The following is a 72,089-nucleotide window of genomic DNA, read 5'->3' on the forward strand; positions in this document are numbered from 1 at the left end:
TTAGTTTTTGTGTATTTTGGAGTTAAATACCCAGTAGTGTAATTACTGGATCATAGGGTAGTTCTTTTTTTAACTTTTTAAGGAACTTCTGTATGGTATTCCATAGTGGCTGCACCAGTTTGCATTCCTACCAATAGTGCATGAGCGTTCTTTTTTCTCTACATCTTTGCCAACACTCGTTGTTTCTTGGGTTTTTTTGTTTTAGCCATTCTGATAGGAGTTAGGTGATATCTTATTGTCAATTTGATTTGCAATTCCCTGATGATGAGTGATGCCTTGAGCATCTTTCATGTGTCTGTTGGCCATCTGCATATCCTCTTTGGAGAAATGTCTGTTCATATCTTCTGCCCATTTTTTAATTGGATTATTTATTTTTTTTGGTGTTGACTTATATCAGTTCTTTATATACATATAATCCTTTTTTGGATATGTCATTTGCAAATATCTTCTCCCATTCAGTAGGTTGTCTTTCAGTTTAATTGTTTCCTTTGCTGTGCGGAAGCTTTTTTTTAAAAAAAATATATATGTGGTAAAAACACTTAACATGAGATCCACTTTGTAAACAAATTCTTAAGTGTACAATACATTATTTTTGACTATAGGTACAACTTTGTACAGTAGATCTCTAGAGCTTATTCATGCTGCTTAACTGAAACTTTATGCCCATTGATTAGTAACTCCCCACTTACTCTTTCCCCCATCCTCTAGCAACCACCATTCTACTCTTTGATTCTATGAATGTGACTATTTTGGATAGCTCATGTAAGTGTCTTTCTGTGACTGGCTTATTTTATTTAGCATCATGTCCTCAAGGTTCATTCATGTTGTCACATGTTGCAGAATTTCATTCTCTTTGAAGGGTGGATAGTATTTTGTTGTATGTATATACCATGTTTTCTTTATCCATTCATCTGTCATTGGACTAAATTTAGGAATTTAGGTTGTTTCTACATCTTGGCTATTGTGACTAGTGCTGTAGTGAACACAGGAGTACTAATATCTCTTCAAAAATCTTAATTTCAGTTTTTTTGAATGAATACACAGAACTGGGATTGCTGGATCATATAGTAGTTCTATTCTTAAATTTTGATGCACTGCCACACTGTTTTTCATAGTGGCTGCACCATTTTGCATCCCCACCAGTAGTATACAAAGTTCAAATTTCTCTACATGCTCACCAACTCTTGTTGTCTTTTGGCTTTTTTATAATAGGTTTTATATATATATACACAAATATATAGATATATAGTATATAAATATATAGTATATAAATATATAGATAATATGTATGTATTTCTGGTTTAAGGCACATTGATACTTTTGATAATAATACACATCTGACAGGTGTGTGGTGATACCTCATTGTGGTTTTTTTTTTTTTTTAAAGATTTTATTTATTTATTTGACAGAGACAGACAGCCAGCGAGAGAGGGAACACAAGCAGGGGGAGTGGGAGAGGAAGAAGCAGGCTCCCAGGAGAGGAGCCTGACGTGGGGCTCGATCCCGGGATTCCGGGATCACGCCCTGAGCCGAAGGCAGACGCTTAACGACTGCGCCACCCAGGCGCCCCCTCATTGTGGTTTTGATTTGCATTTCCCTGTTGATTAATGATATTGAACATTTTTAAAAAATATACCTGTTGGCCATTTGTAGGTCTTTGGAGATATGCCTTTTCAAGTCCCTAGCCCATTTTAAAATCTGGTTATTAGTTTTTTTGCTGTTGAGTTGGAGGAGTTCTATATATGTTTTGGAGCTTAACCCCATATCAGATGTACAGTTTACAAATATTTTCTCCCATTATGTAGGTTGTCTTTTTACTCTGCTGATTATTCCCTTTGCTTTGCATGAACTTTTTAGTTTGATATAGTATACTTGTTTTTGTTGCCTGTGCTTTTTGGTGTCATACCCATGAAATCATTGCCAAGACTAATGTCATGAAGATTTCTCCTGTGTTTTCTTCTAGAGTTTTACAATTTCAGGTCTTATGTTTAAGTCTTTAATCCATTTTGAGTGGATTTTTTTGTGTGGTTTATGATAAGTGTTCTCTTGCATGTGGATATCCAGTTTTCCCAACAACATTTGACTGTCTTTATTCTTGGCACCTTTGTTGAAAATCAGTTGATCATTTTTGCATGGATTTATTTTTGAGCTTTCTATTCTATTCTGTATATCTGTATGTCTGTCCTACACCCGTACTACACTGTTTTGATTGCTGTGTTTTGTAATATATTTTGAAATCAGGAAGTATGATGCCTCTAATCTTCTCAAGGTTGATTTGGCTATTGGTGATCCTTTGTGGTTCAATACGAATTTTAGAATTGTTTTTCAATTCTGTGAAAATGCCATTCAGATTTTGATTGCGATTGTACTGAATTTGTTGATTGCTTTTGGGTATTATGGACATTTTAACAATATTAAATTTTCTACTTCATGAACACCAGATGTCTTTCCATTCGTTTGTTTGTTGATTTCTTTCATTAGTGTTTTGTAGTTTTCGGTATACAATTCTTTTTTTTTTTTTCTTACCTTACTAGTTAAATTTGTTTGTAGGTATTTTATTCTTTTTTGTGCTATATTAAATGGAATTGTTTTCTTTTTTTTTTTAAGATTTTATTTATTTATTTGACAGAGTGAGACAGCCAGTGAGAGAGGGAACAAAGCAGGGGGAGTGGGAGAGGAAGAAGCAGGCTCCTAGCAAAGGAGTCTGATGTGGGGCTCGATCCCAGAGCACCGGGATCACGCCCTGAGCTGAAGGCAGACGCTTAACGACTGTGCCACCCAGGCGCCCCAAAATGGAATTGTTTTCTTAAATCACTTTTCAGATGGTTTGTTATTACTGTATCTATATGGCTTTAAAGATTGCTTTTGGTAATTGTTAGTGGTCACACTAGATTATGAAGAAATTGAAGATTTTATTGAGAAAAATCAAATGACAGTGTAATTTATTTATTTATTTATTTATTTATTTATTTAAAGATTTTATTTATTTATTTGACAGAGAGGCAGCCAGCGAGAGAGGGAACACAAGCAGGGGGAGTGGGAGAGGAAGAAGCAGACTCATAGCGGAGGAGCCTGATGTGGGGCTCGATCCCATAACGCCGGGATCACGCCCTGAGCCGAAGGCAGACGCTTAACCGCTGTGCAACCCAGGCGCCCCCAGTGTAATTTTTTTAGATTATAAACTTTAAGGCACATTTTAATTGTTTTGTAGAATTTCATTGGAAATTGCTTCTGAAGTAGGAAGAATTTTTAAAATCTATTAAGATGAAGGAAACTACATTCTGTTTAGAATAGGTTCAGTTTTTGGGTGAGGGCTGGTGTTGAATTCTATGAATACTTCAGTATTAATAAAGTACTTTGATGTCCTTGCTATAATACTGAAAATATGTAAAATACTGGAATCCTTACCCTGGGTCTGGTTCTGCCCTTCAAAGCCAACCAGGGATGAACATAGGAGAAATGCTGCCTGTCCATTTTATAGATTTGAGATCTTGAAAAATTCACATTGCCAGCACATCATCATCACTCATGGGTAATACTGTCAGTTCAGAAAGTCCCATTCTTCAAAACGATTTCCCACAGTTCATATTCAATGGACGTGATATGGCAAAATCATCAGAGCTCCATGCCTTTTTACCTTTGCTTCTCCTCACCTCAACCTTCTTGTTCTAGAGTGGCAGAGCTCCTAGGATATGGTATCCATGTATGAAGCCTTATGCTATTATAGTTTCCCTTTCCCTATTCCCCTGACCTAATCCCTTTCTATGATCCCATCCCGGTAGCTGTGAAATAGGAGGACCATTAGCATTCAAACAGTGTTATGGAACAGAGGAAGAGGTTCATTCCAATGTTGTGGACTATAGAATCTGTGAAGAATGAATTCTAGAATGCTCCTAAATATGATAAAGATAATTGTTACATGTTACACTTGGCTACATTAGGTACATAAGTTAAGCAGGGGAGGTTGACCTGTCCTTTGCATTATAATCTTAAGCATGTTATAAACAAAATATTCAAGTGTTAGGGCATGTATGTGAGAAAGGGGATAGGCCACAGAGTATAGGCCACAGATGTGGTTGTCATACATTTTTATTCTGTATCCTGATGGAAAATGTGATTTTTGCACTGCTACTAAGCTCATATACTAGTGACTTAGATTTCACAATTTACATAGCTGATTGTTGTTTCACCATTTGCATAATTAATATGTACTTTTGTCAGATACAAAATTATACATTTTCCCCCACCCTCATGGCTCTGTTTTCATAGCTGACATAGTCAAACTCAGTATGAACCAAACACAGCTTTTGTTGGCAGTAGCTATCATTTTCATATGTAAACATAACAGGTAAAATTTCCGAGGAATTGTAAATAAGTTTTAAAAAACCCAAAATCTTAAACAAAAATCTAAACAAAAGCTTCTTATTTCTGGCATTTTTTGTTGTTGTTGCTGGGTAGAATATTCCCTCTTTTAGTAGAAGTGGTTAACTAATGAATGACAGCCTGCTTACTTAGTATGAGTTACTTGCACCCTCGGTTTTACTGTTCCTTTTCTTGCTGATTTTCTTGGCATCTTTGGATGCTTTCCAATTTATTAGGAATTGTCTTTCCATATTTTTAATTTCTTTTCCATCAAGAAATTCTAGAGAAAAAAATTTATATGTTAAAATATAATATATAAATATATAGACAATATATACATATTTCTGGTTTAAGGCACATGAACTTAAATTACAACAGAGGCTGAAATAAATATCTTTTAAAAATACCTTATTTATACAACTTCTTTTTGTTGAGCTCTTATTTTAAATTATTTTTTTCTGATTTCAAAAAGAATATGTGACTATAAACAACTGAAACATGGTGGAAAAAAAAATAAGAAGACTCTGTAATTACTATCCATAATTCTCCTTACCATCAATGACAAAGATAATCACTGTAAACAATTTGATGTATGCTTTCCCTTCTAGGGCCACATGTAAATTGTATTGTTATTTTTAAAAACAAAAATGTCATGTTAAACAAAATTTAGATATTATCTATTCATTTCCATTTTACGGTTATTATTCTTAGGAAAAACTATAAAATACATTTTATGTTAAAGTGAGTAAGAAATTTTGTACATTTATCATGGTATTTTAAAAGCACAAACATTAATAATGCTTATTATATCCTAGGCTTAACCAGCCTTGGCTTAACTGAGCCACCCAGACACTGCTATTATATGCTAGGACATAGGATATGATAGGGACAACTCACAAAGCTGGTCTCTTGGTTCAATGAAGATTTCAGCTATGTTGAAATTTTGTCCCTCTAAAAAAGGGTTTTGAAAATTGAGTATCTTAAATTACATAAAATAATTTTTGTATACTGTAAGATATTTGGAAAATACAAAAAAGTGGGAAAAGAAAAAAAATTAATATTGCCTGTGTTCTACAACCAAAAAGAATCACTAAAACCCACTAACAGTATATTTTTAACATTTTTTTGTTTTCTGTGTGTGTGTGTGTGTGTGTATTATATAAAGTTGGAATTCTCTATTTACATAGTATTACATTCTAATTTTTATTATTGTATTGTGATCATATTTTATCATGTCTTTCTTTAAACACAATTTTTAATGGTTGATAGTATTCCATTGTATATGTATATATACTACATATACTATAAAATTACAAATTATCCCTTTATAGGACATTTTGTTTTATATGTAATTACATGACTACATGTGGCCTTCATTTGATAAAAACACTATCTCTTTCTAACAAAATTTGCTATATAGTAGTTTTTAAAGGTAATTATATATTTTTCTTTCATTATCCATGGAATGTCTTCCACTGGATCCCAGATGAGAAAAGGATGTAGTAAAAAAATTTAAATCATGTTCTTACAGGGAAAGTGACAGTATCCTGATACTGATTGCACTACTGAAAGTATTAACATTGCCACTTAACTATGATCCATAATATTGTTAGATCCTAAGTACAAAATAAAGTGATGAAACTGGAAATGTAAACTAGAACCATAAACTCTGGAAGTATAGTTGTTTCCATATATTGTGTCATGTACTTATTTTAACTGAATTAGTACTCTCCAAATTGGAATGTAAGAAATTGGCTGAATGTTCTTTATCAAGCATCTTCGTACTTACAACTTTATATTAAAGGTCATTCTTTTATGCTTAGTTTTCCCAGCCACTTGGATTTATTGATATCTTTCCAGATTTGTTTTTATTAATAATTGTATAATTTGTTAGTGTATTTTTGGGTGTGATATGTGTAAATAAATATAGATTTTTAAAACATGTTCTAAAGATAAGGAATGAAAACCCAAATCTTTCACCGTGATCCCTTTTTCCTCATCTTTATGTTGCGGACAAAGCTGAGAATGACTAGGAGACTATGCCTTACTAAGTCTGATTTCTTCTTTTAGGAAATGATCATGTAGAGGTGGTTCAGGAGGGGAAGCCAGGTAATGGACATAAGACAGGAGACCTATGAGATTTGTTTTAATGAGTTGTTCTCAACACAAAATTTATTTCCACTCAGGCTGAGTAAATAAACCAAATGTGTGGCTTGTCATTCTGTTTGGTGAGGACTGGGTTACTTATAAAACATGTCTCTCCACAGTCCTTACTGGGGACATCAAACCAGGTCCTCAATTCACTTTTTGTTTTGGTTTTGCATAAAAAAGGACAAGAAAATAAGGCAAGCTGGGGGTGCCTGGGTGGCTCAGTTGGTTGCAGGTATCTGCCTTTGGCTCAGGTCATGATCCCAGGTAGGGCTCCCTGCTCACCAGGAGGCTGCTTCTCCCTCTCCCTCTGCCTGTTCTTTCTCTCTCACGTGCTCTCTCTCTCAAATTAAAAAAAAAAAAATCTTAAAAAAGAAGAAGACAAGCTAGAACCAAAGAGAAAAGACTGAAAGGACATATACTAAAGTTTTAACAGCAGATTTATGGTGGGATTATGAATGACATTAATTTTCTTTTTTGTATTTTCGGCATTTTTGTAAGAAATATTTTTTTTTTTAGATTATTTGTTTATTTATTTGACAGAGACAGAGACAGCCAGCGAGAGAGGGAACACAAGCAGGGGGAGTGAGAGAGGAAGAAGCAGGCTTCCAGCAGAGGAGCCTGATGTGGGGCTCGATCCCAGAACGCTGGGATCATGCCCTGAGCCGAAGGCAGACCCTTAATGACTGAGCCACCCAGGCGCCCCAAGAAATATGTATTAATTTTAGGGGTGACTGGGTGGCTCAGTTGGTAGAACTTGTGACTCTTGATCTTGAGGTTGTGAGTTCAAGCCCCACATTGGGTATGGATCCTACTTAAAATTAAAAAAAAAAAAGGAAATGTGTATTAATTTTATAATCACAAAATATGTTTAGGAAAGATTTATTTAAAAACATTTTTGACTAAATTCTATTTATTTAGAAAGTACCTTATCTCCACATCCTTTACTGCATCACCTCTACAGTACTATATAATGAGAAGTGTTCCCAGAAATGGTTCCATGAAAATAGGAAGATTCTTAAGCATCTAACATTAGTTGTATTTACTCTGCTTCCTAAAGAAAGTGGACTAATACAATTGCGTGTGGAGGTCAGGAAGGGAAGGAGATGGAGAGTTGGGGGAATGTGCATTGCAGATTCATCTGCACAACTTACAAAAAATACAAATGACTGTTTTCTTGGTGTATTCTCTGTTTCCTTCCCTTGGCTGATGGGGTCAAGGGTAGTGGTCAGGGTGTGACCCTTGCATATGTATTTTGAAAAGTCCTGAATTTTTGTGATATACCCTTTATCAACCCCTCCCTCCCCCAAGAGAACCACTGCACTAGCATCATGATTAATCAAGGTTTACTACAGCTATGAGCTTTGAAATGGTTTTGCCATGCGTTAGTTTTTATACCCAAGTATAGCATGTTCAGATATAGGAAACTCTTTCATTATCTCTCTGATGTGTATAACTTGGTCCCTAGTGAAGAGCTGTTGTCCATTGCCCCCATTATAGTGCATAATCAGGGTGTTATTATTTCTAAGGATCTCATAAAGGGACTCTCTACCTTGCTCCCCTTTCAAACGAAAGGAACCCTGTACATTCTTAGGGCAATTGTCAAGCAGTGAATACTTTCATTAATTTTTATCTACAGATCCAAGAACTAAAGAGTCTCTTGGGATCTTCAGAGGATTTGTGCCAGTGAGAATTTGACAAAAGGTCAGCAAGTTCTACACATTTTTATTTTTTATTTTTTTAAAGATTTTATTTATTTATGTGACAGAGAGACAGCCAGCGAGAGAGGGAACACAGCAGGCGAGTGAGAGAGGAAGAAGCAGGCTCCCAGCGGAGGAGCCCAATGTGGGACTCGATCCCGGAACGCCGGGATCACGCCCTGAGCCGAAGGCAGACGCTTTAACGACTGCGCTACCCAGGTGCCCCTCTACACGTTTTTAAAGAAAGGGTATGTGGTGCCTTAATTATTTCTCAACAGCAGATATTTTCATGTTTTATTTCTCAATTTTAACTTTTGCTTTTACTTAAAATATTGAATTTAAAATTGACCATTTTCATAGATTTAGACATCGTATTTATATTTTTCAAGGTCTGATATTAAATTAACGAAAAAGTTAACCAGTTCTCTTTCTCTAAGACAATTATATTAATATAATATAAATATATACCCAGTGATTTGGACACCAGTATCAGTCTGTCTCTGTATTTAGGTTTGAGACAAACAGGATTTCCATTTAGATCCATTTTCCACAGCTTCATCAACTTGTTCAGTAAAAATTCCAAATCCTATAATTAGAGAAGAAAAAACAAGACACAAGTATTTCATAATCACCAATATTTCTTTCATATCAGTTTGCTGTTATTAAAGGTAATTACTGCTTTTCTAGCTCTAATTACTGCTTTTCTAGGTACTTAGAAGGTGTACCATAAATCTTTTTGAGTAAAATGGTCTATACTACTAATTGATCTTGTACACATCTAAGGAAATAACTATTCTTTAGAATAAGGTGGTTAGAATTACAAAGTTAATGAAAATTCTGAAGAATAGCAACAGGCAAACACCTATGATTCTTCTATTTGTTCTCCTCAAGCCAAGACCAAAATTATAGGGAAAATTAGGAAATACAAAGTATAGATCAATTCATACATACTCTTAATTGCAAAGCTGAAAGTAATCGGCAATGAATTGCTTGGTATTTTTATTCCTGTTATCATTTCCTTACCTTCAAAGGTTGGTACCTTTCAGCCTTGTGTATCTATTTAACCTATTTGTACTTTCCATCTTATTCTTTGCTTGATGCATGTTTCTTGTTACTTAGATATTTCATTTTTCCATTTTTAGAAAAATTTCTTTTGATAAGACTGAATTTATTCTTTAGATTTTAGAAAATCATTTTTTTGGTTTGTTTACCTTTGGTTTTTAGAGATGGGGAGGGGTAGAGGGGAGAGAGACTGTTAAGCAGTCTCCAAACCCAGCACGGAGCTCAGTGTGGGACTTGATCTCACAACCCTGAGATCATGACCTGAGCCTAAGTCAAGAGTTGGACGTTTAACCAACTGAGCCACCTCGGCGTAGGTGCCCGAGAAATTTTTTTTTTTTTTTTTTTTTTTTTTACTGTGAGCTGTGACAACAGTTCCCTTCCACATATTAAAAATCTCCACAAGGAGCACCTAGCCGGCATGTGACTTTTGATCACAGGGTAGTGAGTTCGAGCCCCACGTTGGTTGTAGAACTTACATGGAAAAAAAATCCCCACAAAATGCTCATATCATGGAGGTAACAGATTTGGAATATCCAGGTATATGCCTCTATCTACATGAAGGAATGGTATTTTAGGGGAATAATTACAAGGATAGCTGGGTAGATGTCTAGGACCTACTGCAGAGCACCTGGTAGTTCTCTTAATCTTCTTGAGACTAGTGTCTCCTTACATAAAATGGTAAAAATATTTCCAGTTCTACCTACTTTATTATTCAACAAAATAGGTATTGAATCATGGGCTATGTTCTGTATTAGACTCTGAGGTATCCAAATAAATAATTTGTGAAAAAAATATAGTTTAAAAAAAAATAGACAACCCCAACCTTCCTGGCACTGCTGCTTACTGTATGACCTTAGACAAGTCTGTGTTCTCATTTATAAAGTGTGACTAGTTAAGATTAGTTGTTGTGGCATATAAAGTGCCTGAAACAAAGCAGGTACCTAATAAATATGTTAATTCTCTGTCTTTTTGCCTTACCACCCTTCAGCTAATAACCTTTCTCTTAATTTTGGTCAGTAGAGAGCAAAAATTGTTGTAAGGAAGAATAAGCTTCTGACTCACTAACTAGTAGTTGACTTTTTATAAGAAAGCTGTCTTCAAAAGTTGTAACTTCATCTTTCAGTCTTGGGCCCTGGATTATTTCCTCTCCACAGCATTTGTTTAACAGCATTTGATACAGCCATAATTATTTTATGTGAGAGTTTCACTGTATTTCTTAGTCTAAAAACCTCTAAGGATGGAACTGTGCATTGAATTTTTGTAGTGTTGAATATGATGCCCATCATCCAAAAATTAAGTAATAACAATAAAAAAACTTAAAATTTATACAGATAAAAAGAATCCTGTAGAGTTTTGTTAATTGTTCCTCACTTGATAAATGACCCGTGACATACTCCCTCCAGTGTATGTTTATTTAAGAAAAAACTAATCCTGCGCTGAAATATGATTACCCTTTGGATACGCTCCGGTAGTTCATTGCCTTCCTGTCTCTAATAAAATGCTTTTGCTTTCCTGCCCTTCAGTGTTACTAAAGGGAGCAGACACTTTTCTGGACAGTCTCTGTTTGATAAATGATCATGTCATGCTATCACTTAGAGGAGTGCTGCAAAATACTGAGGAACCGATTCTATTTCCCATGCAGGGCTGGTGCCCAGGCTCCTATGTAGGCGGCTGCAGTAACTGGCAGTGCTTGCTCTACAATTAATGATGGCCACTGATGAACCTGTATTTGACCAGCATGCTCCAATCTTTATTGGAAATGTCTGGTCCAACTGTCCTAACTAAATCTAAAGACAGCCATTTGTCATCCCCCTGACTGCTTGTCATCATCTGCCTGGGAAAATCTATAATTTTTGGCTTGTTTCTGACTAAACTGTAGAGTGAATAAATTTATCTTTGGGTTACTGTGCTTGTCAGGATCAATATTGAGCAGAGGTTGAATAAATTAGAAACTGGAAAAACATGACAGGCCATAGTGGTTTGTTCATTTGTGTCTTATAAATGAAATATTTAGTTTATATAAGAGGCAGGCACATCAAATTTTTTATTTCCACCATTCATTCTGAAGATGCTTTACTTCATGATAAATGGTTATCAGAAAACCAATGAAGTAAATCACTAATATATCTGACTGTGAGATGAATTTTTCAGATCATTTTATTGATTTAACAAACTTTGCAGACATAAAAACTATAGGTAAAGATTTTTTTAGTATTACTGTTCTTTCAAGTTTTTATAAATTTTTGCAACCATGATGTTTATTTGACTTAATATGTCATCAAGGTATATAATGTTGGCCCTAGTGAAGTTCATGGCTCATCAACTACTTATAGAAATGGAAGTTTTATTGTAAATGGCCAGTGAAGTTTTAATATTTTAATACATCGATGCATACTTATTTAAAGGAGTTACAGGAAAAAATGCAAAGGAATGTTAACCAAAAGTAGATGTCATTTAAACTAGAGCCCTCTGAATTTAAACTATGGAGTATTTGGCCTAACACCTTTCTTTCTCCTCCTCAGTGGATGACTTTGCTCTCTGTTGGGGAGAACTGGGTCATTACCCACAGTTTTCTGTTTTCTGCCTTTGGTCTCATACTTCATCCATTCCTCTTTTCTATTTTTGTCAACAAAGGAAGAGTCCCATCTCTTTTTTCAAATTCATCAGTCCTCTTGATCTTTTCCCTTCTCCTAGGCCTTCTCTTCTCGGGGTCTTCTTTCTCTTGCATTTTCATTTCTAATCTCTCCCTCTCCTATGGCTTTTATCCTATCTCTTAACCTACCATCGCTACACTTCTTGAAAGAGTAGTACAGAGCAGTGTTTCTCAGACTTTTTTGTGCTTAAGAATCACCTAGACATCTCATTTATTAAATGCCGGTTCTGATATGTTTGGTCTGGAGCAGAAACTGAGATTCTGCATTTTTGAGGCTGATGCTGCTGGTCTTAGGACCACATTTGGAGTTTTAAGGGTCTAGGCCACTTTTCTTCCTCAGTCACTGCTCACTCCTGCAGCCTGGTCCTTCTGAACAGGCACTGCTGACCTTATCACTGAGCCATACATTGCCAATCTCAAACTTTCTCAGTTTCACTTCTTTGGAGCATGTTATCTTACTGACTCCTCCCTAACGGCTTTGTGATTCTACATGTTTGCAGGCTCCCTGGATCCTGAATGAATCTCTGACTCTACAAGTAACTTCTGACCATAGAAATCCCCAAGGTATAAACAAGCTGTTTTATAAAAGTTGCTTTTGAGACTGGAGAAAACATTTCACAAAAAAGAGCTATACCCAGTGGACTGTTGACTGAGTTGGCCCATGGAAACAGACCATTTAATTGAGAAAAAGCCCAAAGAATATCTGTACAGTAACAGTGCTGTAAAACCTCTCCAAGGGCATCACCATGTTTCCTGAGCATACAGTTTCCTGTGGGGAACGGGAGCAAATAGGTGTCCCTGTGGCAGATGTTCAGGGATTAATTCACTTCCTTCCTTTTCTATAATCTACATTTATTTCTTTCATATTTGTTTTCCTTCCCTGGACCACAGCAGACTGTAAAATTATGGCTAGAAAAACAATTTTCTAACACATCACGATCTCTATTTATGTGCAGACCCTTTACAGAAAAAGAATAGCCACATTGATGAAAATAGTAAAACGTCTGTTACACTGAGGAAGGAAGGGTCATCTGTACATGACAAGAAGAACCAGATTTTATGGGAAGCTACATTGAGCATTTCAGCAAATACTCTTTCCTCCCATATCTAGGTAGTATCATTCATGATAGCAGTTTAAGTGACCACATAACCAATATGCTGGAGATACCCACATTCTTCTGTCCACTGGAATCTGGCTTTATATATCCAATTGTCTACTTAGTATTTTCTCTGGAACACTACAAAGGCACCTCAAACTCTGTATGACCAAAACTCATGATCCTCTCCCTCTCCACTGAACCTGACTTTTGAGTTCCCTGTATTCTGTTGGGCAAGGCAGAAGCCAGAGAATCATTCTTGACCTCTCCTTCTTCAATGCTCTCTATATCCAACTCACCACCAAGTTCTGTACACTTGATTTCCAAACAGCTCTCCAGAGTATCTACTCACTTTATTTCTACCCCAACTCTGTTCAAGTTTCTACCATCTCTCACTGCCTAACTTGTCTAGACTATTCCAAGCTATTCTCCACACTGTAGCTATGCTGGTCTTTTCGAAATGCTACTTTATTACTACTTTACCCCTTGCTTAAACACCTTCAGTGATTCACCATTGTTCTTAGGTTAAAGACAAAACTCTCTATCATGACCTATGTGGCCCATCTACCCATCAGCTCTATGTGTAGTATGCTCCACCTTCACTCTCTCTGCTTCCTGTTCTCATCTTTGCCAGACTCTCACCTGCTTCAGGGCATTTGCACATGTTATTCTTTACCTGGTAAACCCTTCTGTTCTCTCAGAGCCCAGTTTAGCAATCCCTTCCTAAGGGAAGCTTTCGCTGAGCTCTCTAAGACAAATCCCCCTGTCGGAGGCTCTTCAAGTCACATACTTTTTATTTGTAGTATTTGCCAGATGTGCAATTTTACATTTGTTTTCGGGTGATTGTGTGCTTAATGTTTCTCTTCCCCTCAAGGGTGAGAGCTCTTCGAGGCCAGAGACTGTATCTGTTTTTTGTTCATTATTGTCTCCCCCATTGTCTAACAAGCATTGCCAGATGGTAGGTGTTTTGAATGAATGGATAAGAAGACATGGGGGCGCCTGGGTGGCACAGCGGTTGAGCGTCTGCCTTCGGCTCAGGGCGTGATCCCAGTGTTGTGGGATCGAGCCCCACATCAGGCTCCTCTGCTATGAGCCTGCTTCTTCCTCTCCCACTCCCCCTGCTTGTGTTCCCTCTCTCGCTGGCTGTCTCTATCTCTGTCAAATAAATAAATAAAATCTTTAAAAAAAAAAAAAGACATGAACGAGTGCATGCATGAGTCAATGGATCTGCCATTAGAAGGAGGACAGGAATTATAAAGGAGAAATTGTATGAAGCCACTTTGAAAAATTTGCTGATTAGAGGGGCTACAGACATAGAAAGGGGAAAAGACAGGATTTATCTTCTGTTATTCTGTTTCCTCCTCTATTCCTCTGCCACCCTCCCCTCTCCTCCATCCACCTCCGTTGCCCCAAATTTCTGCCCTGGACCATTTTTGGACTAGAGAATAGGAGAAATGAGGGCAGGGTTAGAGGATTTTGGGGGAAGGAGTCTTTGGCAGCTGTGCGTATGTAGAAGAGAGAGGGAAGGGAATGAAATCCCAGATAGGAGGAAGCTTCCTCCAGGACTGTATCCTATGCCTCCACCTCCAAGGTAGTCACTCCCCTGTGGCTCTACTACCCTCAGTAGGCTAGGGCATGGGAATCGTTGGGGAATACCTATTTTTGCCAGTGACCCAATTCTCTTTTCTTTTTCCTTTTCTTATTCCTTCCACAGAGCTCCAAGATTTTAAGTTGCCCCGCCAGAATTTTTGTTACTGTTGCTGTATCTTTTCCTTTTAATTTTTCTTAAATATCTTTCTCATTACTCAAAGCAGAATCTTGACTGGAAGATTCAAAGTTATTAACTATCTTAAGGGACCATTATTTTTATTTTTTTCTTATTTCATGTATTTTCATATAGATGTATACAAGGAACCTATGGATGTCCATATAAAAGCAGCTGCTCTAAGTGCTAAAAACCTTGGGTAATTATAGGGTTTTTGTTAGGAGTCTCTAATGATGTCTGCTTTCCCCCCATGGCATAAAGCTGTCTGTTGTTGAAGACTTTTAGAATAGATGTCAACGACCTTATGTATGGCACATTGAGCTTTCTCTCCCATGGTACAGGGTTTGATGTCAAGAGCTTTGGGGCAGCTTCAGTCAGTGAGCATAAAGAATGGAAAAATAAAAGCCAAAGAAATGGAGACATTTTGTTGCTGAACTTCAACACATCCTTTTACTAAGCCATTGGAAATTGATTTTAAAGGGACCACAAGAGCATGTTTTATTTTTTTATTGTTCCTATCATTTTTAAATTTAAATTACAGTTAGTTAATATATAGTCTAATACTGGTTTCAGGAGTTTACTGATTCATCATTTACATGTAACAGCAGGTGCTCATCCCAGCAAGTGCCTTCCTTATGCCCATCACCCATTTAGCCCATCCAGCCACCCACCTCTTCTCCAGCAACCCTCAGTTTGTTCTCTAGGCTTTAAAGTCTCTTATGGTTTGCTTCCCTCTCTGTTTTAAATCTTATTTTATTTTTCCTTCCCTTCTCCTATGTTCATCTGTTTTGTTTCCTAAATAACACATGAGTAAAATCATACATTGTCTTTCTCTGACTTGTTTTGCTTAGTATAATACACTCGAGTTCCATCCATGTGGTTGCAAATGGCAATTTCATTTTTTTTTTGATCACCAAGTAGTATTCCATTGTATATATATACCACATCTTCTTTATACATTCATCGTCGATGGACCTTTGAGCTCTTTCCATGATTTGGCTATTGTTAATAGTGCTGCTATAAACATTGGGATGTTTCAAATCAGCATTTTTGTATCCTTTGGATAAATACCTAGTAGTGCAATTGCTGGGTCGTAGGGTAGTTCTACTTTTAACATTTTGAAAGAGGAACTTCCATAGTGTTTTCCAGAGTGGCTACACTGGGTTGCATTTCCACCAACAACACAAGAGCACATTTTAAATGAACCCTGTGCAAGTCTATATTCATTCTTCCAAGAAGCTACACAGGGCATGTTAAATTGCTTGTCTTCTTGCTGGAAGTAAAAGAACTTGAAATTTCATCCTTACTCCCTGGGTATCTTCTCTTTAGGGGAGGAAAAAGCAACTGTTGGCATAGTCCAGCCTCTGGAACTTTCTGAATGGTTTACATTCCTTCTTCACATGGTTGAATATTTTTTTACTATTCATTTATTCATTCTTTCTGTAAACATGTAGTAGGTGCCTGTTATGTGCCAGGCGCTCACTGGGCTGCACTCTAGGGGATTCTGAAATAACAAAAATTCCTTTCTCTTAAATGCTCTCAGTCTAATGGGGGATATGGTGATATATGATAACAGAATTCTATTAACCAGGAATTCCTTACCAATCATTCAGCCATTTTTAAATTAGATTTTTTAAAAATCAAAGCAATGCAATCAACACTGTTAAAAAATAAGACCATAGGGTTTACAACAAAACTTAAAGAGTACCTGAGGGCTTATAACAAAACCACTTTCAATTTCCACAGCTATTCCTATACCCACTTACCTCTACATTACTAAATAATAGCTGTTATTTATTGATTTTTAAATCTTAGATAATTATCTACTGAATTCCTACTATGGAACATGATGATATAATTCTCATAAGTACCACTCCAACCCCTAATAAACTTCCCTTCCCCCATCCTGTCAATAGAGTTAGATTTAAATTGTTGATAGGATTAATATTTATTGACTATATAATTAAGTTCACTTAAATACTGTTCAAATTTAAATCACATAATACGCTATGATTGCTTTTTATTTTCCCTGGAGTTAAAAATGGGTTGATTATTTGCTTATTTTTCTGTGTATTTATCACCAATTCAGCCTGCTACCACCTGGGCTGGTAGATGCTATTCTAAGACCTCACTTCACATTTCCTTCATATTCATTCTGGGAATTTCTTTTGACTTTCTCCTGTTTCCTAGATCTTGTGTCTTCCCTTTTCCTAGTTTTCTGTCCTGTTTAGATGAAACTCTATTCTTTAAGAAGTGCCTGAAAAGGGACATAAGTTTTTTTGAGAGCTTGCATGTTCAAAGACATTTTTTAAAAAAAATATTTTTATTTATTTTTATTTAATTGACAGAGAGAGAGAGACAGCCAGAGAGAGAGGGAACACAAGCAGGGGGAGTGGGAGTGGAAGAAGCAGACTCCCAGTGGAGGAGCCTGATGCGGGGCTCGATCCCATAATGCCAGGATCACGCCCTGAGCCAAAGGCAGACGCCTAACGACTGAGCCACCCAGGCGCCCCTCAAAGACATTTTATACCTCATAATTGATTGAAAAATTGATGGAGTATATAATTCTAGACTTAGAATATTTTTATCTCAAAATGTTGGGGGCATTATTCTACTGTGTTCCAGATAGAAAAGTCTGATAATTCTGATTCCATTTTGATTCTTTGTGTTATGATCTTTTTTTTCTCTGTCAAATTCTTTAGGAACTCTTTACTCCTGGTGTCCTAAAAACATATAAGGATGGACCTGTCGGTGGGTCATTTTCCATCCACTGTGCTGGCATTCGGGAGACAGTTTCAATCTGGCAGTTCATGTCCTTTGGTTTTGGAAAGTTTTTCCAATATTAGTTTAAAATTAACTTTATGGAGTTGTAATTTACATACAATAATATGCATCAATTAAAAGACTAAATCCTATACATTCATATAACAATCACTATAATCAAGATAGAACGTTTTCATTATTATGTAAGATTCACTCATGGCCCTTTCCAGTCAACCTCTTCCCATTCCTGTTCAGCAACTATTGATACATTTGGTACTATATACATTTGTTTTTACTTTTCAAGAGTTTCATATAAATGGAGTCATACAGTATGTACTCTTTTTTGTCTACCTTATTTCACTCAGTATAATGTTTTTTAATTTGTCCACGTTGTTGTGTGCATCAGTAGCAGTTCCTTCATTTTTATTGTTGGGTGATATTCCATGGTATGGAATATAGTTTGTTTATCTATTGCCCATTTAACGGAAACTTGGGTGTTTCTAAAATTACAAATAAAGTTATTATGAAGAATTGCATACTGATATTTGCGTGAACATAGGCTTCTATTTCACTTGGGTAAATATCTAAGAATGGGGATGCTGAGTCATATTTATTTACATAAATAAAAAGTACATATTTAACTTTATAAGGAATTATCAAACTATTTTCCAAAGAGATGTACCTTTTAGATTTTCCTCAACGATTAATGAGAAACCCAGTTGCTCTAGATCCAATCAAAAATTGGTATTATGCAAATAATGAATCATGGAACATTACATCAAAAACTAAGGATATACTGTATGGTGACTAACATAACATAATAAAAAATTATTATAAAAAAATTGGTATTAATGGGGTCATAGGAGATAGTCAAGATGGCAGAGGAGTAGGAGACCCTAGTTTCCTCTGGTTCCAGGAATTCAGCTAGATAGCTATTAAATCATTCTGAACACCTGTGAACTCAACTGGAGATCCAAGAAAATGATTAGCTGTAACTCTACAAATAGAAAAACAACCACTTTCTGCAAGAATGACAAGATGGAAAAACTCACCTCAAAAAAAAGAACAAGAGACAGTACTGACTGCCAGGGACCTAATCAGTACGGATATGAGTAAGATGTCAGAAGAACTAAAATCTAATCAAGTTGAAATAAAAAAGGCTATTAATGAGATACAATAAAAAATTGATAGGCTCTAAATGAGGCAGAAGATGGAATTAGTGATATAGAAGATCAAACGATGGAGAATAAAGAAGCTGAGAAAAAGAGAGATAAACAATTACTGGCTCATGAGGGGAGAATTTGAGAGATAAGTGATACTATGAAGTGAAACAATATTAGAATAATTGGGATCCCAGAAGAAAAGGAAAGAGAGGGAGGGGGCAGAAAGTATATTGGAGCAAATTATAGCAGAGAACTTCCCTAATCTGGGGAAGGAAGCAGGCATTCAAGTCCACAAGGCACAGGCAAGCCCCATCAAAATCAATAAAAATAGGTGAATACCTCGACATATAATAGTGAAACTTGCAAATCTCAGAGAGAGAAAAAACCTGAAAGCAGCTTGGGACAAGAGGTCCATAACCTACAAGGATAGAAACATTAGACTGGCAGCAGACCTGCCACAGAGACCTGGCAGGCCAGAAAGGACTGCCATGATATATTCAGGGTGCTAAATGAGAAAAATATGCAGCCAAGAATATTTTATTTAGCAAGGATGTCATTCAAAATAGGAGAGATAAAAAGATTCCAGGACAAACAGAAAGTAGAAGAATTTGTGATCACTAAATCAGCCCTGCAAGAAATATTAAAAGGGATCCTTTAAGTGAAGAGAGAACCCAAAAGTAACATAGACCAAAAAGGAACAGAGACAATATACAGAAATAGTGACTTTACAGGTAATACAATGGCACTAAATTAACATCTTTTAGTAGTTACTGTGAATGTAAATGGGCTAAATGCCCCAGTCAAAAGACACAGGGTATCAGGCTGAATCAAAAAGCAAGACCCATCGATATGTGTATGCAGGAGACTCATTTTACAACCAAGGACACCTCCAGATTGAAAGTGAGGGGGTGGAAAGCCATTTATCATGCTAATGGACATCAAAACAAAGCTGAGGTGGTAATCCCTATATCAGAAAAATTAGATTTTAAACCAAAGACTGTAATAAGAGATGAGGAAGGACACTATATCGTATTTAAAGGGTCTTTCCAACAAGGAGATCTAAAAATTGTAAATATTTATGCTCTTAACATGGGAGCAGCCAATTATATAAGCCAATCAATAACAAAATTAAAGAAATGCATTGATAATAATACAATAAGAGTAGGGGACTTTAACACCCCACTCACTGAAATGGACAGATCATCTAAGCAGATGATCAACAAGGAAACAAGGGCCCTGAAAGACACAGTGGACCAGATGGACTTCACAGATATATTCAGAGTATTCCATTCTAAAGCAACAGAATACACATTCTTCTCCAGTGCACATGGAACATTCTCCAGAATAAATCACATTCTGGGTCTCAAATCAGGTCTCAACTGGTACCAAAAGTTTGGGATCATTCCCTGCATATTTTTGGATGATAATGCTTTGAAACTGGAACTCAATCACAAGAGGAAAGTTGGAAAGAACTCAAATACATGGAGGCTAAAGAGCATACTAAAGAATGAATGAGTCAACCAGGAAACTAAAGAAGAATTTTAATAATTCCAAGGAAACAAATGAAAATGAAAATACAACTGTTCAAAATCTTTGGGATGCAGCAAAAGTGGTCCTAAGAGGGAAGTATACAGCAATAAAGCCTTTCTCAAGAAACAAGAAAGGTCTCAAATACACAACCTAACCTTACACCTAAAGGAGCTGGAGAAAGAACAGCAAATAAAGCCTAAACCCAGCAGGAGAAGAGAATTAATAAAGATGAGAGCAGAAATCAATGAACTAGAAACCAAAAGAACAGTTGAACAGATCAATGAAACTAGGAGCTGGATCTTTGAAAGAATTAATAAGATCGATAAACTCCTGGCCAGACTTATCAAAAAGAAAAGAGAAAGGACCCAAATAAATAAAATCATGAATGAAAGAGGAGAGATCACAACCAACACCAAAGAAATACAAACAATTATAAGAACATATTAAGAGCAACTATATGCCAACAAATGAGGCAATCTGGAAGAAATGGATACATTCCTAGAGACATATAAACTACCAAAACTGAACCAGAAAGAAATAGAAAACCTGAACAGACCCATAACCAGTAAGGAAATTGAAGCAGTAATGAAAAATCTCCTAACAAACAAGTGTCCAGGGCCACATGGCTTCCAGGAGAATTCTACCAAACATTTAAAGAAGACTTAATAGCTATTCCTCTGAAGCTGTTCCAAAAAATAGAAATGGAAGGAAAACTTCCACACTTATTCTATGTGGCCATCATTACCTTGATCCCAAAATCAAAGACCCCACCAAAAAGGAGAATTACAGACCAATATCCCTGATGAACATAGATGCAAAAATTCTTACCAAGATACTAGCCAATAGGATCCAACAGTACATTAAAAGGATTATTCACCACGACCAAGTGGGATTTATTCCTGGGCTGCAAGGGTGGTTCAGCCTCTGCAAATCAGTCAACGTGATACACTATGTTAATAAAAGAAAGGACAAGAACCATATGATCCTCTCAATAGATGCAGAAAAAGCATTTGACAATGTACAGCATCTTTTCTTGAATAAAAGTCTTCAGAGTGTAGGGATAGAGGGTACAAACCTCAATATCATAAAAGGCATATACAAAAAGCCCACAGTGAATATTATTCTCAATGGGGAAAACCTGAGAGCTTGTCTCCTAAGGTCAGGAACACGGCAGGGATGTCCACTGTCACCACTGTTGTTCAACACAGTATTAGAAGTACTCGAAGTCCTCAGCAATCAGAAAACAAAAATAAATAAAAGACATCTGAATTGGCAAAGAAGTAAAATTGCCAATCTTCACAGATGACATGATACTCTACGTGGAAGACCCAAAAGACTCCACACCAAACTGTTAGAACTGATATGGGAATTAAGCAATGTGGCAGGATATAAAATCAATGCACAGAAATCAGTTGCATTTCTATACATGAACAATGAGACAGAAAAAAAGAGAAATTAAGTAGTCTATCCCATTAACAATTGCACCAAAAACCATAAGATACCTAGGAATAAATCTCACCAAACAGGCAAAGGATCTGTACTCAGAAAACTATAGAACATTCACGAAAGAAATTGAGGCAGACACAAAGAAATGGAAAAACATTCCATGCTTATGAATTAGAAGAACAAATATAAACATGTTTATACTACCTCGAGCAATCTATACATTTAATGTAGTCCCTATCAAAATACCGTCAACTTTTTGTCACAGAGCTGGAACAAATAATCCTAAAATTAGTATGGAACCAGAAAAGACCCCAAAGAACCAAAGGAGTGTTGGGAAAGAAAACCAAAGCTGGTGGCATCACAATCCTGGACTTCAAGCTATATTACAGAGCTGTAATCATCAAGACAGTATGGTACTGGTACAAAAACATACATGGATCAATGGAACAGAATAGAGAACCCAGAAATGGACCCTCAACTCTATGGTCAACTAATGTTGGAAAGAAATATCAAATGCACAAGGATAGTCCCTTCAACAAATGGTGTTGGGAAAATTGGACGGCCACATGTAGAAGAATGAACTGGACGATTTTCTTACACTATACACAAAAATAGACTCAAAATGGGTGAAAGACAGACCTAAATGTGAGACAGGAATCCATCAAAATCCTAAAGGAGAAGACAGGAAGCAACCTCTGTGACTTTGGCTGTAGCAACTTCTTGCTAGACACGTCTCAAAGGCAAAGGAAACAAAGGTAAAAGTGAGCTATTGGGACTTCATCAAGGTAAGAAGCTTTTGCACAGCAAAGGAAACAGTGGACAAAATCAAAAGACTGCCGACAGACTGGGAGAAGGTATTTGCAAATGTTTTATCAGATAAAGAGCTAGTATCCAAAATCAATAAAGAACTTGTCAAACTCAACACCCAAAGAACAAATAATCCAATCAAGAAATGGACAGAAACCATGAACAGACATTTCTTCAAAGAAGACATACAAATGGCCAACAGAAACATGAAAAAATGCTCCACATCACTCGGCATCAGGGAAATACAAATCAAAACCACAATGAGATACCACCTCACACTAGTTGGAATGGCTAAAATTAACAAATCAGGAAACATCAGATGTTAGTGAGGATGTGGAGAAAGGGGAATCCTCTTACACTGTTGGTGGGCATGCAAGCTGGTGCAGCCACTCTGGAAAACAGTATGGAGTTCCCTCAAGAAGTTAAAAATAGAGCAGCCCTACTACCCAACAATTGCAGTACTAGGGATTTACCTCAAAGATAAAAGTGATCCATAGGGGCACCTGCAGTCCAATGTTTGTAGCAACAATATCTGCAATAGCCAAACTATGGAAAGAGCCCAGATGTCCATCAACAGATGGATAAAGAAGATGTGGTACATATATACAATGGAATACTTCTCAGCCATCACAAAAATTGAAATCTTGCCATTTGCAACGATGTGGATGGAACTGGAGGGTATTATGCTAAACAAAAGAAGTCAATCAGAGAAAGACAATTATATGATCTCACTCATCTGTGGAATTTAAGAAACAAAACATAGGATCATAGGGCAAGAGAGGAGAAAATAAAACAACACGAAATCAGAGAGGGAAATAAACCATAATAGACTCTTAATCATAGGAAACAAACTGAGAGTTCCTGGAGGCGAGGTGGATGGGGGAATGGGGTAACTGGGTGATGGACATTAAGGAGGGCATGTGATGTAATGAGCACTGGGTATTATATAAGACTGATGAATCACTGACCGCTACCTCTGAAACTAATAATACATTATATGTTAATTAATTGAATTTAAAAAATAAAAATAAAAAACACAAAATTTGGTATTAATGGATAAAGAGGATGTGGTATATATATATACAACAGAATATGACTCAGCCATAAAAAAGAATGAAATCTTGCCATTTGCAGTGACGTGGATGGAGCTAGAGTGTATTATGCTAAGCAAAACAAGTCAGAGAAAGACAAATACTATATGATTTCGGTCATGTGGAATTTAAGAAACAGAACAACATATGGGAAGGGGAAAAAAAGGGAGAGAGGGATGCAAACCATAAGAGACTCTTTGTTTTCTTTAAGTTTCAGAGGTAGGATTTAATGATTCAGCAGTTGCATATAGGAGCCAGTGCTCATTACATAAAGTGCCCTCCTAAATGCCCATCACCCCATAAGAGACTCTTAAAAATAGAGAACAAACTGAGGGTTGATGGAATGAGTTGGGTAGGGGGTGGGCTAGGTGGGTGGTGGGTATTAAAGAGGGCACTTGTAATGAGCATTGGGTGTTGTATGTAAGTGATGAATCACTGAATTGTACTCCTGAAATCAATATTGCACTGAATGTTAACTAAAATTTAAATAAAAACTCAAAAAATTGGTATTGTCAGTGTCTTTAATTTTAGCCATTGTAGTGGAATCACATTTAGGTTTTAATTTGCTTTTCCCTGATGAATGATGATCTGAGCATCTTTTTTATATTCATTTACCATTAGTATATGTTCCTTTATAAAATTTGTTGTAATCTTAGCCCATTTTTAAATGTATTGCTTGTCTTCTTACTATAGAGTTTCAAAAGTTCTTTATATATTCTGGATAACAATTGTTCATTACATATATGATAGCTATTATTTTCTCTCCATATGTGGTTTACCATTTCATTAATGTCTTTCAAAGAACAGAAGTTTAAAAAAATAAATTTTGATGGAGTCCAGTTTAGCAGTTTTTTATGGGTCTTGCTTTTTGAGTTCTTTAAAGAACTCTTTGTCTAATATATGTTTTTTATCTAGCAGTTTTATATCTTAGCAGTTAAATTGGACATGATCCACTTTGAGTGCATTTTGTAATGATACGAAGGGTGAAGGCTCACTTTTTCTATTTGGATATCCAGTGGTTCCACCAGCATTTGTTGAAAAGTTTATCCTTCTCATTGAATTATGTTGGAACCTGTGTAAGTAAATCAGTTGAACCATGTGATTTCTTTATAAATCTTGATCTCTGTGTCCATCCTATGTCACTAATGCACTGTCTTAATTATTGGAACAATAAAGTCATGAAATCAGGTAGAAGGAGTTCTTCAATGTCATTCTTTCTCCCAATATTGTTTCAGTATTTTAGGTCCTTTGCATTATCACGTAAATTTTAGAATCAATTTCTTAAAAAAATTCTGCAGGGATTATGATTGGGATTATGTTGAATGTATAGATTAATTTAGAAAGGATTAGCACATTAAGAATATAGTCTTCCCATCCATGGAAATGGTACTTCTCTCCATTTATTTAGTTCTTCATTAATTTATCATAACAGTATTTTGTAATTTTTATTGTACAGCCCTTGCACATATTTTCTTAAGTTTATTCTTATGCTTTTCATGTTTTTTGACATGAATGGTAGATGGCATCTTTAAAAAAATCATTTTCCAGTTTATTGCTAGTGTGTGAAAACTGATTTTCGCATATTGACCTTGTATCCTATGGTATTGCTAAATTTATAAGTTCTAATAGCTTTTTGTAGATTTTTATGATTTTACATTTATCAAATCATGTAGTCTGCAGGTAAAGATATTTTATTTCTTCCTTTCCAAACTGAGTGTTGTTTTGTTTTCTTGACTTATTGTGTGGCCAGGACTTCTGTAAAGTAGAGTAAATATCCTTGCTTTATTCTCAGTCTCAAGGAGGAAAGCATGTAGTCTTTCATCATTAGGTATGATGTTATTTATAGATTTTACATGAATGCCAATTATGAGGTTAAGTTCCCCTCAATTTATTGTTTGCGGAGAATTTTTTAAAAATCAAAATGAGCTTTGAATTTTTAAAAATGCATTTGTGCCTCTGTTGAGATGATCGTATTTCTCCTATATTTTGTTTGGTGAATTATGTTGATTTTTTAAAAAGATTTTATTTATTTGTCAGAGAGAGAGAGAGAGAGAGTGAACATGAACAGGGGGAGGGGCAGACTCCCTGCTTAGAAAAGAGCCTGATGTGGTACTTGATCCCAGGACCCTGGGATCATGACCTGAGCTGAAGGCAGACGCTTAGCTGACTGAGCCACCCAGGCATCCCAAATTACATTGATTTGAATGTTAAACCAATCTTTCATTCTTGGGATAAATCTCACTTGGGCATTATAGATTATCTTTTTATATATTGCTGGGTTTTATTTGCTAATATTTTGGTAGGGACTTGTGTTTCTGTGTTCATGAGGGATATTATTTTCCTTTAGTTCATTCATTGTATTTTCTTTTCTTCTGAAGTTGGGGGATAGAAGGATGTTAGTCTGATAACATGAGTTGAGAAGTTTCCCCTGGTTATCTGTTTTCTAAAGGAGTTTGTGTAGGATTGGTATAATTTGGTTCTTAAGTATGTGATAGAGTGTATCAACGAAGCCATCTGGGTTTGGATTTTTCTTTGTGGAAACGTTATTTATAAGTATTCATTTAAATATTTATGTTTATTTATAAATATAAATTATTTATATTTAAATATTTATAAATATAAATTATTTATATTTAAATATTTATAAATATAAATTATTTATATTTAAATATTTTTAAATATAAATACTTATATACTATTTCTTCTAATTTGTGTAATTCAAGGAATTTATGCTTTACTTAACCTGTCAACTTTATTGGCATAAGTAAAGTTCTTTACAACATTCCTTTATGATCCTTTTAACTATAGTGACATATTTTTCATTTCTGATATTGGTAGTGTCTTCTCTCTTTGTTTTCTCATCAGCCCACCTAGAATTGTTTACTTTTATTTATATTTTCAGAGTCAACTTTCAGTTTCATTGATTTTTCTGTAGTCAGTCTGTATTTCTATATCATTGATTTCTGCTGTTACCATTATTATTTCCTTCTTTTGAACTGAATTTGCCTTTACTTTTCTTGCTTCTTGAGGTGGAAGTTAGATTATTTTCCCTCTTTTGTAATATAGGCATTCAGAGCTATAAATTTCCCTCTAAACACTACACACCTGCATCCTACAAACTTGCAAATTTTTGTTTTCATTTTCACTCAGTTCAAATATTTTCTAATTTTTGTTGTGATTTTTTTCATTGTCCCATAGGTTACTTAAAAATGTGTTTTTAGGGGTGCCTGGGTGGCTCAGTTGGTTAAGTGTCTGACTTGGTTTCAGCTCAGATCATGACCTCAGGGTCCTGAGATTGAACCCCACGTTGAGCTCTGCAGAGTCTGCTTGTCCCTCTCCCTTTGCTCCTCCCCCTTCTCTCTCTCTAATAAATAAATAAAATCTTTAAAAAAATGTGTTTTTAAATCTGCAAATATTTGGAGATTTTAAAGATCTCTTTCCTTTATTCCTAATTTAATTCGATTGTGGTTAAATAACATACTCTGTAAAATTTCAGTTCCAGAAGTTTTTGAAGCTTGCTTTATGGCTCAGCATATGGACTATTTTGGTGACTATTCCAACTGCTGTTGTTAGATGGAATGTTCTGAGAGAGTCGATTAGATTAATTCATTTGGCTGTATTGTACCAATCTTTTATATCCTTACTGATTTACCAGCTACTTAGAGTGTTGAAATCTCTCTTTTAATTATGTATTTGTCTGTTTCTCTTCTGCCAATTTTTGCTTTCTGCATTTTGAAGCTCTTATTAGGTACATATATTTTGAGGAGTGTTATGTATTCTTAATGAATTGGCACTTTTTAATCATTATAAAATTTCCTGATCTATCTCTAGTAATATTTCTTATCCTGAAATCTGTTCTATCTTATATTAATATAGCCATTCCAGCTTTCTAATTTTATTATTTGTTTTTAGTGTATATATTTCCCTGTAATTTTACTTTTAACCTGCATATATATTTATATTTAAAGTGTATTTCTTGCAGAAAGCACGTGATTTGATTTTCAAAATCCAGTCTTACCATCTCTGCCTTTTAATTGGAATGTTTAGATTATTTACATTTACTATAATTACCAATATAACTGAGTTTAAAGTACCATCTTGCTATTTGTCTTGTCTGTTCCCTTTTCCTCCTTTCCTGCTCCCCCCATTTTTGCATCTCATTTTCTCTCTATTACTGACTTACTAGTTATAAACATCTTTGTTATTTTAGTGGTTGCTTTAGGATTTAGAACAATAATTTTTAAATAAGCACTGTCTTTCTTCAAATAATGACATCACTTCATATGTAACCTTAGTATACTGCCATTTCCTCCCGCCCTGTCATTTTTGCTATTGTTATTGTACATTTTACTTTTACATATCATTAATCCATGATTTGTGGCTATTATTTTTGTTTTACAAAATTGATAATCTTTAAAGATTTTATGTATTTATTTGAGAGAGAGTGAGAGAGCACATGTGCATGTGAGCACGCAAGTGGGGAGTGGGGTGGGAGTGGGGGGATAGTTGGAAACAGACTCCATGCTGAGTGCAGAGTCCAACATGGGGCTCAATCCCAGGACGCTGAGATCACTACCTGAGTTGAAACCAAGAGTCAGACAGTTAACTGACTGAGCCACCCAGCGCCCCATTCCTCCACATTATTGCCAACACTTGTTATTATCTGTTTTTTTCATTATAGCTGTCTTATCAGGTGTGAAGTGGTGTATGTGGTTTTGATTTACATTTCCCTAATGACTAATGATGTTGAGTATCTTTTCATGTGCATATTATCCACTTCTATATCTTCTTTGTAGAATATCTATTCAAGTTCTCTGCCCATTTATAAATTGGATTGTCTTTTTGTTATTGAGTTGTGAGAGGTTTTTTTTTTTTAATATATACATATATTCTGGATATGTTTATTATCAGTTATAGGACTTACAAATATTTTTTCCCAGTCTGTTGGCTTGTCTTTTGGCTTGTATTTTTCACTTTCTTGATGGTATTCTTTGAAGCACAAATGTTTTTAATTTTGTTGAAGTCTAATTTATCTATTTTTTTCTTATGCTTTTGGTGTTGTATTTAAGAAGCTTTTGTCTAATACAAGGTCGTAAAGATTTATCCCTATGTTTTCCTCTAAGAGTTTTGTAGTTTTAACTCTTACATTTAAATCTTTGACCAATTTTGAATAGAAGTTTGTTTATGTTATAGAAGGGATCCAATTTGATTCTTTTATATGCAACTATCCAAATTACTCAACACCATTTGTTGAAAAAACTATTCTTTGCCCATTGGGTTGTCTTGGTGTCCCTGTCAAAAATCAGTTAACATAAATGTGAAGGCGTATTTCTGGATTCCCAATCTCATACTGATGACAGTGCCATACTGCCTTAGTTACTACAGATTTGTAGTAAGTTTTGAAATAGGAAAGTGTGAATACTTCAACTTGTTTTGTTTTGTTTTGTTTTTCCAAGAAGGTTTTGACTATTCTGGGTACCTTGGAGCCACTATTCCTTCAAAGCTGTTTTCTCCTTCCTTCTTCGTTTGGGCTGCTATAACAGAATACCATAGACTGGTTGGCTTAAGCAACAAGCATTGATTACTCACAATTCTGGAGGCTGGTAAGTTCAAGATCAAAGTGTTGGCAGATACTGTGATCTTGCGAGAGCATTCTCCCTGGTTTGTAGATGCCTGTATTCTTATTGTATCCTCACATGGCTAAGAGAGAAAGCCATAGTCCCTTCTCTTCTTAAAAAGACTCTAATCCCATTTGTAAGGTCTCCAGCCTCCAGACCTAATTATTTCCCAAAGGCCTCACCTTCAAATACCATCACCCTGGGGATTAGGTTTCAATTTACAAATTGTAAAGGGACAGAAACATTTAGTCCCCAGCATTGCCCCTACTCCTCCTAGGACTCCATTTACATATATGTTTGAATGCTTGTTATATTTCACAAACCACTGAAGCTCTGTTCATTTTTTAGTGTTTTTACTTTCTGTACCTCTAAGTTTCAGTAATTCTAATGCTATGGCTGTAAGTTCACTGATAATTTCTTCTGTAATATCTAATCTACTTCTAAAAATTTGAATTAACATAGAGTGCAATATTGGTTTCTGGAGTAGTATTCAGTGATTCATCACTTAATATCACAACAGCCCGTGCTCATCACAACAACTGCCCTTTTTACTTATTTTTATTTTTTTAAAAAAGATTTTATTTATTTATTTGACAGAGAGAGAAACAGCCAGCGAGAGAGGGAACACAAGCAGGGGGAGTGGGAGAGGAAGAAGCAGGCTCCCAGAGGAGCAGGGAGCCCAATGTGGGGCTCGATGCCAGGAGCCTGGGATCATGCCCTGAGCCAAAGGCAGATGCTTAATGACTGAGCCACCCAGGCGGCCCCAACTGCCCTCTTTAATGTCTAATGTGCTCTGAATCTCATCCAATTAATTTTTCATTTTAGATCCATTTTTCAGTTCCAAAAGTTACTTTTTTCTTTGCATCTTCCTTTTCTCTTCTGTTTGTGTTCATGCTTTCTTTAAATTCTAGGCCATATTTGTAATAGCTTCTTAAAAGTCCTATCTTCCAATTGCATCCTCCATGTCATTTCTAGATGTTTTTCCTTGAGTGACTTTTCTCCAGTTATGATTTACATTTTCATGGCACTTGTTTGCTATTCCTCTTCCTGCATTGTGGTCTGGAAAGTGCCTTAGGCAGAAAGCTGGGATAATTAGAGAGCTCACCTTGTTTGTTTCCTTTTTCTTAGGGTCCACAGTCCTGTGCACCTCTAGTGTCTGAAAAAGTTATTTCACATATTTTATCTGGCTTTCTGGTGCGTGTGTGTGTGTGTGTGTGTGTGCGTATGATGTGTGTTTTGGTTAATACACCATGGCCCTTTATATTATTTTTAAATATAATTTTATTTCCTTTTCCCCCCTATTTTCTGATTCTTATACTCTTATTTGTCATATGTTGGCTCTCCTGAATTAATTTTCTACATTTCTTTTTTACTTATTTATTTATTTTTTATTATGATAATGTTAGTCCATTTTTTCTCTTTTTTCTTGGAGACTTATACAGTTTTATCATTTAAGCTTTGTATTGAATATTTAATTTCTTCTATCCTATTTTAAAGATTGCTGTGATTTTTGAACCATCATCTCTCTGGTTCAACTTCTTCACAAATTAAACCTGTCCCTGGTAACTTTATTTTTAAGGTATTCTATCCAGGTAATCTTTTAAATTTTTTCTTCTCTCATCTCATCTTATTTGGAGTCTAGCATTTTTGTCCTGTTGTATATTAAAATTTCAGGTATAGAGAAGTTTCAGGTATAGAGAAATTTCTAAGAGGTTCATGTGGCTTTGGTTAGAAGAAAAAATACAAAGCCCTCTTAAAGCGCTCCATTTCTGAAATATGCAAAAAAACATGATACTTGACCAGATATAATCTTACTTTTGCCAAATCCAGTGGATTTCTGTCAACATATTATCTGTCCTCTTGTCAGCCACTCAACAGCACCAAATGCAAGGAGCAATTCCCTCTTTCTTGAAGCTTCTTTTTCTCGTCTTCTTCTATAGCATTGACTTCTAGTGACTTCTCATCTATATGATCTCTAAATATTGGAGTGTTTCTGGCCTCATCTATTCTCTATCCCTACTGTCTTTCACCCAGACTCACAGCTTTATTTATCCTGTTAATACTGTTGACTCTCAAACTTTCCTATCTTCTCCCTTGAACTCCAAATGCCTACTTGATATGTCAGTTTCGGAGGCCAACAGGCATTTCAATAGAAGGAATTATTTTATTCCTTCCGTTGTATTTCCCAACTTATAAAGGTTACCAGTCTCCCCACGTCCTCACACAAAAAAACAAGGATTTGTCCTTGATTCTTCTCTTTCCTTTATTCTTGTACAGCCTACTCAACAAGTTCCATAGGTTTGATCAAAAAATATACCTCCAGTCCATCCATTCCTTTTCATCTCCAAGCAATCATCTTTTCTTAACCTCTGCAGTAGTCTCCCAGCTGATCTCTTTGCTGTTATTCTTGCAACCCATTCTTTAAAAAAAATTTTTTTTAAAGATTTTATTTATCTATTTGAGAGAGAGCGTGAGCAAGTGAGAGAGAAAGCACGAGCAGGGGGAGAAGCAGGCTCCCCGCTCAGCAAGGAGCCTGATGTGGGGCTCAATCCCAGGACCCCAGAATCATGACCTGAGCTGAAGGCAGTTGTTTAACCGACTGAGCCACCCAGGCGCGCCCTTGCAACCCATTCTTCACATAGCTGATAATCTTCTAGAACTATAATCCTTTTAGTGACTTTCTATTGTATTTAGAAGAAAGTCAAACTCATGACTATGACCTAAAAGATCTTTATGATCTGGCCCCTATCATAATCTCATATTTAACTGTTGCCTCTTCATTCATTCAACAATTACTTATTGAGTACTTGCAATGTGTTAGAGACCCAGCTAGACACTGGGGCCCCTATCACAGTAAACTGGCCTCTTTTTGGTTCCTAGGATACTCAGAATCTTTACATTTGCTGTTCTCTATGCTTGGCATGTTCTTAGCTCTTTGCACAGATTTGTTCTTTATCATTCTTCAGATCTCACCATAAATGTCATTTCCTCAGAGGTCTTTTTTGATAATCTGTTTTAAAATATCAACCGACCCCTTTTACATTATGTCATCCTATTTAATTTCTTGATAGCCCTTTTCTTGTGTGCTTATTTATTTTCTGACTGTTGCCTCCCCTGTCTCATTTTAATGTAAGCTACTTGAGGGTAGAGACCCTGTGTCTGTCTTGATCATGGTATCCCCAGTGCCTAGAACATGTGCCTGGCACATAAAATATCATAAATATTTTTAATAGATTAACTTGATGGGGATGGGTTCAGGAAAAACAACACAGAGGAGGTAACATTGAGTTCAATCTTAAAAAATAAGGGTTTGGTTATTTAGACTTTATCATTAGGCTGAATAATCAATAGTAATGAAAGTATTTATTTTGGTTACACATTTATCCTGATTATGTGTTATTAACATAGCCTAAGAATCACTGTAGGTGAAATAGCTTGGTCTTAATGTCATTCAGAAAAACTTCTTTGGAGGCTAGCATTTTTGTCCCATTATCAAACTTCCTTTGGGAGGCTAGCATTTTTGTCCTGTTATCAAACTTTCATTTTATTTTCATTTCAAAGCATAACAGGGGGGCTCCTGGGTGGCTCAGTTTGTTAAGCATCCAACCCTTGATTTTAGCTCAGGGTTGTAAGATCGAGCCCCACATTGGGCTCCATGCTGTCTGCTTGAGCTTCTCTCTCCCTTTTGCTCTGCCCCTCCTCCCTCTCACTTGTGCTCCGGTTCTCTCTCTCAATAAATAAATAAATAAATAAATAAATAAATAAATAAATAAAATCATTTAAAAAAAGCATAATAGGATAAGGCTTTAAGAATAATGACAATAACTGAAATGAATTTTGGTAATTATTATAATTAACAACTCATCAGATCATTTAAAATATATTCACCACTCATTACCAAGCATTGTGTGTAGAACCTAGCTTACAAAAACACTTTGGAAAAATACTTATACTACACTTAAGATTGATGCCAGTTTGGGAGACTGGAATTCTCTCCCCAGGAAAAGTGAGCTTCTGTGCTTGGCTGCTCTGTTCCTGTTTTCCATGTGGTGTATAAAGAATGTTACACACAGCACAAGTCTTCTCTACTTGACAAAAACTTAGACTTCAGGCTCTGTCACTTTGATTAGGATCATATACATGTATAGTGTATTTCATATAAGGCTGTTGATCTATCACAAGATCATATTATTCAGACAAATACTGCAAAATCATAGGAAAATTAAATAATTCTGATGAATACAAAATGCCCAGTGGGGCAAAAATCTAGAAGAGCAGTCTAAAACTTAAAATCTTTTTAAATGCAGAATTTATCCCACGAACTTTTTACATCCTTCATGTTGTAAGTTGCAACAATTAATTGAGTCATGCTTCCTTATTAGTCTTTTTATTTTAAACATCCATCCTGATTGTTCAGTAGCATTTGGGCATTTTGGGCAGTTCATTTGTAGTATAATACATGTAATATTTTCATAATTATCTACTGCTTACAGTAGTTATGGGACTAGCTAGGTAATAGATCTGAATTTGGAAACAAGTCAGGGGAAACATTTTTTAAAGTCAGTGGATAGCTGTCTGGAAGTAGTTTTGAAAACAAGAGCTCTGTTTATGGGGGAAAGAAGCCCTTCGTTGCTCCTGTGGCTCCAGGTAAAGAAATTACACTACAGCCCACCCCATTGCCATACCAGAAATTATGAGGTGATGGCAGTGGCTCAGCTTACAGATGACTATTTCCAGGAAGCCTTCCCTAGCCCCAGGCTGAGTTAGTGCTACCACAATACTTATGAAAACAGAATCACATTGTAGTCCTGTTAGCTGTTGACTATGGGTTTTTTGAGCCACAGGACTGCATCCTTCCTTCCTCTGATCTACACAGATTAGTACAGTGTCTGACAGACATGTAGGTGTTCAGTACATATTTGAATGAATAAATAATTGAATGAATATGGTATGGTATGACATAACATGCCATGAATATAGCTAGTGCAAATTAGAATAAGTTCAAGATCCATATACTTGCCCAAGGAGGAGCAGCCAGGAGAGAGTTCAGGTCTAATCACAGTTATTAGAAATTCATTCATTGGGAGATCAGAGTTAAGTGGTAAGAAATCTAGTCTTTAGAGGGAAACATTTGATGGAAAAATAATACAGAGAGAAAAAGCATATATTTCCTTCTCAGAAAATCCTCTTACTGTTGGTGAGGGGTGAAGACATTGGGGTATGGAAGAGAAAACCAAGTAAGAGGGCAGATTTATGCAAATAAATACAGTAAGAAGTAGAGATTCATATGCTAGTTTTAGAGTTAATCCAGAATAGTTTTTAAAGTAATAAATTTTATAGATATTTAGAAAAATAAGTATTTTTAATCACAATTTCATATAAATACTTTAAAATTAATTTTTCTTTATACTACCTTCACATGCAGAAGTTGGTTGTCAACTGCTATGAGCTGATTAAGATTCTCCAGTATTTCTAGGTCTCTTATGTCATCAATATTATTATTGCTGATATTCAATATAGAGAGGGATTTCTGTAAGAAAAATAAATTAGCATTAGTAAATAGTCTAATTAAATGCTGTATATAGGAACCAGAAATCTTAATCTGTGAAAAATTTAAGATTTATCAGTTCAGGCTGTTTTGCTCTTCAGGCAAGAAAATTAAAAGCCATGGAGATTCTGTTTTTATGCCAAATTTTTTCAGACATTAATTTAAGGTCTTTAGTAATTGTGATATGACTTATTATTTTTGTCTAAAGTTCCTTCATAAGTCTGATTTTCCTCTTCTAGAATATAAAAGAAATTTATAGAAAAAAGAAGCCAGGAATCAAGAAGCAAAGAAAGAAAAAAGATGCCCCAACGAACAAATGATAACACTGTAGAAAAATGCTTATTTCAGTTTAAGCAAATTATCATTTTGTGTTAAATGCCACTATGACTTGTACTTACATAGAAAAAAATAGTTTTTGTCTGTTTTTCTAAATAGGAAAAGTGACTAAAAGGTTATCTGGTTTAATTTTTATCTTTATCTCTCTATATAGTTTTCTCTTGACAATCCATATGTTCAGAAGGCACTTAAAATAATATTTAGCTAATTAACAAGCAGTATGAACATCAGCTGTGAGTGAGGACATAAATACACAACAGAGCAACACTAAACCAAAGCCATCTTAAAATCTATGGCCTAATAATCTCTACCAAGATTGAGTCTACCCACCAAGGCATCCATATAGCCAACCTTTAGAGAAAATACTTCTTGATACTTTTTAAGAATTTAAATGCAACTTAAAAAATTATGCCTTATATTTAGAATTTTGGAATCTGTTTCGATCTTTGCAAAAATTCAGCAAGCAAAAATGCTTGTACTGATGTTTGTAATAAAACTGACCATCCCCATAGAGGGATCAATTTATTTGGGTCAGTTGAGGTGAGCTGATTCTATGGGGAGGATAGGGAGCGGGTAGGACAGAAATCAGATCACTTCTTTCTTTTCCAATTTAAAGGACTATTTTTCAGTTTTTATAAATTTGGTTCACAAACCTTCTATTGCCTTCTGTTTCTGGGCCTTCTAAAATAAAGCCAATGAAATCTGTAAACACACAATCATGTTCCTTCTAATTGCCCTCTGTTTCTGGGGCCTCTAAAATAAAGCCAATGAAATCTATAAACATACAACCATGTTCCCTTTACATCTCTTGCCCCAGAATTGAAGGTAGCGGATCCTAACAAATCCCATTTTGAAAATTAGCAAAATCCTCCATTGCGCCCTCTGGGTTCTCAACTAATTGTAACACCTTCACAATGTATCTGGGTGTCAGGTCACAGCTGGAGCATCAAATCTGGTGCTCCCAGATCTACCTGCTTCTGATGAGGCAGAGCTGTATGTAGTGCAACATACAATCAAATTAGAATCCAGCGATAAAACAATTATCATCATCACGATTCTCTAGGTTGTTTAAAATTTGCCAAATAATTGTGCATGACTCTTTCCTTAGGCTTTTTCCTAGTATTTTAAATTTTGAATCATGATAATCACCAAAGCTGAAATTATGAATGAACTGACATCTGGATTAGAACTTAATAATTTACATAACCTTTCCACAATCCTTTTGATCCTTTTAGTACCGTAGAGGCAGGCATTATTATTCCCACTTTATAGCTGCTGAGTCTCTAAGAAATTATGTGAGAAAAGTTAGTTTTAATCCTCAAATAAATTCTCAGCTGATTGGAACCAGAAAAGACCCTGAATAGCCAGTGGAATGTTGAAAAAGAAAACCAAAGCTGGTGGTATCCCAGTCCTGGACTTCAAGCTATATTACAAAGCTGAATCATCAAGATGGTAATGGGTACTGGCACAAAAACAGACACATAGATCAATGGAACAGAACAGAGAACCCAGAAATGGACCCTCAGCTCTATGGTCAACTAATCTTCAACAAAGCAGGAAAGAATATCCAATGGAAAAAGGACAGTCTTTTCAATAAATGGTGCTGGGAAAATTGGACAGCCACATGTAGAAGAATGAACTGGACGATTTTCTTACACCATACACAAGAATAGACTCAAAATGGATGAAAGACCTAAATGTGAGACAAGAATCCATCAAGATCCTAAAGGGGAACACAGGCAGCAACCTGTGTGACTTTGGCTGCAGCAACTTCTTGCTAGACACGTCTCAAAGGCAAGGGAAACAAAAGCAAAAATAAACTATTGGGACTTCATCAGGATAAGAAGCTTTTGCACAGCAAAGAAAAGAGTCAACAAAACTAAAAGGCAACCTGCAGAATGGGAGAAGGTATTTGCAAATGTCTTGTCAGATAAAGGGCTAATATCCAAGATCTATGAAGAACTTCCCAAATTCAACACCCAAACCCCAAATAATCCAATCAAGAAATGGGCAGAAGACCTGAAAAGACATTTCTCCAAAGAAGACATACAAATAGCCAACAGAAACATGAAAAAAGTGCTCAACATCACTCGGCATTAGGGAAATAACAAATCCAAACCACATTGAGATACCACCTCACACCAGTCAGAATGGCTAAAATTAACAAGTCAGGAAACAACAAATGTTGATGAGGATGCAGAGAAAGGGGAACCCTCTTACGCTGTTGGTGGGCACACAAGCTGGTGCAGCCACTCTGGAAAATAGTATGGAGTTTCCTCAAGAAGTTAAAAATAGAGCTACCCTACTACCCAACAATTGCACTACTAGGGATTTACCCCAAAGATAACAAATGTAGTGACCCCAATGCTCATAGCAGCAATGTCCACAATAGCCAAACTGTGAAAAGAGCCCAGATGTCTAATGACAGATGAATGGATAAAGATGTGATATATATACAATGGAATATTACTCAGCCATCGGAAAGGATAAATACTTCCATTTACATCAACATGGATGGAACTGGAGGGCATTATTGCTGAGTGAAATAAGTCAGTCAGAGAAAGACAATTATCATATGGTTTCACTCATATGTGGAGTATAAGAAACAGTGCAGAGGATCATAGAGGAAGGGAGGGAAAACTGAATGGGAAGTCATCAGAGAAGCAGAAAAACCACGAGAGACTCTTAATTATAGGAAACAAACCAAGGGTTGCTGGAGGGAAGGAGAGTGGGGATGTGGGGTAATTGGGTTATGGGCATTAAAGAGGTACGTGATGTGATGAGCACTGGGTGTTATATGCAACTGATAAATTATTGAACACCACATCTAATGGCTAATTGAATTTAAATTAAAAAATTCTCCATTGGCTATATAAACATACAGAGTATATATAATGTCCAAATATCCAAATATACCTTTGCTACCTTTCTTTTCCATTATAACTGTTAATAACTAAATTCTTTGTCAGAATACTCAAATGTGGCCTTACTGCCATAGAATGAAGAGTTCTTGGATCAAACAGAAGCTTTTCTCCAAGAGGAAGCCTCTGACTCTCCACATGAAGCTCTCTTAGTCCTTCTAATCCTTCCAAACCTTCTATGACAGCAATATAATTGCCTCCCAGATACCTGCAAAATATAAAACAATTTTAAATATACATTCTGAAAACATCATAGTCTGTAAACATGATAAAAACATTAACAATCACTAAGCTGAGTGAAAATTACGTATGTGGAAATATGTGGAATATTCTTAGTAATGAATCAGTGAAAGGTTTATTTATATGATTCTGACACTTTATTTAGTCTAAGAAATAAGTTTATTTTTTTTTAAAGTGAGAGAATTGGAATAGTCCTTATTAAATGATCTACTGGTACTCCTTTTATATGTTAGGGTGAAGAATCATCTGGATAGCAGGGTTTGGTTTTTTTGTTTTTGTTTTTTTTTTTGAAGATTTTATTTATTTATTTGAGAGACAGAGTGGAGAGAGCATGGAGGTGTGAGGAGAGGAAGAGACAAACTCCCTGCTGAGGAGGGAGACCAACACAGGGCTCCATCCCAGGACCCTGAGATCATGACCTGAGCTGAAGGCAGACACTTAACCAACTGAGCCACTTAGGCACCCCCTGGGTATTAGGTTTAAAAATGGAAAATTTGGGGGCCTAACACTAGAGATTCTTGTTTGGCTATCTAGGTCAGAACCCAGCAAACTGCATTTTTAATTAGCATTTTTCTACACCACTCTCTTCGCATTCTGAGGTTCTTGGCCCACTTTTTGAGAAGCACTGATAATTCCTCCAATCTTCGTTGTTGAATTAAAATCATTATAGGCAGTAAATGCCTTTTTACAATCAAACCTAAATCAACAGTATCAACTCTATGACCCTGCCCCCTTGAGATGCGTGATTCTGAAAGGAAAGCTCATCAGGTTTCCATGGAAACTTTTTTCACCAGTTGAGTCTTTAAGGATGATTTAGGTATCCTTATAAGTGGTTAAGACAACTCACCCTCCTGCAAAACAAAACTTTATCAGGCCCAATGAAACATATTGCCAAGTATTACATGTGTAACAGTTTATTTTATACTAATAATACTACAAGAGAATAAAAATTGAGGCCTGTTCCACAAAACTGCAGGTAGTGGAGAGGCCTGCATGCAAAAATATTACTGTAATGATGACAAACGATTACATTCCTTAAAAATAAAAGCACTTACAATTTTTCCAGTTTCTTTAGTGACCTGAGGTTCTCTATATATGAAATACAGTTGTTCTGTAGGTATAAGTGGGTCAGATTTGTAGCATAATTCAAGTTAGTCATTCGACTAATACGGTTATCATACAAATATAAAACACTAAGATTTTTGCAAGGAGAGAGGTCTTCCTAAAAGGAAAACAAAAACAGGTCATACTTAATTTCTCCTGAAAATTTAGAAGTTTGTTTTTAAGAAAGTTTTTCACTTAATCATTCTGCAAATTTCCTTAAGTTTAATATAAAAGAACAATATTTCTCTGTTCTTAGCATAGTCAAAACAAGTCTAGAATGATTGTAAAATTAGTCCTAGGCTTTAGTATTCTGTAACTATATCAATAAAATTGTATTTGTTAAGAAAGATTTTCCTAGGGCAAGCAGTTTCCTCGGAAGCAATTAGGTTCCTCTAGAAGTTGAAGCTTTTAACAAATTATTGCTTCAGCATTATAAATCAGGTTTTTTTCCCCAAGATTTTATTTATTTGAGAGAGAAAGAGTGAGAGCAAGAGAGAGCAAGAGAGAGAGCATGATGAGCGGAGGTGGGGGAGTAGGGGTAGAGGCAGAGGGAGAAGTAGACTCCCTCTGAGAGGGGAGCCCAAAGCGGGGCTCAGTCCCAGGACCCTAAGATCATGACCTGAGCCGAAGGCAGACACTTAACCAACTGAGCCACCCAGACACTCCTATAAATCAGGTCTTAATCTTTCTGTAGGATTAGACGTAAACTAGTTTGTGATACTGAAAATGAGAAGTCATATAGATAGTCAAGAGCAGTAGATTAATAAACTATGATAATGCTTTTGAAGGGAATACTGTTTAGCCATTAGATATCCTTTAGTTTCTTTAGTAATATTTTGTAGATCTCAGAATGAAAATAGTACATTCAATATGAACCACTATCATAAAATTATATGAATACATGCCTAGAAAAAAGACTGGAAGGACATCACCTACACGTTAATAGTGGTTTTCTCTGCATGATGGGATTACGTCAGTTTCTTTTTATGTGTATTTCATAGAAATGCATGCTAGTTACTTTTGAGATAAGAAAATAATTAAAGGTATTTTTTAAAGTCTGCCATTTCTTATGCAGTGGTAGAGTCAACCTAGAGTAATTCAGCAAGAGGTGAAGTGAAGTGATGCTCAGAGTACCCCAGCTTGGGGTTACCTGGCTGGCTCAGTTGTGGAGCCTGAAACTTTTGGTCTTGGGGTTGTAAATTCAAGCTCCACATTGGGCATAGAGATTATTTTTAAAAAAAATTGAATCTGAAAAGTGTCAGGTTTTATTAACAATATTTTAAAAATATAAACACATCTTGGGTATTTTAAGTTTACCAGGTATTCTTATCTTAGTGTGATTTTTTTTTTTTTTTTTTTTTTTGGTGAGATAGCGAGCACTGGTGCACCTGCGTGCGATAGGGTGGGGGGAAGGACAGAGAGAATCCCAAGCAGGCTCCATGCCCAGTGCAAAGCCTAACATGGGGCCCAATCTCAGGACCCTGAGATCACGACCTGAGCTGAAATCAAGAGTGGGACACTTAACCAACTGAGCCACCCAGCCACCCAGGTGCCCAACTGAATTATAGTTGGCCCTTGAACAACATGGATTTGAACTACATGGGTCCACTTATACAGGGATTATTTTTTGATAAATATTGTACAATACTGTAATGTATTTTATCTTCCTTATGATTTTTCTTAATAACATTTTCTTTTCTCTAGCTTACTTTATTGTAAGAATACAGTATATAATATATATACAGAATATGTGTTAATTGACTTTATGTTATCAAGACTTCTGGTAAACAATAGACCATTAAGTTGTTAAGTTTTTGGGACTCAAAAGTTATACAAGGATTTTCAGTTGTGTTGGGTGGTAGGGTGTTGGGGAGTGTGGGGGTGTTGGTGTCCCTAACCCCTGTATTGTTCTAGGGTTAACTGTAACTAGTTTGCTTTCCTCCTAAAAAAGATCATCTAAACCAAAGGAGCACTGATTGTGAGGGAACAAAACAGGCTCTCTGCAGAAGGCAAGTCTGTCATGCTATAATGAGATAGAGAGTTTTCTGGGCAATTGGATTCATGGGGAGAAGAATCACTAAGAAAATGGAAAGAAGGGACGCCTAGGTGACTTAGTCGGTTAAGTGTCTGCCTTTGGCTCAGATCATGATCCTGGGATTGAGTCCCACACATCCTTGTTCAGCAGGAAGCCTGCTTCTCCCTCTGCCAGCTGCTCCCCCTGATTGTGCGCTTTCGCTCGTGCTCTCTTTCTGACAAATAAAATAAAATAGAATTAAAAAAAAAAAAGAAAGTGGAAAGAAATACAGAATAGGAACTTAGTAGAGTCTCGGCAAAAAAAGTTAATTGACAGTTGTGCCTGAGGCTTTGGTATTTTTTTCATTCATTTTGATAAACATTTACTAAGCACTTAATATGGGTTAGGCACTGTGTTGGGTGGGGGATTTAGAGGGATGTGAAATAGACATCATCCCTGCCCTCATGTACCTTAAATTTCTGAGGAAATTTCTCTTATCTATAGTCTTTAACATTTTATTGTAGACAGCGGACACCAATACAAATGGCCTAAAAGGGTTATTGCTCCTTTTAAAGTTTCCCAAATTAAAGCCAAGAATTAGCTTAACACAGTGAACATATAGTGTCAAGAGTGTATCCAAGCAAACATAATCTTGTCTGATAAATTATAGTATAACCTCCATTTATATAACCAGTTAAATTATGAGTGAAAAAGATTTCACTGTTAAAAGTTTTGAAATATGGCATTTGCATAGTTAATTCTTGCTGTCTTATTACAAAAAACTCATATTCCAAGGATCTGGAATTATACAAAAGTATTATCTTCGAAATTATTTTCCAACATACACTTTCATATCTAGTTTGCTACATTATAGAATATTTCAGAGGGACATATATATTTAGCACGTATATTTAACAATCATGATGGTATATTTTATAGAGCCTTAGTTTAATAATTTTAACATCAAAAGCAGGAAATTAAAATGAAAATACAATTTACTAATCAAAATACAGTTAATAAGTATGATCAAAGTATAGTTAATAAGAATGTATTTTCTGATATCAATTTTTAAACTTTACATTATTAATTATGTAAAAATAGGAAATAATTTCAGAATTCTTACTATTGCATCTATATTTTTGTCTGAAAAATTTATATGAGTTATTTTCTTCAGATATTGTGAAGTGGTTTCTTCTTTTCGGGGTTTAAGTTTGCTATTTTTGGCAATTAGATCCAAGGTTAGTCGAACCATGATTTCTCTATAAATCAAACTCTCAGCAGTAGCTCGGCTCTGATACCATGTCAAAAGCAGGTCAAGGCATTGTTTTATGCCCAACTTTCTAAAAATGAAAGAAAGAAAAGGAGTATTATATACATGGTAATTTAGAAAAAATTATTTTGACTTTTAAATTTTCTTATATAAAACTATTTGATAAGCTACTTCAGAGACATTTTTAAAGGCACTTAGGTATTTTCTAAGTTTATAGACTTAATTCTTTTTATAAAAAGATTTAAAACACCAAAATTAATTAAATATACAGTGCTCATTCACTTCTACTTTTAAATCTTTTCCTCTCCCTAGTACTGAGTTGTTACTGTGGGCATCTTTTAAAGGATTTTTTTCCTCTCAAGAAATATCATCTCATGTTCTCATGTGAAGAAACGAAGGCCCAGAGATTTGTCTCAAACTACTCAAGGCAGTAGTCATCTGGCTCCTTTTTCCATAGTACCCATGGCGATCATATTTTCTAAACCCTCAAAACAGAACACATCGTGCAAAAACCTTGAGTTTGTACATAGGACAATAGTGCAAAACACTTGAAAATGGAGCTGGCCTTGAAATTTTGTTATGTTACTACAACTGTAATCCACAAAGAGGCAACATAAGACAGTATTTTTCAGTCCAGACTGCCTGGGTTCAGATTTTGGCTCCATTGCCCCCTGGTCAGGCAATCTTGGGCACGGTATATCGGTTTGTATTTTTCCCCCGTGTCCCCCCACTCACAGTACAGACCAGGCAACGGGCCTGGGCTGAGATGTTTTTGGTGGGTTTACTCTGCTTCCTCTTTCTGTACAGTCCATGTAAGAACACAGCCTGTGGTAAGCACCAGGGGGCTATGTTACCTCTGTTTCTTATACAATTAGAATAATGGCACCTACTTCCAAGAGATATTGTGAAGATTACATAAGATAATCATGTATAGAATATTCTGCATGGTGCCTGGTACATAGGTCAGCGAATGCTTGCTATCACATTATTTTATTGTTTTGTTCACAGAGAAGCTGAATACTATTTACTTCACTGTTTCACCTGGAATACATTAGGGCTATTAAATAAGGGGAACATACTATTAATAAAATTAATTAATAAAATATTGCTTTATGTAAGAGATCCATATGTGGTCCATAAGTTTAAAGTAACCCATTTTTTCCAATCATCCAGGAAGTATAGCTATTCAAGTGATAAATATCCCAGTTTTGTAAAATTTACTGTATTTTTTAAAGTATAGTTTAAAATTAAGCATTATTATTCTCATGTATCTGGAATTTAACCAACAAAACCCCTCAATTTGCATCATATTCTGGACATGAAATCAATACTTTGGAGGAAAAATGAATTTAGTAGAGGATGGATTCCAATTTGCATTCTCATACATTGACATATAGCTACCCAGGCTATATTATATAAATGCCCACAATACAATATTTGAAGATATGGACTGTATCCTTATATACTTCAGAATGCAAAATGTAATCTATAGAATAAAATTATTAAATCTTTGTAGATTTTTGAAATTTGCATGAATTCATTTTATAACAAAAATTTAAGATTATTGTTTACAGATCAAATTTCAAACATGACAATAATATTCTGAACAAAGTTTCTAATTAAGTAAAAAAACCCTTTTCTTAATATTGCCTTAAAAATATTTCATGATGAAAGTGTAAAGAGTAACACCACAGTCATGGACCTACAGGCCACCTTAAAATAGAAAACATTATAAATACATTTAGAACCCTTCTATACCTTTCTCCCTGTTCTTTTTAGTGTTTAGGGTTAGATGTCTCTTATTTTTAGAGTTTAGAGTTAGATTCATGCCTTTATACTTTTACTATAGATGTATGTTTAGCTAAACAACATATAGTACTTTTTAAAATATATTTTTACAGTCATAAATGGTACTATTCTGATTCCAGCTTTCTTTTTTGCTTAATGTTTCATTTGTGAGAATCATCAGAGTTGATATGTATAGCTCTAGAATATTTGTATTGCTGTATAACATTCGATTGTAAGGAATTTATTTCTGATGATGATAGATCTTTGGGTGTTTTTTTTTCTTCTTTTGCAGTGTTGCTTTTATGATTCTTATATACATGTCATTTTTAGCACATGTGCAAGAGTTTTTTTAGGGTTTAAAACTGGGAGTGGCTATTTCTGGGTTGCACATTTTTAACTCCACTATTAATGGCCAAATTTTTCTCCGAAGGAGTTTTACCAGTGCAGTTAAGAGAGTTCCGATTGCTTTACAATGCAATCTATGCCAGTGTCAGCACTTGATAATGGCTTTTTGCCAATCTGGTGGGTGTGAAGTGATATTTCATTATTTCTGTTTTTCCTCAGATCTTTTTGTATGTAAAAATAAAACAAAAAAGGGATTTGAAAACAGCCAGATCAGTAGTCTCATCTCCTCCTTGTGTTTTAATTTGTGTTTTATAATTACTAGAGATTGAGGGTCTTTTCCTGTTTATCGCCACGTGTTGTTCCTTTTCTGTTAATTGTGGTTTCTTATATTTTGCCCATTTTTCCTTATGGGTTGTGTTTTTATAAGTAATTTTTAGATACACTATATTTTTATCAGATACCAATATATCATCGATTATATATATAGCAAATATCTATTCCCCGATTATAGTTTGTCTTTTCTCCTTTTTTTTTTTCCTCCCAGTTTGTGTTTAACGGCATCTTCTAAAAAACCAGAAGCTATATATTTTTAATGTGGTCAGGTGTATCATTTTTTTTTGCTTGTGTTTTATGCTTTTTGTGGCTTATTTAGTAACTCGTTCTCTATCTACATTTTAAGAGAAAGACCTTTTTTTCTTTTTCTTGTAGACATATTTAGGTTTTGCTTTGCACATTTTGTCTGCATTCCTGTGATCAGAAGCAGCAATCAGTGGTCAGAGGACAGATCCTTGATGTTTGGTGGCTAGTATGCTTTTTGCCTATTTTGGCTACTGCAAGCTGTGTGTAAGATACTCCAGAAACCCCTGCGTAGCTTCCTGCTACGGTGTGGGGTGTAGGGGATGAATAGCTGCTGTAGAGCTGAAATTGACCGAAATTTATTGAGGCTTAATAGCTAAGTCTTCCCCTGGAAGCTGTAAACCTTCAGTAGACTCCAGGTTCTAAAATATTTACACCAGACAGATTCTGTCAATGCAGTTGTTGTGTAGGTGGGGAAACAGATGCTTCCTAATCTGCTGTAGTCCCAGAATCCTCTCCTCCTTAAATCTTTCGTATACATTTTAAAATAGATTTATCACGTTCCATGAAAAATCCTGTCAGGATTTTGTTAGGAATTGCATTGAATTTATAAACAGTTTGTGAAGTACTAACACGTCTCTCATATTGAGTCTTCTTTTCCATCACTGTGGTATGCCTTTCTATTTTAGGAGTGCTTCTTTCATGATTTTCAATAGTTTTATAATTTTCTTGTAATTAAGGCCATGCATAATTTTTTTGGTCATTTTTAGGGATCATATATCTTTGTTGACACTGCAAGTGACATTCTTTTAGGAATTACATTCTATGGAGCTAGTGTGTACAAATGCAATATTTAAAAATATATTTGAAATATTTAAAATATTTTAAAAATATGATTACTATTTTAAAATTTTAGAACTTTTTCTGGAAATTTCAAATATCATTTTTACACTGATAACTGTGGTGAAAATGCATATCTTAAAGTGATTATTTACCCCAGGATTTCTTTCTTACAGCTGAATCAGGAAACTGCTGTACAGGTGGCCATGCACGAGCAACCCTGTGCTATGAAGGGGGTGATGTCCTATGGGGATAATTTTTACCTGTGGAAGACAGGAACCACAAATTATTTATTCTCCCTTCTTTCCCCTGTGGACTTTTAGGAGACACAGTAATTTCAAAAGGTCTCACCCCTGACAGCAGCTCTGGTCCTCTGGGTTATATACTGGGCTATATTTATTCTCTTTCCATATCGCTCTCATTCCTTTTTTCCTTCTCTCCTGCTTCCCTGAGATTACAATCCCCCCAAAAAAGTGCTATCATATGAGTCTTTGCTTCAGACTCTATTTTCTAAACTGGGCTTAAACAGACAAATTTTGGATCATCTGAATCCTCATGAATGACCATGCTATAAATGGATTTTGTCTCTAGGTTCCAGTACACAAACTGGTGTTTGTATAGAAACAAATTTAATTCTCTCAGATAATTAGAAAAGCAAAGGGGCAAATGTGGTATATAAATGAAGTATTAATTAAATCAAGGCCAATGGACCTCATCAACGAGCTATAGGAAAACTTTCCAGGGGCTTGAATATGGAAAGGGAGATAATGGAATCAACCCATAACACACAATAATAGAGACTTCACGCAAAAGAACCTGTACTGTAGCAGTCGAATCCACAAGAGGGGAATTAGTTTTATCAAAACACCACCATTCATCTTGTTAATGTAATATTAATTTAAACTTTATTGGTATTGTAGTTTGTTTTAGAGGTACTATAAGCTTCGGGTATTTAAATTGAACCTAGTTTGGGTTTGGACACATTTTAGAACATTATAATAAAAATAATTATGTCAACACCTGTAGGGTGTCCTTGCTTTTCTTTAAAAAGAGGTTCATTATTTCCAAAGTTTGAGAAACAGCTTTCTCATAATTTTTCACTACTAGATACTTGTTATTTCCGGATTCCTCTTGCCTAGGATAGCTCTCTTTCTTTGGATTGCCAGTGGGGGACAGTTTAGAGCTGCTTTACAGGCTCTGGGAATCCATTTTAGTGGACCCTTTGCCTTAATTTATCTCTCGGGGCTCCCACAGGCTACAGGCAGTGGATGTTTCCAAATTTAGTTTGTATATTTCTCTTAGCGAGCCCCAGGCTCACTGGCTTCCCAAAGCTCTAAATCACCGGTCCGGCTCTCAGGCTTTCCTTTTCGAACTCCGTGCTCACAGATCCGTGCTCACAGATCCCGCTCCCTCAGCTCGGCGACCACCCCTCCACCCGTGTCTCCCTCCTCTGGAGCTGTTTCCCAGCCTTGCCCGATTCTAGCTATTTGTAAAAACTTCCAGACTGATTTTCTGGAAATTCTAGATGTCTAGAGATAAGGCTTAGGGATTTTCATTTTAACCAGTGACCCAAGAAAGTCTTACTGGCAGGCAAGTTTGAGAAACGTGGCTCTAGGTTTCCTCAGTCCCCACGTTTCTTCCCTGAAGGCACCTCACCACTTGCGGGATGAGCCGAGCCTGGAAGTCAAGTTTGTAAATTTCTTTGGCGCCGGGTTCCTCAGAAGCCCAGGTGCTGTTGCCAGGTGACCGGACGCTCTTGCCAGGGCCACAGTTTCCGGGAAATCTCGCGATGTCTCCGGAAGCGCCCTCAGCTGTGGCCTGGCGCGGGTCACTGTGACGCGAAGGCGGGAGGTTGATGGCCATTAGACGGGGTTTGAGTGGAGCCAGTTAGCTTGGTGAGGTCGTGAGGCATCGGTCATATTAGCGGTTTAGTGAATCAAACAGTTGCTAAAACAGTGTTTGGCAGGACACGATTTCCCCCTACCGGATTATCCTTCTGTCAGCTTTGAATGTTTCAGCGCCCAACAACCACCTTTTCCCAGTAACAGACCAGGAAATTGTCTGAACCAAAGTACAACCCATACTCCACCCTTTCCTCGGGTAAAACCCAAAGTCCATAGGGTAACATTCTAATTGTTCCTAATGATAAGCTTCACTGCTTGCTTCTGGCTTTCCGTTCTCCAGTATTCCAATCTGACACTTGGCCCAATGTGCCCTGTTTTAAAAGAAATTTCCCCGCTCCTCATCGCTCCTCAAGGTAGCAATAGGACACACCTTATTTCCTTAATTCTTATTTTCCCTTTTGAGTTTCAAGGACCCAGCTTGGAATTAAAACATCCTTTCTGAAGGTTTCCTATGTACTCAGTCTTGTAAGTGTTGTTCTTTTCTGCACCCAAAGCAATTAGGATGCATTAAATTCTTTAGCATAGTACTTAATACATTACTATGTATTTGTTACTAACCCATTGTCTGCAATAAGATGGTAAATTCTTTGAGGGCAAGGATTATGCCTTAACTTCTCTATTCTCCGGACCTAGAAGAGTGCCTTGTACATTAGCGGTCACTCCATAAATGTTTGTAAAATGAATAATTTATAAATGAAGGAGAACAATAGAGTAAGGAACTGACATTTACAATAGGAAGACTGGGGCTCATTAGGGATATGTTGAATTGAACAATCTGGATGTAAGGGACAGTGAAAGCTGGAAAACAATAACATTTGTGATCCTAGTGGAAAAGGGGGGAGGGGAGAAGGTGAGGGTGGGTGTGGGCAACAGTGGAAAGGTGTCACTGCTGTTCCTTGAACAAAGAAACATCAGAATAGAAGACTTTTAGAGTTGCAAGGGAACTTAGAGCCCCTGTGACAGTCCAACTTGCCATTTTGCAAATAAGGAAACTTCCAGGCCTAGAGGAAGGAAAGAAATGTGCGAAGGTCACATCTGAGGTGGCAGAGAGGGAATTTACCCTTGGGCGCCTGATTTCAGGCTCAAGTCCCCTTTCCTTATACCTCACTGACTATTAACAGTAAGAGTAGGCTAGAAGGAAACATAGGGGGATACAAACAAATGAATCCTTACTCCATTCAGAACATTTGCTAAAATCCAGTTGTGAGGGGAATTTTGGCCTGGATTAAGTTGAAGGCAAAGGGTGTGGCAAGGAATGAACAAGTTTAGGAGGCATCTTGAAACACAGTTTAATAGAGATTGATAGGATAAAAAGGGAGGAAGAAGTTGAAGATAATTCCTGGGTGTTAGCTAGGATAAAGAAATGATACTAGAGAAAGAGGAGAGGTGGCAAGTAATTTGAGGGGAAGTGGATGAGTTTGGTTTATACATGTTAAGTATGGAGTGAGATAGGTTTAATAGTTTCCGGAATAGAAGTAATCATTGAAACCACGTGGTCATAAATGGTAGTGTGGGAGAAAGTAGGGAAAAGGGAAATAGGAAGTCAATAACTATGCCAACTAGTTTGGATGGAAGAGGAAAGCAAAGCTGGTTAACATGTCAGAGGCAGAGTCATCAGAGGTGAGATTTGTTCTGAGAACAAATAATAATTCAGTGATTCAGAAACTAATAAGTTAGATTCAGATACTAGGTAAAGAGTTTGAGGAGGAGGGGTACCTAAAGAATAAAAAGCTATGGAAGGATGCAAGAAAGTAAAAGAATGATTAAAATAATATGACTAAAATACTAGCGCACAAATCAGATAACCTTTTTACTTGTTTTGTAGGTCATTCATTTGGGAACAGCTTTAACAATGTAAGCAGGGCTGTTCCATGTTCTGTGTAGCACTCACTTAAACGCAATTGCTGCTAAGATTACTTTGCTGGAAACATGTTTAGCAATACTTCACTGAAAATCAGTTGCTCTGTTACTCATTGTTTTGTAACATTTTCATATATCATAAAAAAGTATGATCTTATTTGTGGTAAAATTATATACACATTTAAATGTCTAAAAGGATATATATCTACATCTATGCATGTAAAGATTTAGTTGTAGATCTGTAAAGATCTATACCTCTATACCAAAATATGTAATAATGGTTATTTCTTGATGGTAGGATTATGACTGTTTCTTTCTTTTTTTTTTAGTAATCAGGGTTTTAAAAAATGATAAGATTATTATTCTGAAAGTTCATTTTGGATTCTGATCTTCATGGAATTGGAAATCTCTTTGTGACTGGTGGTATTTAATTAATTAATCTTTTGAAAAATCGCCAAATTACTAATTAGTTTTTTTTTAATGCAACAAGTTAAGCTTAAGGGAAAGTATTTTCTCATTAAGATGTAAAATATAATTCCTGTCTAGTGGCACACAGTGTTAAACAGTCATTTGTGTATTTTTCAATGTGGCAGAAATTTGGCAGACTACAAGAAATACTTGTCTTCAGTGACACATTTGTAAGTTCAGTGTAAAGTACTCTAAGATTTACACTTTGACAGATGTTGGTAAATTTGTATTGTAAAAAAAAATTATTGTGAGGTCTTGAGAGCCATTTTAAAAGGCACTCTTGGAAGAATAGTGCTACAAAGCACATTTTAAAAAGTCTCCACTAGAGTTTCCAAGTAACTTTAAACAGAAACACACATTTTGTTTCATATATTGTTCTATCTATCTTTATCAATTAGTATATATTTCCTGACCTTCTAGAGTACATATTATATAGCCCTGTGTGAAGCCCTAAGCAAACATTTGAGTGACTAGTTACTCTCATTAAGAAACCAACAAATTAAAGGGCCTAGACATGTATGTCCTCATATAACTTTATACAGAAAAATTAGCAGTTATTGGAGTTAACCCCCCCCTTTTTTTTCAGTCTTGACCAAATATTAGTGAGTATGATAGGCAGACTTCTAAGATGGAGTCAATGATCTTATGTTCTGGTATTCATGCCCTTGTGTGATCCTTCTCCTTGAGTGTGGACTGGACTTAGTGACTGTTTCTAACCAGTAAAACAAAGCAAAGTTGATGAAATGTCATTTCTGCAATTAGGTCACAAAAGATTGTGACTTTTGTCTTGCTAGCAGGCTCTCTCTATTGCATTTTTGGCTGGTACTCTTTCATGGAGTACAAACTATCATTTAGGAGAGCCCCACATGGCAAGGAACTGAAGATGACCTCTAGCCAACAGCCAATGAGGAACTGAGACCTATTGTTTAAGTTTGGAAGTCAATCCTGCCCTAGTTGGGCTTTTAGATGAAACCTCATCCCTGGCCAATACCTTGATTGCAGCCTTGTGAGAGAACTTGAAGGAGAGGACCCAAATTCCTGACCCATGAAATCTGTGAAATAATAAATGTGTATTGTTTTAAGCCACTAAGTTTTTGGGTAATTTGTTAATGCAGCAATAAATAATACAGGGAGCAATGGAAAATTCCCTTAAGGAGGGAAGATCTGCTTAGAAATTTGGGACATTATTCCCATTTTCATAAGATATTTGGAGAGGAAGCTCAGAGAAAATAAAGCGACTATAGGAAGTTTTAGGTTAGCTAGAATGAAAGCTTTCTTAACAAGTATCCATTTATAGAAGTTGCAGTTGTAGAATCAGTACAAAGGAAACCCTTTGTTCATGGATGTGGCAGTTTCTATTCAAGATACCATTCCTGATTTCTGTAACCTGGGGATGATCATTGAATTGAGAGCTTCATGGCCTCTAGTACCATGATGCATATAATATGGGCACCAATTATAAATAATTTTAAAAAAACGTAGTAACTGATTTCTTTTAGTAACTTATTCTGTCATTTATTATATAATGTATTCTATAAATGTAAATGATTTTTACATAGGGTATATATAAAACAATCCAAGGTATTTCTCCTAATTTCCAGACCTATGCATTCAAGTGGCCGCTACACATTCATTTCACCTGGAGATGAATGTCTTACAGACAACTAAAACTGAAATTGTCAGAAATGAACCCAATTCCATTCTGTTTAAATCTGATCAGCCTCCTCCAGTTTCTACCTAGCCAACAGCCAATGAGGAACTGAGACCTATTGTTTAAGCTTGAAAGTCACTCCAGCTCACAATCCACCATACTACCCAAAATAGAGCCTGCGGGGCACCTGGGTGGCTCAGTCGTTGGGCGTCTGCCTTCGGCTCAGGGCATGATCCCAGCGTTCTGGGATCGAGCCCCACATCAGGCTCCTCCGATGGGAGCCTGCTTCTTCCCCTCCCACTTCCCCTGCTTGTGTTCCCTCTCTTGCTGGCTGTCTTTCTCTCTCTGTCAAATAAATGAATAAAATCTTTAAAACAAAAAACAAAAAACAAAAACAAAATAGAGCCCGGGAGCCATTTCCAATATTCCCTCACATACTAGTAGTACTCACACAATCAGTCATGATATTAAGTCCACTTAATCTCAGAAACTACTTTCAAAGCCAGCTGTCTCTCCATTGCCCCGTCACTACCTAATAGTGGATGTGAAAGAACTTTAAGTTCTATGATATTTTCTAACTTCTATTAATTTTAATACACAAAGACTTTTTCTCAAGTTCTATTTTTAAAGTTCTAGTATATGTTTAACATATAAAATATCTGTTCTAAAGTGGTTCACTTTCATCCTCCACTAGAGGGTCAAATTGTAATAAATATAAGATGTATGAGACGTGACTGTAAATTGAGGGATCTAAGCTGAAAATGAAGTCACATATCATACAGATAATATCTCTTATATTAAAATGTTTTCTGAAAAGTATTTTTGTAAACATAGCCACTGATGGTCTTATCTAAGTAATGTTCTGTATTTCTGAAACATCTGTCTTTAGAGTCTAACACTGTCATTTGAGTCTTTTTAGAAAGCATCTGTAAGAAAGGGACTTAACAATTTTAGAATAAGTTTAGGTTTCAGGAACAGTTCATTGCTTATGTTTTAGGAATTTTATTTTTATCTTAAAATTTTGTTTGTTTGTTTATTTATTTATTTATTTATTTATTTATTTATTTATTTATTTTAAGAGAGAGCAAGTGAGGGGGGGGGAGGGAGAGAGAGAATCCCAAGCGAGCTCTATGCCCAGCACAGAGCCAGATGTGGGGCTTGATCCCTACCCCTACCCATCCCCCCCACTTCCCCTCCATCCTGCCAGGAGCCCTACTTTGGACTCCATCCCATGACCCCAAGATGACCTGAACTGAGATCAAGAGTCAGAGGCTTAATCAACTGAGCCATTCAGGCACCCCATGTTTTAAGAATTTTAAAAAATTGTCTTTTGAATAAGGGGTGGGGAACCTCTGTTTTCTAATATAGATCCAAGACTTCGCTGAAGTTGATCAAGCCAATAGTAAGTTCAGCAAAAGTTTAATTAGTTGGTGATGATTGAGGCTAATAGTGAAACTCAGCAATGTAACATACTCTATTCTTATGTCTTTCACAATAATTTGTTAAAATCAGTGAAAACATCTTGTATATCTGTATACCTTATTTAGTTGTTTATTATTATTATTATTATTATTATTATTATTATATATTTTTGGCTCCTGTCTGCTTTTGGGGGGGGAGGAGGCAGTCAGCTTGAAAAGAGCTCCTCTCCTTCATGCTTGTTTTTGAAAATGGATGGTGCTTTTTTGCTAGGGTGTGGCCCTTTCCATATTTCTGCAATAGTGACTCTTCATTGAGAAAAGATCTTTTTTTCCACTTTTGTTTTAAATCTACTAAGAAGTTTGGGAAAAGATACTCATTTTATAATGACTGCATAGTCAACAAAAGTCAGTTTCCCATACAAAGAAATGAACACATTTAATCTTGTCATTCTAAAAACAAATATTGTTAATGTTTCTTAAAAACAAATTGAAATGTCCATTGCACTTATTTCTTCATTGAACAAATAGTCACCAAGTACCTCATGTGCCATTGTTCAAGCTGCTGGGGATACAGAAGTTAGTTAGACCAAGTCCCCGGGCCTATGGAGCTTATATTCTGGTAAGCGGAGACAGAGAGTGAACAAGTAAATAAATCAATGACCAAGATAATTTCAGATTGTGGTATAGTCTGTGAAGGAAATAGAGTGAAACTGGGTGTAGAAGTGGGGAGGAAGGAGGGAAGGGGAGAGGTGTTTCCTTGAGATGAGAAGGCAAGGTCTCTCTGAGGAGGCAGAATTTGAGCTGAGACTTGAAAAATGAGGAGCCTAACGAGCCAGGCCTGGGAGCCTGAGAAGGAAGCAGCCAGTTTGAGGGCTTGGGGGGCGGGTGGGGTGGGGAGGGAACTGGATGAGCATAAGGACCCAGAGGACACTGTGGCTGGATCCTATTCAGGACGGAGGAAAATGGAATGAAAGAAAAACAGGAACCAGATCAGCCCTTAAGCCACAGTGAGAAATTTGGATTTTGACATATAGCAACATTTAACCCATAAGGCAGAATGTAAAATTTCCCTTTGTTATTAGGAAAAGCTAACGTTATTATATTTAGAGTTTGAAGGAGAGAATAGTTGCCACTTTATTATAAGCTAAAATTAAAAATCTTGATTGAAATGTAATGTTCTGGGGCGCCTGGGTGGCTCAGTCAGTTAAGCTTCTGACTCCTGGTTTCAGGTCAGGTCATGATCTCACGGTGCTGAGATAGAGCCCACCCACCCCTTTGGGCTGGCCTCTGAGCTCAGTGGGGAGTTTGCTTGAGATCCTCTCCCTCCCCTCCCTCTGCCCCTCCCCCCCCCTTGTGCGAGTGCTCTCTTTCTAAAATAAATAAAATCTTTAAAAAAATGTAATGTTCTTGTAATGTGATATTAATATGATAAATATAGTATTATTAAAGATGCTCTTAGAAATCTGGTAGCAAGAGCCTGATAATTAGAAAATATAATTTCTATTTGTACTCCGAATCCTCATATTTAATACAGCTTTTGTTTCAGTTTTGCTATTTACTGAAATAGATAAAGCACTTGTTAATAGCCTATTTTTAGATCTGGGGATAACTAGAAGTTCATAGTATTGATGTCTGTCTAAATAAATTACCATTTCAATAGTTAATAGTTCCTCAGTTTTAAGTGGTGTAGTATTTTACCTTAAATATTAAGACTATTTAGAATGTTCAAAAATAATCTCCCCTAAAAAGTGGTGTTCATGTTTAATTCTCACACCAGTGATATATCAAGTTAACTTTTCTGAGGCTATAGAACACTTCAGATGGTTGTAATTATTCAACCATGGTTGATGGTTGTGTCCTCATAATATAAGATCATAAATTAATTTCTTATTTAGCTTTATCTGTGTTACTTTATTTAAGCCCAGAATCTTAAGATAATAGCCTCAAGTGTCCTGGAAACACATGTAAGAAATGATAGATGGATTACATAGGAGTTGAAATGAAAGATTAAAGCTAAACACATATGGTTTTAAAGGATTTATTTAATATCATAAATACGGTACAGATAATAAATACAAATAGTACAAATAATAAATTAAAGTGAATATGAGGATGGGGTATGAAGTAGCAAATTCTAGGAAGAAAAATGGAACCATTTAAATCAAACATTTATTTGGAGATGAGCTTTTACCAACCAATTTTTCAGAAATATAGTTTAAAGTAATGACTATTAATAAACATTCATAGTTATGTGAAAGATATTTACAATTCTCTGTAATCTAACATAAAGGTCACAGAACTCTATTCTGGACAATATACTTCTTTATGCATATGCCTCTTAGGTTATGAAAAGTACAACTGTAGTTCATCAAAATGTGCCCCAAGGCACAATACCATTTTACTCAGTCATTAGCAAGTTTAGCATAATTGCTTAGTATAATCCAAAGAAAATATGAGTACAGACATCAGGGACTTTCCAATTTGTTAGGCAATTGTTCCATAATTTTTGGCACCAAGATAATCCACATGTTGAAAAAGCAATTAATCATTGGTGCTAGTTATCAAGCTATGATTTTAGCTATTTCCTCCCAAATTTGACCCCAAATGACAGAGTTCCTTATTTTATTTTTGTAATATTCTGACTTCTGAGATCAAAAGTTTAAATATGCCAGTTTGGTTATAGTTGACTTGAACTTTGTGTTACTAGTTTTCTAAAATAAGTGGATAACTTTGTATTTACGAAGATAGATGTTATTTCTTCCACTAATATTTGGATAAATGGTTTAGAAATCTTTAGAAACTTACAGACTGATTACCTCAGAAGAAGTTAGTTGAAATCCTTAAACTAGCATTTTTGCCCCAAGAAGGTAAATTTATTTGCTGTTGGAACTTGTATTGAAAGCAGGACAAAACAAGGGAATACACAATTAGATTTTCAATTTTCTAACGAATACTTTGCAAACACAATTACATAGATACATCACTTATTAAACAGTGAATGAAATAAATACCTCATAAATAAATAAATACTTGAACATAATCATTTTTTACTTATTTTATATTGTAAGGATGAGTAAAAATAGGAGCTGTCATTTTGTGTAGTATAGTTTCCTGTCTTCCAAAAAAAAACCCCCAAAACCCCAAAAAACATAAAAACACCAAACCAAACATCCCTTGCTCCCACATTGCTCACTGATGTATGTCTTTGGTGTTTATAGTTAAAACAATCCAGAAATATGGAAAGAAACCTTGGAAATTCAGCAGTCTCTGTTCAGTTTATTCAGCTACATGTGGATACAGTGCAGACTTAGCAATATAAATGAACTCCTCTCTGCATGCATGACTTACGCATCTGTACCTCATCACTCAGAGAATGGTTTTTGGAAACTCTGAACCTCTGCACTATGCAGCACTCCAACTCCCAGTTTCTGTGATTCATTGTATAGTTACTTATGTTCTTGCTCGTCTGTGTTTATTTTCAATATGGTTGCACTGTTGGGCAGTTTATTATTATATTGTGCAATGCAGTGATTTTTCAAAATCCTGAATACCAGGTAATCATACTAATTTGTGACAACAATCTTCAGACTTGATCTCTCAAGTGGAGTACATGATGTTTGGTCTCGGAGCTTATTTTCCAAATTCAGAAACAAACAGAGCACAAGTGGTTTCTCTTCCTGTTGGTTCTTTGTTCTTGGTAGTACTGCTGATTTCAAAATAACAACTTGTGTGGTGTTTTATTGTTAGTCAATAAATAAAACCTGGAGAATGAAGTACTTAGTCCATAACTGGACAGTGTAACCAAAAATGGTAGTAATGCATACATTCTCAATAATATACATAGAAAGTACTGTTGAATTGTTTGGAACAGACCTTGAGATACTAAAACAATCTGGAAAACTTGTAAAACCCTTGATTCTGAGATCTTTCTGTATGTACCCTTAATGGGTCCCAATCCCCATTCCACATGCACTGACTTCTTTATCGCTGCTCCAGCCTGTGCTTCTGGCTTCAGTCTTATTTGGACACTGGGATTAAGTTTTTGATGACAAGTGACATTTCCTGTATATTATCACCAAAGAGCTTGAGAAATTATTTCTGAAAAAAAAATTGAAACTGAACAAAAAACACACTTTACTTGGAAAATGCTCTTTTTGGCTCCTGAATAGCTCAAGACTCTAAGATAATACTTTGCAGGAAAAGACAACCCCAGTTCACAACTTAGTTTCTGAATGATGGCTGCAATTGATCCCTGATTTCCTAAAAGCTCATTAATATAAATGGGAGCATTTAGGCCAAAAGTGATCATGACAATACAATTTAATACTTTAAAAATATTCATAAAGGATCTTGCTTAACCAAGTACATGTACAACAAAATGCAAATGCTCCTTTCTGAGTCATTTTTGCCTGGCCTGCACCACTGAGTAGAGGGGACATTACTGATTGTTTCTCTAGTGTCCATTTAACCTTAGTGTGTAGTAGTTATGCATTTTGGGGATTATTGACCCCATTCCTACCTCGAGGCATGGCCCTTCATTGGTCTAAACCAGTCCCTATGTATAATCTCGGGGGTGGGCTCGTAATCCATTAGACCACTGTGAAGTTTGAACCTTAATCTGACAGCTCTTTAGCCCTAACTGGATGGTGTGGTGCACAGCCAGTTTGGGGGGAATACAGCTTTAGATTTAGGCCAACATGTGGAGGGCAGAGCTGAGAAATGTAACAGGAAGCCAATCCAGCTGAGCCTAAACCAAGTATGACTCTGGACTCTGGAGTGAGGTGAGCCAACAAATTTTTATTCTTTAAGCAACTGTTATGTATATATGTGTGTTACCTCCAATCAATGCATCATTACTGAAACATGGAGACTTCTCAAAACCAGTCCAGTGAAGTTAGGACTGAAACACTTTCTTTTCCCAGTAATTCTGTTGTTATTATAGACATTTTCCATCACACCAAGGTGTCTTAATTGTTTAGGTAATGAATGTCAAATGTGGATAACTATATTTAAGTCTTAGAATGAAAACTGCTAGTATGTTTTCATGGTGACTCCAATGGCTCCTTACTCTTTCATGTCAACAACTTAAACCACTTCATCCTGTCTGTGAATGAAACCTCAACAAGCTTGTCCGTGTTCCTAAAGGTGTTGCTGAAAAGACTATGGCAGTAAATAGATTTTGGCTGTTTATTGGGGGCAGTCATTTTTTTTAAAAGGGCATAAAAGTGGAGGTGAGTTTGAACCATCTGAAATTGGGGGTGACTTTTATTTAAATAGTTACAAAATGAGGGGCTCCTGGCTGGCTCAGTTGGTAAAGCAGGATTCTTGATCTCAGAGACATCAGCTTGGGCCCCACACTGGGTGTAGAGGTTACTTAAAAAAAAAAAAATTCAATGGTTACAAAACGAGACCAAAATACTAATATATCATCAACTGTCCACGAATGTATTTGGATACTAACGTTAATGGGCTTCCTCATCTTACCAAAGACCACCTCATTGCTAAATCTAATGGAAAGCTTTTAGGCTTTATTTTCCTTGATGTCTTGACAGCATGTCAAATCACTGGTAAATTACTTCTTAAAAGTTTCTTCTCTGGTCCTGTGGTCTCCTCTTCCTCTGCTGATTTTTATATTTGATGTTTCCATGATTTATCTTGTCTTTTCACTGTTTTATTTTCCACAAGTCATTTCATTTGCTTTCAGCCAGCCCTCACCCCAGATCTCTTAACAGTGCTCTTAGCAACATCAATCTGGTACATTTCTGCTGTTTAAAACTCTTAACTCTGGGGCACCTGGCTGGCTCAGTCGGTTGAGCCTCTGCCTTTGGCTCAGGTCATGATCTCAGGGTCCTGGGATCAAGCTCCGCATCGGGCTCCCTGCTCAGTGGGAAGCCTGCTTCTCCCTCTCCCACTCCCCTTGGTTATGTTCCCTCTCTTGCTGTCAAATAAATAAATAAAAATCTTTAAAACAAACTCTTAACTCTGCGTTGCTATTAGGATAAAGTCCAAAGTGCCTCTGCAGGATCTACCCTCATCTTATCTATTAGTCATCTTTTGGGGGCGCCTGGGTGGTACAGCGGTTAAGCGTCTGCCTTCGGCTCAGGGCATGATCCTGGCGTTATGGGATCGAGCCCCACATCAGGCTCCTCCGCTATGAGCCTGCTTCTTCCTCTTCCACTCCCTCTGCTTGTGTTCCCTCTCTCGCTGGCTGTCTCTATCTCTGTCGAATAAATAAATAAAATCTTAAAAAAAAAAATAAAGTCGTCTTTTGCTACTTCTCATGTCTGATTGGACATTCTCAGGTCTAACTGAATAACAGTTCTTGAAGGTACTAGGTTGTTGCTCTCTACCTCTGGCTTTCTACACGTTGCTGTACTCTCTGCTTATAAACTTGCATTCCCATTATGTTTTTCTGGCTAGTCCTATCTTTCAAATATCAGCTTTATGTTAGGTCACTTCTTTCAGGAAGCCTACCTGGGCAACTCCTCCCTGGTGTAAGTGTTCAGGTAATGAATTGTTTCATTGAGGTTTCATTGAGTTTCCCAGCACACTATTTCTCCCTTCATACTAGTACACATAGGTTCTTGTTAACCTAGCTTTAGCCTCCATGGTAGGTTCTGTGAGGACAGAACGGTGGCGTTGTCTGTCTTGTTCAGAATATCTGCAGAGTAAAATTTGGCCTATTCAGTAAAGGTGCTTGGTAAATATTTGAATGACTAGATAACCTATGTTAGGCTCTGTCTTAAGTTATTTAGTTTTCGGGAACAAACTTAAGGTGTGATATGGTTAACATTTCATAAGAACATAAAAATGTTATGTTAAATTATATTTTTACTAGTGGACTACCAAAAGAAGGTATAGGCAAATTGAAAAGTGGCTCTGATAATCAGTATGGCAGGTGAAGTGCTGAAATTCTTCGATTTAGATATGCAAGACTTTTTAAAAAATAGAAAGGATCCGGTAAGTATTTCTTTCTCTTAAATTCAAGAACATTAAAGGATACTAGAAAACAATGTAACTGCTCCCACACAATAACGAAAGAACAATTTCATTTTAAAGAGTTTTATTACACGATGTTAATATTCAGGACAATTCAGAGCACCTTATACCTCTAATCAGATTTTTGGTAACTGGTTTTAAAGTGTTACTTGAGTATTTTTCTCATACTGGCTTTCAGTCAAAAGTACTACTTAGTGATCGTTTAAGAGATGTTAATTTGATTAAACAGTTTATCCTTAATAACCTGAGACATCAATCCATGGATAGCTTCTATGGTAGTTTTACAGCTGGAAAGAAAAAACACATCACATAATGTTATAAGAACTGAAAACTGTTTTGAACATATAAGTTCCCTCCTCCCATTCCCCTCCTTGTACCCCCAATAATGATTTTCAGTTCTATTGATACTCTACAAACCACAATTTACAGTTTACTCTTGTGATTTTTAGCCTTCTGCATGTCTTTTAACCACTTCATTAGAGTTGACCCTTGAAGAACGTGGGAGTTAGAGGTACCAAATCTTCCACACAGTTAAAAATTCACATATAACTTTTGACTTCCCCAAAACTTAACTACTAATAGCCTGGTGTTAATGGGAAGCTTAATAATAACATAAACTGTTAACACATATTTTGTATATTACATGTATTATATACTGTATTCATATAATAAACTAAGCTAGAGAAAAGTGTTAAGAAAATCTATATTTACATTACTGTACTGTATTTATAGGAAAAAAACCCATGTATAAGTGGATCCATGCAGTTCAAACCCATTTTGTTCAAGAGTCAACTATACTCATTAGAACCATCACAAGAGAACAGTATAAAATTTGATATAAATTCATAAGAGTTTTTGTTACTTATCAACAATTTTGAGAAAAATTCTATTTTGGAAGGTAACTGAAATTATATATTATTCATCATTATAGACTGATTCTGATATTACATTAAAATCTTATTCCTTATTGTTTATTACTTAGAATTATTAAAAAAGAGATTTTAAAGAGTCCTATGATTTTTTTCAGAAATAATCAAACATCCTTCAAACAATTAAAGGTCAAAGTCAGTGGGTGAAGGACTTAGATTTTAGAACTGATAAAAAATAAAAAGCAAAAAACAATAAAACCTCCAAATATTTAGAAGATATACAGTTCTTATAAAGTTACCCAAAAAAGGAAAATTCTCTACTTGTGTACTACTACTTTTGTCCTCCCTACTTTTCTTCTTATATAATTGGAGATAGTACCATTGTGGAATTTTTGCTTGCTAAGGAACTGAGCTGTAAATGTAGATAAAATTATAAATCACAAACAATATAAAGATAGATGAGCAAAAACATACACTGAATACAGGTACCAAAAATAAGACCTAATACTGAAGAAAGGCTACTAGCTCTATACCTTCTAAAAACTCATGGAAAAGAATAAGATAATTTAACCCAAGATGGCTTCTGCTCCTAACAAACACACTTTTCCTTCCCTTCTCCCTTTTCTTTTCTATTGACCAGTCTGGTTTTTCTTAAGATGGATACCAAGGTATCAGTTTATATAGATGTCAACATAGTTTTCCCTTACTCTCTGCCCCAAATCATCACATTTAAGTTCAAACTTTTGTGAAAGTCCATGCTATTTAGGTAATCTTCCCAATCGTCTATGCATTTGAAGCGCCACCTGATTATTTCATAAGTTATCAGGGAACACATTCCAAGTTTGTTCTTAATACATTCTTGGTAGTGAAATTTGGGATACTAAATTACTGTATTAAGGATAATTTCAGAAAAATAAGAGAGTGGAATCATTTCTCTGATATTTAGGGGTTTAGAACTTCATAAAAATGTGAAATTTGATGAATTTAAGAAATCCCAACATAATCCCTCAAAAGATGATTACGTTAGAATAGATCTGGATGTCCTTTTGTCCTTTTGCAGGATTTTTTTTTTTTTAAAGATTCAGTGATGGATTAGTTTTCTTTAGTACACTTTCTAGCTAGATCTAGAAAAGATGACTGGGTGTTTTTCATTACATTACCCAGATCTTTAAGCCTTTAATGTTTTAGCTAAAATTTGCATTTGACAACTCTTAAGGTCCCAAGAAATTAACATTCAGGTAACATTCTAAGTTGTAAGTAAGTTGAAACATAAGGAATATGAATCCTATTATAATGTGCAAATTTTGAACCAAAAAGAACTAGCTAGGGGCAGGAATAGATTTGTTCTTACCTGTCTCTTGTAGCTTTGGCAAGTTTGTCTTCTGACTTTCTGTCATGTGTTTCTAAACCCAACATGAAACTCCCTCGTCCCAGCTGGGCTTCTGACTGTTCTAATTTTTCAGACAAATCAAAGACCTGACCAGTGGTATAGTCTGCATTCTGTAGGGAAAATAGTATTGTGTCAGTGTGTGTGTGCATATATATATTTTAATGTAAATTTTTTTCTATTTAGAACATTTCATTTACAAAGAATTCCACCATGAAATATAAGTTTGATAGTCGCTGATCAAAAGAAATAAAATTTACTTGTAAAAACTGACTCCAAAGTTCAAGCAGCTCAAGTGTAGAGTTTTCCCCCCTTTAGAATTTCAAGATTAAATTTGGAATTCTTTTTGAGTCATTAAATCTAATATTTGTTATTATGAGAGGCTATGAAGTACACAGGCCTGAGTCTCAGGTTTGGCCCTGCTGCAGATTAGCTGGGAGGCATGGGAAAACTCCCTTACCTTTCTGTGCCTTTAAGTCGTCTTCTGAAAATGGAGGAGAGGACAGTGATAATTTCTATATTAAGGTTACTGTGAAGACTAAGTTAAGTAATGTATACAGAGTAAAGCATATAAAGCTCTTAGGACTGTCCATGGCAGCTGGTAAAGGCTTAAATTTTGTTAGCTAATTTTGTTATCTGTTCTTGTTGAAATTTCAGCATTTAATAGTTAACAATTTTTTAAAAATAACATTTGTCTTAGGTTTTCTGATTATAAAGTTAATAGGTATTACAGACAATCTGGAAAATGCAGAGCAAGCAAGCAAAATAAAGAGGAAAAGAAACACCTATAATCCACCTAGCCATGACCACAGTTATATTTTAGAGTATTGCTATATGCTTGCACAAAAACCTAACATTTGTTAAGCTGGAATACTACATATACCATTTTGTCCCTTAATATTTCTTTCTTTTTAAAAAGAAAACTAACAGTTACCTATGTATATTTAAGCATTAAACCTTAAGCATTTTTATGGGTTTTCTTTTAAAAAATGTTATAATCTAAAATACAAAACAACTTTTCATTAAGATGAGTTATGAAATATATGTTCCATTTCTTTCCCTTATCTTCAAAGAAGAGAGTGACAATTAAATAAACGACTTGGCAACAAGTACATTACTCTACTTACTCAGTCTGTAAGACAGCGTACGTGATCTGCAGTTCAACCACCAAACATTACACTACACTACAGAGCGCCCTTTACAATGTTACCAGCTCTTCCAATGATTTTATAGATTGATGATATTTTTTAAAGATGCATTATCACTTTGTCTGGATCTAAACGGTTTAGGACACCAGACATTTCCCCCTCTATAGATTTGAAGAAAAGCTTAAGGTTTGTAGACCACATTTGGAAGATTTAGCTCAAGCCATAAAAATGTAGGATGGCAGGAACAGTTATACTATTAAAATGAAATAAAATGACATCAATTACATTTTAAAAACACAAAGAATGAATAGGGAACTAATTTCTTAAATCAGAAAATAACTTTTTCCTGGTAGCTTTTAGGTTATATGCTTTAGCTGGAGAAAGAGATGGATTGAACATACATTTATATAACTTTTCTTTCCGTTTTTTAATTTTTAAGACTTCTTTGGTTTATTTGAGAGAAAAAGAGAATGACAGGGGGGAGGGACAGAGAAAGAGAAGGAGAAGCAGATTCCCTGCTGAGCAGGAAGCCCAACGAGGGGCTTGATCCCAGGACCCCGGGATCGTGACTTGAGCCGCAGGCATATACTTAACTGACTGAGCCACTCAGGAGCCCTATAAATTTTTTCTTAAAATGCTACGATGTACCATATATACAACCACAAAAAACAAGAAAATATAATTTAATCTCTTCTTGATTATTAATGTCTTCGATATATGCAGTGCTGGAATATAGGGATAGCCAAAGGCTGAGCAGGTAGAGTTGTTTGCCTTTACACAAAGGTTCAGACTGCTCTGGTCTTAGTGTTTTCTCCCTCTGCCATCATGTGTCACTTCTGGTTCTCATTAGTACACTTGCCTCTAAGGAAACAACTCATACAAAGCATTTAGCAGCATATATGGCACAAAGGAAGCACTTAATAAATGTTTGCTATAATGATCACTTTCCTTCCTTCTAATTTGCTACTTCTGATGGTTGAGGTTACAAAATAAGAACAGAAGGGCTGTCAGAACTCTATTTAAAATCATAGAAAGGGTTGCCCGGGTGGCTCAGTCAGTTAAGTGTCCGACTTTTGGTTTCAGCTTGGGTCGGGATCTCAGGGTCGTGGGATTGAGCCCTCTGTTGGGCTCCATGCTCAGCAGGGAGTCTGCTTGGGATTGTCTCTCTCCCTCTGCCCCTGCTCAGGCTCTCTCTCCTCTAAATAAAATCTTAAAAAAAAAAAATCATAGAAGATATGCTCAAGTGAGGCCTTTTCCTATGAACAAATGAACCAAACAAAAAATAATAACTTACTGAGGCTTTATTATATGCCAGGCACTTTGTTAACCGATTTCTATAAAAAATTTCATTTAATTCTCATGGTACTTAATGATGTAGTAACTGTTATCACTGAACCCAGAATAACTTTCTGAAGGTCACACATAGCTAAAGTGCCAGAGTTGTTTCTGGACTGAGTTTCTCTTATACCAAATTTTGTGGTTCTAATCATTATGCTATTCTGTACTATGTGAGATGGCAGACTTAAAAAAAAAAAAAAAGAAAAAAAAGCAACTGTTCCTGACTAAGCTTTAGATAGAAGCTTGTAAAATAAACAACCTTCTAAGTATGTTAGGTTTTAATGATATATTGGAAAAAATCCAGTGATTTATTTTATCTTATTTTTTGCTGCCCAGCATCTCCTACTTTAAGGTTAATGATACTCTGATTTCCTTCTGGGGACAACCCTTCCTAATTCTTAGTCCATGTGCACCTGAAAGTTTTTTCTACCCTAGCCCAGCAGTGAAGTACTGCCCTGGCACAGCCGTGGTTCATTCCCTTGGCCCAGAGCAGGTTTAAAGATGGGCATGTGACCTAAACAAAGCTCAGACACAGGTTTTGTCTGGAGTTATGCGTGAGTATGTGTATCTTGATCTTCTCTTTTGAATGTGAAAATGAGAGGCTGGGAGGCCTGAAGTTAATGCTGACATCTTGTTTTCTTTTCCTCCCCTCCACCCCTGTTTTTAAAAAAATTTATTTATTTATTTTAGAGACAGCATGAGCGGGAGGGGCAGAGGGAGAGGGAGATAGAATCCCAAGCAGACTCTGCGCTGAGCACAGAGCCTGACATGGGCTTCAATTTCATGACCCTGAGATCAGGGCCTGAGCCAGAACCAAGAGTCGGACACTTAAATCGCAGGCGCAACCCAGTCACCCCTGCCATCTTGTTTTTAACGAAGCCCAAAGCTGAAGCCAACTGATATGAAATCAAAGCTGAGACAGAAAGACCAAGACCTCATAATACTGTTTTAGTGCAAACTTGCTATGCCTGAAGTAAGCCCTACTGGGCTTTGAAGGTTAAAAGATTCTCTTTTTTGTTTAGGCCATTTTGGTTGGGTCTCCTGTCACTTGTAACTGGGGCCTACCTGCGACACCTGATACAACAAAAAACACTATTTGTATTTTTCTCTTTGTAAGTCTCTTCAAGGCAGGGGCAGATTTCACCTTCATCTGGCCACTTATATTTGTCACTTGGACTTAGTCTCAAGGGTACATGACACAGATGTTGGCTTAGCCTAGTATCCCATCCAGCTCTGGTCATGTGCAGAATCTGAGCCTAGCCCTGGTGTCTTGGCAAAGTCAAGTATAGCCTTTCCATGAAAAAGAGTTTCAGATATTAAACAATTTATGTAGCTTAGATAAAATTCAAATGTATCCCCTGGAAAGATAGTACTTACAGTAAGCAAACTAGAGGAACTCAGTGTATTCACCCAGTATTTATTCCACAAAAGCTCAAGCAATTTCCGATCCAATGAGGATTTGAAATATGAGACTTCTAAGGCATAATATCTATGAAATGAAAGGACAAATTTGGTAAGTAAAAAAAAAAAAATCATCTGTATCATATAAAGGTTATGGCTAAATTTAAGTGAATTACATTTTATACCCAAATAGTTACATTTTAGTTTTTAGTCCTATAGAACAACAATAGGTAACCACGTTTTCCTTACGCTTCAGAGGTGTGGTTACAAATCTTCTGTTAACTAAACTTTCTTGTGTTATATTTCTTCACTGTAGAGCCCAGAAATTCCCCAAACTTACCAACAATCAGTCAGAACTTCTGAATGACGTGTGTTTATGCATGTTATCAAGTTCATAAATTCTAGCCAATAGAACATAAACTTAATGAACTGCCTCTCTAGAGTCAATGATACTTTTTGATAGGCTTTTAAAAATACTGAAAATGACATGTGGATTTCCCATTTCTCCCTTTCTAATCCCCTAATTAGGACCTATTGCTTTTTTGGAAAGCAAACCTTAAAGTAGAAGTCTTAGAGTACCTAAAAAAAAAAATGCTTCCAAAGGTGCCTAATTTATAATCAGTGAGTGCAAGAAATATTTGCTTAAATGTATGAAAAACATGTATTTTTAAAGTAATAAATATTTAAATATCTCACTAGGTATTGTACATTAGTAGATGCAAAGATATACAAGGGACTTTTTTACCTTAAGGAGCTTATTACTATTTACAGGGGAGATGTGGTATGAATCCACAAAAAATTAAATATAATGATATATACTGAATAACAGTAAGTGATGCTATAGTGCATATAATAAAATTAATCACTTACCTATTAAATGTTAGAGATAATGAGTACTCTCAGTGTAGACAGAATTGCCTGAGAAGCCCCAGGGAGAAGGCAGGACTGAGAAGTAACCCTTACATGAGTCTATGGTGTGCATATGTTGACAGCAAGGAGGGCATCAGGCAGGGAGCACTGACTCATAAACAGGAAAGTCATGAAAGGAATAGTAAGTAAATCACTTTGTCTGGACAGTTAAGCAAAAGCAGAATAATTATGTGATGGAAACCTAGAAAGCTTTGTTGGGGTCTACTTGGTAGAATATACTACATAAAAGTTATGAAATTTAAACTTCATGGGTGGGGGGACGGGTTATATAGGTGATGGGGATTAAGGAGCGCACAAGGTGTTGTATGGAAATATTGAATCACTGTATTATACACCTGGAACTAGTATTACACTGTGTTAACTAACTGGAACTTAATAAAAACCTAAAAAAATAAATTTAAACTTTATCTTCTAGGTAGTAGGGACTCATGGAAAATGTTTGGGCAGAGCAATGATAGGGCCAAAGAGGTGTTTTAAGAAAACTGGCTTGTGATAGGATGTGTTTCAGAGAAACCGTAGGTAGAGAGACCACAAAGGATACTATTGCAGGGCAACAGATGGGAAGAAAGGCTCAGACGCAGGTTAGTGGTGCAAAAGATTAAGACATGTGGACACAATAAGAAATACTTGTTGATTCAATTCAGGAGTGAGTGAAGAAATAAAAAAGAATAAGAATTTAAGGACATCAGAATTAAGTGAGGATCTTTTCAAGATTAAGTTACCTATGCAGATCTGAAGATGGACAGGACATGGCTAATGAAATGTGGAAGTGGAACAGCGTATTTCTTGAGCACCTATTATGTCCTGGGTGCTTTACATATATTCTCATTTAGTCTTTCCTATAACCATACATAGAAAGCATTTATTACTTCCAGTCTATAGACAAAGAAACGTTTAGGGAGAAAATACGCAAAGCCACATAGCTAGTAAGTGGCAGAGAAAGGATATGAAAAGTTGTATTTATTATCACAAACCTCACAGTTTTATTTTTACATGCAGACCATAGACATTTAAGAGAGTATTTAAGAAGTGAGTTCCCAGGAGTAAGGGAGTTAAGTACAGGGAGGGGATGAGGGGCTCAAGTAGGAAGGTCAGCTTTAGAAAGGAGGGGGTTGTATCTCTGATACTGGAGGAAAAAAGAGATGACAGGGTGAATATAGCAATAGATATTTGGATTTAAAAAGGATGGAAAATAAGGAAACTCAAACGAGGTTCTAGAATAGAGTTTATGTTTGAAAATTTATGGATCACCTTAATGTAATTACTGTTTTAATTCCATAGGTTGATGCAATGAAATTTTTTGTCTAATATGTAGTGATTAGCTGCAAATCTCAGTAGCAGAGTTGAAAACAAGAAGAACATTCAAAATTACTTGTGGAGCTAAATCCTCATCTTCTGTACGGGAAGTCAATAATAGATACTGCCTAGAACTGAAAATCAAGAAGTAGCACTATCAGCATGTTGATTGAAGATATGGGTAAATACTTACAGGAATAATTATAATAGTTTAAGTGACTGCCTCTAGGGGATGGGAAAGGGAATGGTACAAAATTGTTGTTTTTCATAATAAGTTTCATAGAACTATTTTACTCTTTAAATCAAGTTCCTGCATAACACTGACAACATACAAGCTAACTTAAAAAAAACAAAACACTTTGTGTCCTGTTTTCACTAAGGTTCTTCAAAGTTATAAATATTTAACATCTACATTATATTCTATGTTTTAAACAGACTTTGGGTGTGCAATATGTTGTGCGATTTAAGGTAGGAAAGAAAAAAGACCAACATAAACTGCACATAATACCTCATCATCAAATAATTTAGGAAATGGATCTATAAGCAGCCTGCCCCAAACCCCTGCTCTTCCAACCTGGCACTATGTTTCATTAAAGATTTTAAAACAAAAATAAATTAAGCCCCTAATTTGCTCTATGAAAGAGTTCGCTCTCTCTTATTTAGGAAATGATCCTAAGAGAACATCTTTGAATATCCAAGCAATTCTAGGTTCAAAATTCTAGGCTCTAGCAATGCAGATAGCTAGAAAGTGGCATTCTTCTCTGATGGGCTCGTATTTCAGTAAAACAGAAAATGTAGGTTTGTTGGGATACAGAATGCACAGACTGCCTCAGTCTTGTTTCAAAAGCTGCTGTTGGTAGTGAAAAAAGTAGTGTAGATATTAATTAAAGGTATAAGCTTTTTCTACTGCTATAACTCAATATAAATGAAAAAAAATTGACTATTACTCTGAGAAAGTATCACAGCAAAGATGTTTCCATGGTTAAGAGCAATTCTCTCAAACTGGTATGGTTTAAATTTTTTTTTTTTTAAATTTTTTTCCAATATGGCAAATTATGAGATTTAATTCCAAGTCTCCAACTGAAAAATAAAAAAAAAAAATCTTTTTCCCCCCCAGAAGTATGTCAGGGATGACTGATATATTTTAAAACTCAATTTTAGAAATTCTAGAATTTTCTAAGACTTTCTGAACAGAAAAGTAAGAGCAGTAGTAGCACATGGGTAGTCAAGGTATTCCTAGAAGTCTGGATAGGAGGTATGGAGAAATGGGGACCCTAGATAACCATTTAGGTAACTTTTTTTGGAGGGGGGGATGCCCATCCTTCTATGTGCCACGTCTGATTTAAATGTTAGCATACAGCAGTGAATTAAGTCTATTGTCATGAAGTTCACATTCTAACGGGGTCAATAACTAGGAAGCAAAAACATATCAGATAGTAGTAAGTGCTAAGAAGAAAAATAAAGCAGGGAAACTGAAACACAGTGACTGACTGGAAGGTGTTATTTTACACAGGGTGACTGGTGAACATTCTATTTAGGTGACCCTTAAACAGATACTCCATGACTGAAGTAGTTAGTAAGCCACGTGGAAATCAGGAACAATTTTTCACAGCAGAGGCAACAGCAAATGCAAAAGCCCCCAGGCAGCTGCCTGGCACATCTGACAACCATAAGGAGGCCACTATGGCTGGTCTGGAGAGAGCAAAGGTTTAGTGATAGATGAGCTCAGAGGTAGTAAGGGCCAGATCACAAAGGGCTGTGTAGTCCATTGTAAGGATTATGGATAGTATTTTTGGTGATACAGGAAATCATCCTGGAGAAGGAGGAATGCGATCTGACTTACATTTTAACAGAACCAATTTGGATGACAAAAGACCTTTAAAGGGGTGAACAGAAAAAGCTGGAAGACTAATTAGAAGGCTAGTACTTTGGTTCAGGCTCCAGAATGTGGTGGGTGGGTCAATGTGATGTGGCAAGATATATTCAGAAGGAGAAAACTGTTTTCATTGGTTTCTTTAATACTTTTAAAACTTGAGACGTAATTCATATACCTTAACATTCACTATTTTAAAGAAGTATATAATTCATTGGTTTTAGTATGGCTGCTTCATTTTGAAGTGAAAATGTTTAGGATAAAGTTTTACTAAATGGGACTTGAGGGACGCCTGGGTGGCTCAGTCGGTTAAATGGCTGCCTTCAGCTCAGGTCATGATCTTGGGGTCCTGGGACAGAGCCCTGTGTTGGGCTCCCTGCTTGGTGGGGGGATCTGCTTCTCCCTCTGCTTCAGTCTCCCCCGCCCCACCTGTGCACTCTCATTCATAAATGAATGAATGAATGAATGAATGAATAAATAAATAAATGGAACTTGGGTACTTTGAGAGCTTGCAGACATGCTAGCGTCAAGCTGGCCCTGAATACAACTTCTTCCAATTATTAATTTCATTAATGCGCCAAGTATCTTGTACGTTGACATATTTATAGTTGTGTGAAAGGCAAATAACAGGTTGAACAATTATTAATAAAAAATTCAAACATTATCCTAACTTTTATATTCTTACTACAATTTTAAAAGGGCTTATGAAATGCATTTTATCTGAACCTTTATTCTCATCTGTAAAATTAGGGGCCTGGATAAAGTTTCTTATGATGACTGTGGTATTTTATATTTTAAAATTACTTACTGTTTGCAATGTACACCAAAGTCTTCTATTTTATTAAGTGGGATAGTCTGGTACTCAGAAGGTCCTTCATCAGGGGGTTTGTAGCCCTCAACAAAAATGAAGAAAACAGAAGATTAAAACACACACACACACACACACACACACACACACAGAAAAAGCATACTTTCTATGCAGCTTTCCATTTATAGAAACATTAATTCTGGGGATCCACATACTGAACTTAAACATTCCAGTAAAAAAAAGTATATTGCTTATACTCTCCCTCAGCCCCGTTTGATGGCTGATGGTTGGGTCTGGTTTTTAGATTCATTTTTCTTGTCCTTAGGGGATGTACACATATGCTAATACCTATTCCAGATTGTGGGGAAGGAAACAGATTTATTTAGCTTGTTGTCTAGTACCTGTCAGAATGCCAGGGGCACACAGATACTAACAAATGAAAACTGCTTTCTTAGCAATATATAGCACAAATGTGTTGTCTTTTCCTAAAGACAATTTGTGTTGCTTGACTGCTATTTTGTAAATATTATCAAATTATTTTAGGACAAA

The 72,089-nt window shown here is 36.0% G+C and overlaps 2 protein-coding genes and 1 non-coding gene across 9 annotated transcripts in view; all 3 read right to left on the bottom strand.

Annotated features, from left to right (window-relative positions):
* Positions 1-2,941: 2,941 nt before the first annotated feature.
* Positions 2,942-48,093, bottom strand: PPP1R42 (protein phosphatase 1 regulatory subunit 42). Of its 5 annotated transcripts, none has more exons than XM_048216461.2 (8): positions 47,772-48,093; positions 46,343-46,450; positions 42,492-42,708; positions 39,306-39,472; positions 38,080-38,218; positions 34,619-34,735; positions 8,679-8,796; positions 2,942-4,642 (listed from the first exon to the last, which is right to left on the bottom strand). In XM_048216461.2, exons 3-8 carry the CDS (start codon positions 42,618-42,620, stop codon positions 4,512-4,514), a joined length of 801 nt encoding a protein of 266 aa, XP_048072418.1. In that variant the 5' UTR covers positions 42,621-42,708; positions 46,343-46,450; positions 47,772-48,093; the 3' UTR covers positions 2,942-4,511. The 5 variants fall into 5 exon arrangements, with proteins under 5 accessions (XP_048072418.1, XP_026372174.1, XP_057164126.1 ...); XM_026516389.4 differs by having other exon boundaries at positions 47,844-47,930; XM_057308143.1 differs by having other exon boundaries at positions 47,839-47,929.
* LOC125282264 (small nucleolar RNA SNORA51) lies at positions 43,356-43,485 on the bottom strand. The gene has a single exon (XR_007189416.1). It is a non-coding gene; the product is annotated as a small nucleolar RNA SNORA51 (small nucleolar RNA).
* Positions 48,094-60,537: 12,444 nt separating the features above from the next.
* Positions 60,538-72,089, bottom strand: part of COPS5 (COP9 signalosome subunit 5) — a 16,464-nt gene continuing 4,912 nt past the window's right edge. For all 3 annotated transcript variants that reach the window (XM_048215374.2, XM_048215375.2, XM_057308142.1), the window contains exons 5-8: positions 71,541-71,626; positions 66,610-66,721; positions 62,711-62,859; positions 60,538-60,777 (exon numbers count right to left, since the gene is read on the bottom strand). In XM_048215374.2, coding sequence (XP_048071331.1) covers positions 60,693-60,777; positions 62,711-62,859; positions 66,610-66,721; positions 71,541-71,626 — 432 coding nt within the window. In that variant the 3' untranslated portion in view covers positions 60,538-60,692. The remainder of the gene's footprint in view (positions 60,778-62,710; positions 62,860-66,609; positions 66,722-71,540; positions 71,627-72,089) is intronic.

The sequence above is a fragment of the Ursus arctos genome, unplaced genomic scaffold (genome assembly GCF_023065955.2).
Source record: "Ursus arctos isolate Adak ecotype North America unplaced genomic scaffold, UrsArc2.0 scaffold_6, whole genome shotgun sequence".
NCBI lineage: Eukaryota > Metazoa > Chordata > Mammalia > Carnivora > Ursidae > Ursus > Ursus arctos.

What these genes read in the sequence shown, in the direction of transcription:
- PPP1R42 (XM_048216461.2), bottom strand. Translation starts at nt 42,620, where the DNA reads ATGGTTCGACTAACCTTGGATCTAATTGCCAAAAATAGCAAACTTAAA. An exon ending in CTAAAGAAACTGGAAAAATT is followed by an intron (nt 38,219 to 39,305) that starts GTAAGTGCTTTT and finishes TATATTTTGCAG; the next exon opens with GTATCTGGGAGGCAATTATA. An exon ending in ACTGGTGTCCAAATCACTGG is followed by an intron (nt 4,643 to 8,678) that starts GTATATATTTAT and finishes TTTTTTCTCTAG; the next exon opens with AATTTCTTGATGGAAAAGAA.